Here is a 72089-nt window from a genome sequence, read left to right as displayed (position 1 = left end):
CTGCCCCTTGTCATTGCATTCCACCTCTTCCTTAGAATCCCAAAGTCATATAGTCTCACTGTGCATTCAGGTCAGAGAAGGAGCTTATTAACCCACCTAGAAACCAATTTTACTTTGTTTTTCTTTATTAAACTTCTTCACCTTATCTCAGGGAGCTCTATGCTATCTAATAATAAAATTTTTCTTGTCACCTTCAACCATGATTACAAATAATCCAGTAGAATATTACCATCTGGCCTGTTCGGGAGAATTAAAAAACTCCAAACTCAAAATTAAAGCAAGCCTCTTTGTCCCACTCTTTTGCTGGCTTCCAAGGAAACACTCTGCCTTTGCTCTGCCAGCTCCAAACTGATGAAGTCACAGAGGCTAGACTCTCACAGGGCCAGACTGTTCCAGGGGCCCCTGGGTGCTCTTCTCACTTGGCTTAAGGGGCAACACTCTCCCCTCCCCCATAGCAAGTCCTGAGCTGAGAGGAGGAAGAGAAATAATCCCTCTAGGAAAAGAGCATGAACTCTTGAACAGTTTCATGGAGTTTCTGCCATCTTCTTAGTAAGCCCTGGAGTTAGGGTCGGACATGATTGGCACCTTTTGTCTTATTCTCAGGCAGGGGGCTCAGCGGAGATGGTAGAGAATCTTTTGAAGTCCTGTTACACCCACATTCTCACCTTTTTCCTCCATTCTCAAACCTTCTGAGTAAGTCTGCTTTTCCAGAATCAGAGCCCCTTGTGCCAAGAGGTTCCTGAGAGACATATTGCACACCCCCAGTTCTCACGTGTCAGCATGAGGGAGCAATTCTGCTTGGGGCGGGGAGATTAGGCCACATAGAGTTTCTCATTTGGGGGCCTCTGAACTCTTCTAGATTTGTTTTATAGTCATTCCATCCCCCACCCGCACACCACTACCTCAACAATTTCTGGAATGTTGTTCCAGTGGGACTGAGAACCGGTTTGTAATCATTTTAAAGTTCTTTGGAAATGTCTGAAGAATCCAGAATCTCCATTAAACTTGCTTTAAGAAAAGTCCTCTGCTACTGTCCAGCCTTGTCTTATGTAGTCAAATATGAGGACATAAGGCTTTCGTTTCCTCTCCTCAAATGTAACACAAAGCCCATTTAATCTGGGAGAAATTTTCACCTAGGATTAGCATAGAAATAATATTTTCAATGAAATGTATTTTCCCATGTTGTCAACAATAGATCAGCCTTGAAATAATTAAATGATTATAGCATAAAGAATAATGATCAGCTTGTCGCCTGAATTCTCAGTATTCGATCCCGAGAAACTTAGCTAATATTTCTAAAGAAAAAAACACTTTGCAAGTTGTCAGTTGCTCACTGAGATTTTATTGACTTTTTGTATATCTTCAGAGATTAATACAAGTCTTGAATCAATATGGTGCATATACACACACTGACATTTTTATTGTGCAAGCATAACAATATAATTAAATGCCAGGGTGTATGGCAGATAAGCTATAACGCCAAAGTCCTGGGTATGCATGAGATTGTTCCAGAATCCTGTTTAAATCAATCAGCTGCCTCCCCTACTTCTATCTGGTAGATCTCAGAGCAACTGTGAAGGTTCAGGAGGCCGCCATCAAGAAAAAGAGGCTGTTCACTAAACTATAAGCTCTTCAAAGGCAAGGTGGGATGCTACAGAAAATGTCTTTTTAACAAGTCCTATGATATGTATATTAAAATTTTTGATTCATAATGCTTATTTAAGGAAAGTTGTGCATATGTGTTCACTGCTCCTTCTGAAAACATGCTTAACGATGGTAGGACCTCCATGGAGGTGACCAGGAGGCCATCGGTGTTTTGGAGGGCCATGATACTCTCCATACATTCAGAAAACTTTGAGTTTATTAGAATAAGGTCTGGTACATATATTTAACATATTAATATTGATTATGCTATATTATTTATAATATTTAAATAATATTTATTTAATATCCAGTTAATCACTCCCCATTAGTTGATTCTTGTTTCTTAAATATTTTATCACAAGCTGCTGAAGCACCTTTTGCTGAGTTTCTCTGGCAGTCTTTATAATCCTTCTTTCCAAGGCAAAATGATAGTGTTATGTTTTGTGCTCACGGGACACTTGAAAAACTAAGAGTTCTTGAAAAAGGTCAGGCAAAGCTCATCAATAGAGGATGGACTAAGCTATCTAGCCAGGATTAAATGCACCTGCTGGAGGGACAGAGCGATGGGGAGGGGTGTAAGAGAGAACATAGCCACACATCCAAGAAACCACAGGAGAGAGTTCTCTGCAAATGTCTGGACATTCCACAAAAGATCCACAGACATTATTAACAGTGAAACCCATACACATTTCATTGTCATAACACAAGCACAGGGACCCAGACACTGCACCTGATAAAATAACTACTTTGGGACTGATATAATAACCACTAAGAGAATATGAGGTCATACAGTTTAGTTGTATCTAAAGCCTTCAGATACACTTAGAAGATTCTGAAATATTTTATATAAAACAACGGCCATATGAAGATGGTCCTGCTCTCATTCAGGGCCTTTTTGACATGTCAACAAGTGTGTTCCGACACTAGCTTCCACCAGGTAGAAGACATCAACAAAGGAGCTCAGTAATTTGGAGGAGAGGTTCCTTCAGGCACCTCTGCTAGGGTTCTGAGCCTATCTATTTACTAACAAGAATTAGTTTGCTACTTTCCAGAGACCATTTTTCCTCCAGTTAATCTGCAGGTAATCAGGATTAAGGCGTTTCAGCTTCTTAATAACATGAGTCACCCCACCTGTCTGTGGACTGATACAAAATTTGAAAAACATATCCGTTCTCTTCTACCCTCCACAGCCAAGGAAAATTTTTCTATGGGAAGCTGAACTGTTACAACCCAGCCTTTTTTCATGGATGGGGTAATGGGTAAAGAAGTTGAAAATACATAGAAACACTATTTATATGAGTAAAAGTAAAACTCAAGTTCTCTGGCAGGGGAAACTTCCAGAAGACATAGGGAGAAGAGGAAGCAAGCCTAAGAATCAGGAGCAATAAGGAGAAAGCCATTGAGTTCTGGAGACAGAGCACCTGGGGGAGGATCTGGAGAATTGCCGAGCAGGTGGGCATTGAGGAGCTGACAGGTAAAGAGTTTCAAGGCTGCTCAGTTGGATGCTCTGTGAAATAACTCCTCTTCCAATAACGTCACTAAAGACTGATATTTTGTTCCAAGAATGTGGAACAAAAGCAGAAGTGTTCCCTTTTCCTATTTTTGTCTTGGCCTGGACCATAAAGCAGGAGTATGATGGTACCAACGCATTTGAGTAGAATCTGAAAAGGTCACATAAGGAGGTAATGACATTTGAGGTACCTCCCCTGGAGAATGAAAAGTCATTAGAAACATTACAAAATCTGGCAAGACGTTGGACTCCCACTTGACCTCCAGTGGTACCCTTCTTCTGCTCCTCTCCCCTCAGATGGGCTCCTGTCGGGCATCAGTGACCTCTGAGCTCTGCCATCTCTGCAGTCACTCCCACCTCCTCTCACAGACCTTGCCATATTGCTTCTAGAAAGAAATACCTCTCAAATGTAGAACTCTGAAATTGTTCATGATTCATTTTCTTCATACCGTGATAACTCCTATACATGGTGGTGCTAATAACAAGAAATGTATTTGGTCTTTATCCCAATTCCTGGCAGAGAGCTCCTAAAACTTTTGGAATTTTTCAAGTGATAAGAGTGCCTTGTTATGCATGATGGGCCCCTTTGATCACACCTGAGTTTATGAAGATGTGGCCACTTAGGTGACTTATGTGACCCCTCCATAACCTGGAGATGATGATGGTCACCAGAAAGACCAAGTGATATCCAACCAAAGTTTTCGGCCCTAGCCATAAACCTCCAGAAAGGTGGGGGAAACTGTTGGAAATTAAACTCTATGAAAATTCTTAAACAACAAGATTTAATGATTATAGGCATTGTAGTACCCAGGGACTCAGGAGGCTGAGGCAGGAGGATCATAATTTTGAGACCAATCTGGGCAATGTAGTGACACTGTCTCAAAACTTTTTAAAAACTTAAAAGGGCTAAGGATGTAGCTCAGTGGTTGAATGCCCTTGGGTTCAATTCTCAGTACTAAGAAAAAAAAAAAAGAATTGATGAGCTTCCAAGTTGCTGAATATGTATGTGTTAGTATGAGGATAGTAAACTCAGAGAAACCGGGGAAGCTCCAAGTTTCCCATCTTTACCCTATACCTCCTTTCCATCTGGTTTTGACTGGATTGTATCCTAAATAATAAACTAGTAAACTCAGTGTTTCCCCAAGTTCTGTGAGCCATTTTGGCAAATTAACTATCATGGGAATCCTCAGTTTAGAGATGGTTGATCAGAAGTACCTGAGCCTTGACTTGTGGTTGGCATCTAAAGTGAGTACAGCCTTGTGAAACTGAGTCCTTTATTTGTGGGATCCATGCTTATTCCAGGCAGTGCCAGAACTGATTTAAATTATAGGATGCCCAGCTGGTGTTTAGAGTTGGAGAATTGTGTAGTGTGGAAAAACCCACACACCTGGTATCAGAAGTGTTGTGTGAGGATACAGAGACAGAGTGTGTTTTCCCAGTGGTTGCAGTCCCTTGACACACAGGGTTATTTTCAAAGCAAGTAAGCAAATCATTTTTCTGATCATAGTTGTGCTTAAACAAGTGGGACATGTCACAGAGTTGCTTATAGAATCAATGTCTGTGGATATTTTTGAAAATTAAAAACAATGACTTTGGCAAACTGGAACTCAGTCTTCCCAGAAGCATGACACTAGACTGAACAAAATGTAATTGTCTCTTTCTGCTCTATTATAAAGGGAATCTACATTTTAGCTCCCCTCCCAATCTACTCTTATACTACAGCCCACTGGATCCATGTCAGACAACACATACTTTGACAATGTTCAGAAAGCTACAATATTTCCTTGTGATCAGCTGACTTAAGTCACACTCCTCCACCAGGTTTCCAAGGTCTTCCATAAACAAACCCACTTTTCCTCAGACCTCACCAATCTCAGCTGATGCCTTCTGCCTAATCCAAGTCCAACATGGCCCATGCTCCACCATAGAACCTGCCCTAGTCCTGCTCATTCAGGCCACATCTGCCCTTGCTGTCTGAACCCCACACCCACTTTTCTCCTAGCTCCCCATATCCACAAGCCCTGTGAGGTCCTACTCAGATGTCTCCTTGCACCCTCTCCGATTGGTAAGGCTCACAGGCTGCCAAGTTGCACAGCAGGCCTACTGGTCCCTGCTGAAATGTGGCAGTAGAAGGGTGGAGCGGTGGAGTGGTGGGCCAGGTGGGTTGGAGTGCAGGTGGCAAGCATGGGCCTGAGGTCTGGCAGGCTTGAGGTGGGTGGGTCATTGCCACAGGTGAGCCAAGGTGCACCACCAACCTGTCATTCCACCACAGCTCGGCTGGCCCAGTACAAACACTGCTTCACATAGCGTGGCAGCTCCAGACCCCACACTGAGCATGCACAGTTCACTAATCTCAACCTCTGGCTTCCCGAGAATCAGGGAGAATGTGGAAGTAGAGCAAACTTGAGTGGGATTCAGAGCTAACCAACAACATCAGTACTTTTCCAAACCCCTATTAACATAATTTTGGACCAATAACATTAGTACTTTTCCAAACTCTAATTAGCAGAAGTTTGGACAAATAGCATTGACCCAAGTGCTCTATAAGTCCTTAGACTGGCACACATAGACAGCAACCCTTGTTGGGTCCTCTCCAGATGTGCCATTTCTATGCACACTTGAATAAATCGTACTCTTACATTCATTCATCCTGGTCTCTAGATTTCATCCTTCAAATTCACAGAACAAGGACCCAGAAAGAAGAAGAAATTGATGGTGAGCTGCTGGGGTCTGCTGCAACACTGGAGGGCATAGCCCCCATTAAGAGCTGCAATACTCCTCACAACCTTATGCAGACTCCACCAGCCAGCAGAAGTGGAGAAACTCCAGTCTCATCTGCTAGCCAAAGCCAAGAATCAAAACTTCGGTTATCAGCCATGGTTCCTGCCATGCCCACAGCATCAATCTTCAGATTCCTTTATTTTATTACTTATTCAGTCTTCAGTGGTTTTTCTGTGCTCTAATCCCCTTCTTAGTTGTTACACGCAATCGAGCCCTTTTGTATATCAATAGACTGTGATGCAGGTTGAGCATCCTTATTCAAAATGCTTGGGACCAGAAGTGTCTCTAATTTTTTTTTTAGATTTTAGAATATTCACATATGCATAATGAGATAACTTGAGGATGTGATCCAAGTCTAAATATGACATTCATTTATGTTTCATATATACATCTTTTACATAGCCTGAAGTTAAATTATAGACTTTTTAATAATTTGGGGCATGAAAAAATTTTTCATAGGATCCTCTTGTGGAATCATGCCAGTATTCTAAAAGTTTGAGTTTGGTGAATTTTGGATTTGGGATGTTCAGATTATAAATGTACAACCAACACTCTTTTGATGCTTCCATTGTAATAAGTGAACTAATACGGCAGGCCCTCCTGGGAGTGAGTCTGACACAGAGAATCTCACCTGGCTCAAATAATCAGTCCATCTGGCCCCCAAAGATCCATCTGCTTCAGATTCTTATTTTAATTGTCTTGGAAGGGCTCTTACTAAGATTGTAAAATGATGATGAGAAAAGATAACTTAAGACGCAATGATTTCACATTATGGGCTGTGGAATAAATTACATTACTGAACATTTAAATGATGTATTTAAATTATACAACAAAATGCATGGGAAATTTGTTCTCTGGGACATTTATAGACGTCATACACATCCACAAAGAATGTTCAGTGGTCATATAAATTCAGTAAGTACTGGATTAAATAAACAGATTTCCCTCTAGCATTGCTCAGAATCCCCAACATGTGTGCTTGGAATGCCCCTGAGTGGGTTAGTGTACACATTACTTTGCCAACTAAACTGACCACAGGGCTTTTTTGGGTACAATTTCTGTTCCAAGGAAATCTTTTTGTCCAACACTGGTGTGGTTTGGGTGTTACCTTCCAGCACCCTCCTCATAGGGATCTTGCTTCAACACTAACTAATGGGCAACTCCAAGAAATGTTTGTTTTCTTATCTTAGGTTCTTGTTGTGTGTAAGCTTTCTGCTCTTTTATTGCATGTATCACATTTCTCCATCTTCAATATTGAGCCACATCACAACTATGGGTGGTTCTTAGCCTTTTTCTGCATTTTCTCAGTTTGAACTTTAGTTCAGAGAGGCAGACTCAATACTGATTAATACCATGGATTCTGAAATCCCATAGCCCAGCTTTCAATTACAGATTTACAACTTACCAGCTGTGTAAAGTGGAGAAATTTTGTAAACTCTCAGTGCTTCAGTTATAAAGTAGAAATAATTAGAGAACTTACCTCATAAGAGTTTTAAAGAGGCTAATACATATAAATTACTGTATTAATCTGTTTTCTGTTGCTAATAACACAATGCCACAGACTGGGTACATTATGAAGAGAAGAGGTTTATTTTTGCTCATGGTTCTGGAGTTGTGAGGCCTAGGGGCCTCATTTGCCGATGAATTTCTTACTGGCAGAGTCTCAAAGTGGCCCAGGGCATCAAGGGCCAAAATACAGGGAATGGGCATATGAACATGTCTGTGCATGTTCTCGTCCTCTTCTTATAAAGACCATGATTCAATCTTGGGGGCTTCACTCACTAACTTTATCTAATTCTGACCACTTCCCAAGGGGCCCCATCTCTGAATACTAAAGTTAGATTAACTTTCTACCCTTTCAGTATCTCACAATGGGGATCAAATTTCAATACACAAACCCTTGGGGGGCTCTCAAACCATAGTCAAACCAAAAAAGTGTTTATACAGAATCTGGCCTCTAGTGTGTGGTGTTAGTATGAATTTACATCATAATCCTCCATTCTATTTCTGTCTACAGCAATACCTGTAACTATTACCTATTTTTGAAGATTCATATAAATCTTAAAATATGAAGAAGTCCAACTCCTAAGTTTTAAGAACTGCTTGCTTTAATTGCTTGAGAAAAGAATCTTTCTGGGCTTTGTTAGAAAAAGAGGATAAATAGGAAGAATGAATTAACTATTTTTTTTTTTGAGAAGAGAACTGCTTCTGGGATGAGTGTTACCTTACAGAGTTATTCTCTTTTAATCTACTACAGAGGTCAGCAAACACTTTCTGTTAAGGGCCAGACAGTAAATACTTTAAACCTTGAATGACAAAAGGTTTCTGTGTTAGCTACTCAACTCTATCATTATAGTACAAAATCAGCCATAAGCAGTATGGAAAGAAACGGGCATGACTGTGTGCCAATAAAACTTTATTGTCATAAACAGGATGTTGGCTGAATTTCTCCTGCAGGCCTGGGTTTACAGATGTCTGCTGTACTATTACCAGCTCTGAATTTCCCAACCGTGTGATCAGAATACCAACTCCAATGTGACCCTGTCTTTTCAATGTGAAGAAGCCAATTCCTCTGGGATCCAATAGAGATCAAAGACCTGTCCAAGGAAAAAGCCAACAAACTTTAGAAGGCAGCAGTGAGACCATGGTGCATCCAACTTCTCTGAAGCCTGCCCTACCCCAAGCTTTTATGGTTATGGAAGCCAGTAAATTCCCATGATTGCTTAAGCCAGGTAGTGTTGGGGTATCCTGTCACATGCAAACCAAAGACTTCTATTGATATGACATGATTATAGCTATATTAAATACATCAATGAATACTTTATGGTGGAAGCTCTTGGCATTCAATTTGTATTTTATATCTAGTTAAAACTTTTGCTGACTTATTCAGAAAAGGAAATTTAACAACCAAAGCCCATTCCAAAATGAATTCAGAGCCATTCATCTAAAAATTTCCAGGACACTTTAGACATTTCTAAATGGCCTGAGGACATTACCTTTTAAGTATCTATTATTCCTAGTTTACTTATAAAGCTCTCTTGTATTTTGGTTATATTGCTTGTGGTGGTTCTGTTATTTTACGTAATAAAAACAAGCGAGTTCATCCATCAATCTATAACCCTTCAAATGTCTGACTCTGGCTGAGAAGGCATCTAAGTAAAAACAGGAGAGGCACTTGTACCGCCTTCATAAATCAACTTCTTCGTGTAAGATTTCTTTAATATTGCAGGGTCAGTCTTACGTGGAAAACTCCAAGATGTGGTACCCACGGTTGTATCTCCTGTTTAGAACAAATAGGGTACTATGGGGTGCTTAGGTAAAGCATTCAGAAATGCCTTTTAAGCCCACTAAAGAACTTAATCTTGAATACTGGAGATGATGAAGGCCTTGCTCATAGTATTAACTCAGGACAAGGTCATTGCCTGTGAGAGCTCTGAACACACAACAGGAATGCCTCACACAGCAGACACAGTCCCTCACTCACATTCTCACACACACACACCCTGACACACTGTGCTCACATCTGATATGCTAATCACCACTGGGGAAATTTGTGGTAAAACAGTCCTAGGATATGAATTTCTACACCCATCAAGCTTCAGATCCCATGTAGACTCTAGCAATGGGATTTGGTTCATGTTATGAATTAGTTTTCTACTGCTGCTCTACCAATGTGGGGCCTAAAACAACATGAATTTATTATATTACAGTTCTATAAAGAACAAATCTGACACAAGTCTCCCTGGGATGAAGCCAAGGTGTCAGCAGGGTTATACTTCTCCTGGAGGCTCTAGGGGAGAATTTGTTCTGTCATCTTTTCCAGTTTCTAGAGCATGCCCACAGTCTGGTTCACAACTCACCCCCATCTCCGAAGCTGGCAATAGCAGATTGAATCATTCTCACATGGAATGACTTCAACTTATGTTCTGCCTCCCTCTTTCATTTTTCAGGTTCCCTGTGATTATACGGGGCCCACTGAGATAATTCAGGGTAATCTCCCCCTCTCAAGGTCAGAGGCTTGGCAACCTGAATTCCATCTGCAATTTTAATTCCCCTTTTCTATAGAGAGTCACAGATTCCAGGGATGAAGCCATAGACATCTTTGAGGGCCAATTTTCTGCTTTATACATGGAAACAGAAAAGAAAAAAAGATAACTAAATAAAATATATTGAATGACGTGGAGAGCACTCCTTTCTGTGATTCTCAGACTGGGCCCAACCTGAGTTACTCCATTGTATAGAGTAGTAGTTTGCCACTAGTTATTCCATTTTGAGGAAAAGTGCTGAGGTAGAATGACTCTATACCTTCTTTGCACAAGTAAATAATTACCATTTGACTAACACAAGCATGAGGTACAAACTTATAAATAAATTATTTATGCCAATAAAACAACCAACTGTGAGCTTATCAAAGTAATCAAAAGCAGGTGGATGCACCAGTGATCAACCCCCTATCAGAAAAACCAGGCCCATGAGCTCATTGAACACACCAGGCCACCAAATGTATCAATCCCCTCACCAGAGACCCGTAAAAGGAAGAGCACCCCAAGAGTAGACAGAGCAGTACAGTGACCACAACACCTGGTCACTCGTCATGAAAATTGCCACAGTGATGAACCTCCATATCTGTCCCCAGGCTTAAGCTTAGCACAGTTTCTCCTGCCCATAATGACAATACCTGGCTCACTTTAAGCTGACACCCTGAAATTGATTGATGTCCATCCAGACCATGGCCCAGAATAAGTCTGGTGTTTTGACAGCTCTGCGCCCTGAGCAAGTTCTTCAGCTGGTTTAGTAGTAATCTTATCTGACCATCTGCCATGACTCTTGCATTTGTATCTGCTCTGTCTTTGCTCTTAGTTCAGCCTCCTGAACAGGTCGGGCTGCCTTGACCCTTTCATACCCTTTCTGTAATGCACACACATTTTCATCTCCACTGATGTCTTTCTCTGTCTTAGGATTAGTCCTCATGCCTCCTTAGTTTCCTCCAATCTGTGACCATTTCTTATTCTTTTCTTCTTTCTTGACCTTGACTCTTTTGAAGAATAGGGCATTTGTAAAATGCTCCTGAATGTGGGTTTGACTGATGTATTCTCACAACTTCACTGGGGTAATTAATGGGTGGTGGAATATCCTCCTCACCTTATATCACAGGATATGAGGCATTGGTGTGGCTTACTACTGTGACGAGGGTCACATGGTTAAAATGGTGTCTGCTGGTTTTCTCTACTATAGAGTTACCGTTTTTGCCCTTGGATACTCTCTTCATTGAAGAGAATTATAAATCCAGGCCAGACTCAAGGGAAGTATTAAATTCCATACTTTGGTACGAGGAATATCATTGGATTTGTGGACATGAGTTAAAACCATGACAGTGATTAACAAGAATTTTGGAGGAAGTACCTTGAGACAATGAAAATATCGCTATTTTCCTTGAAGGGATGCTCACTAATGGTAGCATACCTCAATGGACCCTGACAACAGCCAGTGGTGTTCTAATGGCAACTTTCTATTTCCTTCATTGCACCTCTGTTTAAAATACTTGAAATTATTCTGTAAGAGAGATTTTTCCCTTTGTTTTTCTTCAATAAATTTTATAGTTTCAGATTTTTTTTTTTTTGAGAGAGAGAGAGAGAGAGAGAGAGAGAGAGAGAGAGAGAGAGAATTTTTTAATTTTATTTTTTAGTCTTTGGCAGACACAACAAACTTATTTGTATGTGGTGCTGCGGATCGAACCCAGCGCCACACGCATGCCAGGCAAGCGCACTACCGCTTGAGCCACATCCCCAGCCCTAGTTTCAGATCTTACATTTAATTCTTCATGAGTTGATAGCTGTGGTGTAAGATCAGGGTCTAGTTCATTCCCTTGCATGTGGCTATCCAGTTTCCTAACCCTGTTTGCTAAAGAGGCCGTCCTTTCCCCGGTTGGGTATTCCTGGCATCTTTGTTCAGGATCAGTTGACTATAGGTGCATGTATTTATTTTGGTTGCTCTCTCTTCTGTTGGTTTATATGTCTATTTTTATGACAGTATCATACTCTTTTGATAACTGTAGTTTTATAATATATTTTGAAACAAGGAAATGGGATGCTTCCAGTTTGTTCTTTCTCAGGTTTGCTCATACATTATAGAAATGCTTTTCAATTTCTATACAAAAGGCCATTGGGATTTTGCTAAAGATCATGTTGAATCTGTAGATCACTGTGGGTAGTATTTTAACAATATTAGGTATCCCAATTCATGACATAAAATGTCCTTCTATTTGCTTATGTCTTCGTTAATTCCTTTATCAATGTTTTATGGGTGTGTAGTTTTCAGTATATAAGTTTTACACATCCTCAGTTTATTCTAAGTTGTTTTATTCTTTGGGGTACTATTGTAGATGAGAATGTTTTCCTAATTTGCTTTTCATATAGTTCATTGTTGGTGTATAGAAATGCAACAAAATTTTGTATGTTGATTTTTATATCCTGAAATTTAACTAAATTCATTTATTCTAGAAATTATTTTATGGAGTATTTAGGATTTGATATTTATGTCAGATTTGTTTCTTTCTAACTTGGATGCCGTTCATTTCTTTTCCTTGCTTAATTGTTCTGATTAGGACTTCTAGTACTATTTTGAGTATAAAGAGATGATAGTGGACAACCTTTCCTTGTTCTTGAGCTTAGGGAAAAGTTTTGTTCTTTACCATTGTGTATGATGTTGGCTATGGGTTTTTCATATATGGCTTTTATTATATTGGGGTACTTTCTATTAATAGTATGTTGAGAGTTATTGTCATGAAAAGGTGTTGAATTTTGTCAAGTGCTTTTTCTACATCTATTGAGAGGACTATGTGATTTTTATCTTTTATTTTGTTCATGTGGTATATCACATTAATTCATTTTTGTATGTTGAATGAGCTTTTCATCACAGGATAAATCTCACTTGGTCATGATATGTGATATATTTCATCGTGAATTGTTGGAATTTTACATAGTATTTGGATAAGTTTGTTTGTTTGTTTATTGTGGTACTGGATATTGAACCCAGGGACATTCCACTACTAGTATTATTTTGAGACAATCACTATATCTTACCTCAAACTTGCAATCCTCCTGCCTCAGTCTCCAAAATTGCTGGGATAACAGACATGCAACCCTGTGTCTGACCAAGGTTTTTTTGTAATCTATACTTTTTAGGAATAATGGTCTATAGTTTTGGGGATCCCCCTCCCATATAATCTATCTGGCTTTGGTATCAGGTCTCACAAAATGAGTTTGGAACTGTTCCCTCCTCCTCAATTTTGTAGAAGAATTTGAGAAAGATCACTATCAATTCTTCATTAAGTGCTTAATAAAATTTACCTGTGAAGACATCAGATCCTGGGATCTTCTTTGATAGATTTTTGATTCAATCTCTTTAATTATTATTGGGTGTTCAGATTTTCTGTTTCTCCATGATTCAGAGTTGGTAGCTTGCAAGTTTCTACAAATTTATAAATTTTTTCCAGGTGACCCAACTGACTACCTTGTAATTGTTTAGTCTAGCTAAATGTTAAAAACAAAACAACAACCCAAAACCCCAACTCTTAGTTTCATTGATGTTTGCTGATACTTTTCTAGTTTCCATTTCCTTTTAAAATTTTTAAATTTGTTTTAATTAGTTATACATGACAGAATGCATTTATGCACTTTGATACAGTCATACGTAGATGGGATATAATTTCTCATTTTTCTGAGTGTTCATGTTGTAGAATCACATTGGTCATGTGGTCACATATATCCATAAAGTGATAATGCCTGTTTTATTCTACTATCTTTCCTATCCCCACATCTCCTCCTCTCCCCTCCCTTCACTTTCCTCAACCTAATGTAAGGTAATTCTATTCTTTTCTATCCCCTTCCCTGCTCTGTTGTGAATTAGCATCTGCATATTAGAGAAAGTTTTCGGCGTTTGGTTTTGGGGATTGGCTTATTTCACTTAGCATGATATTCTCCAACTCCATCCATTTACTGGCAAATGCCATACTATTCTTCTTTAAAGCTGAGTAATATCCATTGTGTATACCACATTTTCTTTATCCATTCATCTATTGAAGGACACCTAGGTTGGTTCCATAATTTAACTATTGTGAATCGAGCTGCTATAAACATATCACTGTAACATGCTGACTTTAAGTCCTTTGGGTATAAACTGAGGGGTGGGATAGCTGGGTCAGAGCTTATTTTATTCTTCTTCTGTAGTTCCTCCATGTATAACATGTTGTTTATTTGAGAGCATTCTTTATTTTTCATGCAGGCATTATCACTGCAAACTTCCCTCTAAGAACTGCTTTTGCTGAATTCCCTAATTTCTGATATCTTATGTTGCCATTTTCGTTTGTGTCAAGATGTTTTTAAATTTCCCTTTTGCGCTTGGCAGAGTGGTGTACAACTGTAATTCCAGTGGCTCAGGAGGCTGAGGAAGAAAGATCTCAAAATCAAAGCCAGCCTCAGCAAAAAACAAGGTGCTAAGCAGCTCAGTAAGACCCTGTCTCTAAATAAAATACAAAATAAGGCTGGGGATGTGGCTCAGGGGTTGAGTGCCCCTGAGTTCAATCTCCAGTACCCTTCCCCCCAAAAAAATTTCCTTTTGATTTCTTCTTGGCCCTCTTGGTTGTTTGGGAGCATGTTTAATTTCCAAGTATTTGTGTATTTTACATTATTATTCTGATTGATTTCTAGTTTTATATCATTGTAACAGAAAACGTGCTTGATAAGATTTCAATCTTAAATTTGTTAAGATTATTTTGTGGGCTGGTGCATAATTCATCCCGGAAAATGTCTGTGTGCAGTTGAGAAGCCTGTGCATTCTGCTGCAGTTGGGTGGAAAGTCCTGGGTGCAGCTGTTCTGTCCACTTGGTCTATGGTATAGTTCAAGTGTAATGTCTCCTCATTGATTTTCTGTCTGGATGATCCATCCATTGTTGAAAGCTGGATCTTCAAATACCCTGCTATTATTGTATTATTGTCTATTTCTCTTTTAATTTCTTTTAATATTTGCTTTACATATATAGATGGTATGATGCTGGAATGCATACACATTTATAATTATTATACCCTCTTAATGAATTGGCTCTTGTATCACTATGTAATGACGTTGTTAGTTTTTTGTTGCAGTTTTTGACTTAGAGTCTATTTTATCTGATATAAGTAAAGCAATCCTGCTCTCTTTTGTTTTATGTTTGCCTGGACCATCTTTTCCCATCCCTTTACTTTCAGTCTGCTCTTAAAACTGAATTGAGTGTCTTGTAGTTCGTGTGTAGTTGGTTGGTTGGTGCTTTCTCTTCTATTCAGCTAGTCTTTTTTTTAATTAGAGAATTTATTCCATTTATAATTAAAGTAATTATTGATAGGTAAGGACTACCTATTTCCATGTTGTTAATTTTGTACTGGATATTTTTTCTGTCCTTTCTCTCTTGCAGACAGCAAATCATCAAATCTTCTGTGATTTGATGATTTTACTATAGTGGTTGTTTTGTTTGCTCTTTCATTATCTTTTGTGTATCTAGAATAGGTTTTTCCTTTGGGGTTGTCATAGGCTTACATAAACACCTTGTAGTTATAACGATCTATTTTAAATTAATGACAACTTCACTTTGATGTTTCACTTTGAAAGAGCATGACCCAACTATGTGCCACAGTAGAACCACTTACTTCAGTTTTAAGAACAAACAGACTGAAGTAAAGTGATGGCATACAAAAGCTCTACTCTTTGACCCCTCCACATATTTTGCATGTTTTCCATGTCACAATTTACACCTTTTTTTATTTTTAAATTGTCATTGTGATAATCAGATTTCTATTGCTATGATAAAATATCTGAGAAAAACCACTTAAATGAGGAAAAATTTATTTTGTCTTGTGACTTCAGAGGTTTTAATCACTTGCTGTGAAGCAATAATTAAAGACCAGGCAGTCAGTGTAGATAGGTAATTAGGTGGGTTCAAGAAAATGAAGGCCAGTTTGGGTCCAGGAAGTTGGAGACTGCTGGGGAATTAAAATGTTAATGCCACTAGAGCCCTTCCTCCACCCTTATCAAGTTAACCTGTCCCTGCTCCAACCTGATGCTAAGCTAACTTGTTCCAGGAATTGTATCTCCCTACAAGGAGCTGTAAAAGTTGTTAATGCTTCCTTCCTGGACCCCATTTGGCCTTCCCCCTGCCCATCTGCTTCTCACCTTTTGACCATCCCACTTGCATCTCCTGAGCCCAATCACAGTGTACAGGAGGGAGAGCTATAAGCGGGGAAAGAGCAGGAAAACAAAGAAAGTTTAAAATATACAAAGGGGCAAGAGACCCTCACTTCTTGGGATACCAGGATACCAGCTATGGCCCCCATCTCCTTCCCAGGAGAAGTCTGTGTTACTATTTTTGAATAAAACCTGCTTTACACGCTTGCCTGGGCCACTTCTCTAAAGTTCAAATTTCAACGTTTGAGGAAGCACGACACTGATAACCAGTGGGTCTCAGTTGCTTGGTTCCACTGTTTCTGGGCCTGTGGTGAGGCAGAGCATCCTGGCAGGGAGCACATGGTAGAGCAAGGGAGCCAGGAAGCAGAGAGACAGGGACAGTAAAAGAGACACAGGGGGTTGGGACAAAAAAATCCCTTTCAAGTCCATGCACCCAGGGACCTACTCCCTCTAATTAGACCCCACCTCCAGAAGTTTCCACCACTTCCCAGTAGCCAACCAGACCTTTAACACATAGCCTTTGGGTGACATTTCAGATGCAAATTATCACAGTCAGACAATCCACAGATCTCCAGTTCCTAGGGGTTGGTTACTGGAATGTGATTTTATTTCTTTGGAAGTGTTACATTTTATTGATTTTTTGTTGTTGTTGTTGTTGTTGTTGTTGTTCCTTGAAAGTCTTGTATTGGTATATTTGCATCTGAAGAGCCAACTCTTCTAGCCTTACTTACTGGCTTCACCAGACAGTTCAATGAAGGTTTCTGGTGCTCTCTTTTAGACATTTTCTGTGTTTGTGCCTGTTCTACCCCTATCATCCCTTCTTAGTGTGTAATTCTTAAAGCAGTATGCCTTATCTTGATTCTACAAAGCCCAGCTGTGTTAGCTTTTTGTCACTGGGGGACCAAAATGCCTGACAGGAACAACTTAGAGAAGGGAAAGTTTATTTTGGCTCAGTTTTAGAGCTTCAGTCCACCGTGGACTGACTGTATTGCTCTGGGCCCAGAGTGAAACAGAACATCATGGTGGAAGGGAATGGTAGAGAAACTCCAATCCATTTATGGTGGCCAGGAAGCAGAGCAAGCAAAAGCAAGGGCCAGCAGAGAAGATGCACCCTTCCAAGACACACCCCCAGTGATCCCCTGCCTCCAGCCACGCCCCACCTGCCCAGAGTTACCACCTCTTCAAACTAGGAAGGACAGATGGATTAGGTTATAGCTCAATTATTTTACCTTCAAACATTCCTGCATTATCACAGGAGTTTTGGGGGACCCCTTATGTCCAAACCATAACACAAGCTGGGTTCTGAGAGCCTCCTGTTTACTTTCTTTATAGCGGTGCTCCAAAAGTCTCAAGTTGGAGTATTCTCATCTTTTGTACTAAAGCCTGCTCTCCATACAAGATGTTTATTCTCTCTGTTGCTGTCTGCAGGTATGTGTTGAGGGAGCTGGTCTGGTAGGGGTGGGGATGGGGGAGAGTGAGGCCTGAGCATCATTTAGAGTGCCCGTGGGCCAGTGGGTTGCACAGTTGAGGTGCTCTGAGTGGTTCATGGTGAGCTTCCTGCTGGAGTCTATGGAGCACTTGGTGGAGTCCATGGCTCCTGACCCTGCTCCCAGCCTCTCCTAACCACTCAGCCATTCAGACCATCTGAGTATTCTTGGAGGGATGAGAAATCAGTGGGCCTCCTGTCTGGTATGCCTCACAGCTACACTCTCACGTTCCCTTATGGGGAAATCTCGGGCTGAGGGTGTGTTTCTTGGAACTGAGCTGTGCAAAGAGTGATCTATGTGAGTAAAGCAAAATTCCTTTCAAAGCATCTGTTCTTGTTTTGTTTTGTTTTGTTTTTCTTTTTCATTCAACAATGTGCTGGAACCTCTCTGCTGGACTCCCAGACTCCCATGAAGGTGATCTCATCTTTGAGTAGCTGTCACAGTGCACAGTCTTCCGCAGGGAGATAGTGATAGAAAGTTATTTTGCTATCTTGCTGATGTCATCTTTTGATTTATGAATTTTAAGGATTTGTCTTATTGATTGGTTGAATGTAGCTATATGGAGATGACTATTGTAATAATCCAAACTCCTTAACTTTAATTTAGGAAAGTTGATCAATAACATACTCACTATGCAGCACCTCAGGGTTTGCTTTTGCAAACCTCTGCACAGACAACAGATATTCTTCATTCATCAAACTTCGATTGAGCATCATTGTGTCCCAGGCATTGTGCCATTTACTGATGATGCAGATAGGAAAAAAAAAAAAAAACAGTTTTCTTTCTCTCTCAGGCATCCAGGTACAACACATAGAAAAAATGCAGCACTTATAGTAGACACTGGAGTAAAAATTTATAAAAATGGCTAGTACTGGCACCAAAGAGGGAATGACTATTTTCTTTTGAAGCAGAAAAACCAGAACACAAAGTTAGAGCAAAGTTCTGGAGTCATATTTATAGAACTGGAATCCCAGCCCTACCACATATAAGCCATTGACACAGAATCTTTGTGCCTCAATTCCCTCAAGTGGAGGTGATGACGAGACCTATCTATAGTAAAAACCAGGCAGCATGTGCCACACAGTTTCATTTTCAACCTGGATAAAAGGCAAATGGTTCCCCTGCAGCTAGGAGAGACCATGTGTCAGACTTTGGGCACAGAATGTTGGATACCAGTTGGAGCCTGAGACCCTAAAATATCTATGTGATCCTCCACATGCTCTGTCCTTTCTGTGGAAAGATTCTGGGATGACTGGGCCATGTTATGAAAGAATCTTAAACCCAGCACTCAATTACTTGATGACAGCTGCCTGTTTTAGTCAGTTTTTAGTCACTGTGACCAAAATACCCAACAAGAACAACTCAGAGGAGACAAAGTTTATTTGAGGCTCACGGTTTCAGAGTTCTCAGTCCAGACAGCCAACTTCATTGCTCTGGTCCCAAAGTGAGGCAGAACATAACTGGGGAAGGGCATGGCAGAGGGCAGAGGTTACAGGAAGAACATCTCTTCCAGGGCACCCTCCAGTGACCCACCTCCTCCAGCCATGCCCCACCTGCCTACAGTTACCACCCTGTTATTCCGTTCAAACCAGAATGGACTGATTAGGTTACAGCTCTCACAATCCAATCATTTCATCTCTGAATATTCCTGCATGAACAGGAGCTTTGAGGGGGCACCTCATATACAAACCACAACACTGCCCAAGAAAGCTGCCCAGCCAGGCACATGCACATCAGATTCTGCTTGAGAAGACAGAAAGCCCAGTCTCACTGCGATGCTGGAACTGCCTTATTCGAACAACCAGCCTGTCCTTCAATGTACTACTTCAAAGGTCACTGAACACTGAATGAGTTAAAAAGCTCATGAAATGCTCAGTACCTAGCCACTAAGGCTGTCATCATTGCCAGGATACACACAAGGAGCCCACTACAGAACTGGGACTTGAGGGAATGGAAGGTGAAGGGGTTGTCAAGAGTTTTTGAACAGAAGGGGAAAAAATATGAAAAGTCAAGGAAGGTAGAGAAAAAGTGACAGAGAGAGAGAAAAAAAAAAAAAGAATATAAAAACCACTAAAATGGGACAAAGGAGAGCAAGAGCAATCCAAACAGTGGCCAGAGCAGCTGCCCTGAAGATATGTCCTTGCCGCCTAGCGTCCAGCCTGCGCTGCTCAAGGCAGCGTGGCCAAGCCCATGGCGCCTGCTGACAGCTGCTCACTGGCGCTCTGAGGTTTCTCCCTCATCCGTTCCAGATCCAGATGGAGAGACAGGAGGCCTGGCCTTTTCATTTGTTACCACCGGATGGAAAGCTCTTTCTTGGACACTTGTTTTTACTACTTGAAATGTGTTTCTTTTATCACCTTCCGGTCACAGGCTCAGTCTTAGAAACAGCAGAAAGCCCTGCATAGGCGAGGCCAGGCGAACAAAGGACAGAGCAGTCTTTGTCTCTGGGCTGTGAGGGAACAAAGGACAAGTGGTAGAATAGCACTAGGAAGCTGCAGAGGGCTGTCTCCAGTGCCCCTCTGAGCGACACAGTTCCCTAGGCCCAGGGGTTTCTCCTGCAGCCAGGCAATGATTTTTCTTAGTGCCAAGCTCACCAGGAGGCTGAGGAGCTAAATCAGCTTTCATCTCCTTATCCCTGTCCCACAGACCCACTGAGAAGAATCCTGGAGGGGGACAGCCCTGGAACTTATCTGAGCCGAACTTCCTAAGGTTTGCTCATCCAGAAAGCAGTTGTGCTGGGGTCCCTGTTAAATGTTGTTAAGCTTTGAGGACAGCTAAGCCATCACTTCTGCTTGGGAGAAGAAAAGGAACCATCTACACAGTTAGAAAATCGACACCAAACTGACCAGACTAAATCAACCTCTTTAATATGGAAATCTTATGGAACAGAGAGCTACCTGGGCAAAACACAGTAGTTGTCCTTTCCAGGCAAAAAAAAAAAAAAAAAAAAAAGGCCACCTGTGCCTGAAAAACAGGAAGAAGCTATAAGGAAAATCAGATCCAGAAAAACAAAATGTGGTTGTATGTGAAATTTATGAAGCCTTTACCTTTCTCTCCAGATTCTTCTTCTAAGTCTTCCCTGCCAATTTCTGGCCCTGGTGTTTTCCCAGATTTACTTTCCATCAGGAAGCATTTGAGAGCAGTGCTTCTTGCTGATGGACTCCTTCTAACCAAGCCCCTCCTAGGAGTCCTGAGCATATAAATTAAAGTGCATTAGCCCCCTCAGGCCTTTTTCCCGGAGAGGAAATCACGTCTACTTACACATATCTGTAAATCAAAACCTATTTGTCTATGGCGTTTTTGTGGATATGGCAAAACAAAACCCAGGCTGGCTTGGCTTGCATGAGAGCTGAGCACACAAAGAGATCCATTCATGCCTTTGGGCTTCAGAGAATCCTCTGGTCCAACCAAGGTCAATGATATGATCACAGCCTGATTTCAGAAGTTAGTTTTTTAAAGGTGCATTTCACTGCTGCTAAAACTATTTTTCCTCTTTTAAAACAAATGCTCAGAAATAAGAAACAAGCCTAAGAGGGCATATCAAATCTGAATGGTAGTTGTGTCCCTTTAAAATACGCAACAGTGTTATATAGTAGATCAGCTGTAAAGTCTAATCAAAAACACCTCCCATGCTGCAGAATTTGACTCACAATATGTAATACAGAAAACTCTCAGAAATGTTCACAATTATTATTACTATGTAAATGCACAACTCCTGCATTTTAGTTACAATAGTCTCCTAGGGTGGGGAGTAGATTTTATTCTTTCTTTCACTCCTTTCCTTTCTACTTTCTTTCCTCCCTTCCCTTATTTTTTCTTTATTATCCTTTTTTTAAAAAAAATGAAAAACAGGGAAAGAAAAAGTGACATTTATTGAGCACCCACTCTGTTGACAAGTGCTTTCCAAGTATTTATGCAACCTCACAGCAACCACAATTCCTTCCATCAGTTTAATCTGATAAAAAATCCTGTCACGCTTCCAATGAGCCCATTTTTAATAGATTTGATTTTTAAAGTAGCAAAGACAATTTATTAAGTGTATTGCTCTAAGATGCCCAAGACCTTAATATGTCCAAAATCTATTTAGATACCTGTGTGATCTGCAAAACCTACACATTGTCTTTAATTTAATCACAATGCACATCACACATACTCACAAATGCATACTCTTCCTCTTTACTCTGTGATGTGTGTGCAAGGTTTCATTTGCTGGTTGTGCTGTGTCCCTGGCTCTCTCTCTACCTCTTCTTCCTCTGCTTCTCAAATGCCTTGATTAGCCTCTGAGTGCAAGGCAGATGAACAGTCTTGAGAAAAGAAGTCCCTCTGCCCTTCCCATCACCGTTCTGACTTTCCTTGCCTAATCCCTCCTCTGCAGCCTCCTTGCCCTGCCCTCTGCCCTGGTTGGCTCCTCCAGGATGTTGACCTGCAAGGGGTAGGGAGTTAAGGAAGGGAGATTGGTCCAAGAGAGTGGGGAAGAGACCTGTCACTGCCCAGTATTTTCCCAAAGGAAAAATTCTTCAGATCAAATATCTGAGGATTGAGACAATTATTCAAATGGAAAGAAGTTGAATTTATTTAAAAGATTACATGGAATCTTGAGAAATTAGTAGATAATATCCCTTATTTGACCCATTTCCATCTTGATGCTTGTCTCATACCTGGGGCAGCATATAGCTTCCAACAGATGGGACCCAAAGTTGCCTCCAGACCTACTTTTCCTTGGTTCAGGGGAGGTCTGTATTTTCCCAGGGATGTATTCACTCTTCTCCATGGTTTCCCACACTTACCAAGCTCCTCCTCTCTTGCTTCATCACTTTCTTCCAGGAAGGATTAAGAAAATCAACCTTTAAGTCAGGAATGGTGACTTAAAGTTTGAGGCTAGCCTTAGCAAAATCCTGCCTCACAATAAAAAATAAAAAGAACTAGGGATGTAGCTTAGTGGTAAAGCACTCCTGGGCTCAATCCCTAGTACCAAAATAAATAAATAAATAGAAAGGAAAAAAGAAAATCAACCTTCACGTATGCTTTTGGCCAAATAAATTTTACAGTGAAGAAATTTATATTTTTTACCAAAATAGCTTCTAAGAAGCATGTAGGGAAGTTAAATTTTGCTGGGCAGAATTGTGCCCTTGAGTTCTCCCTGGCTGTAAGGAAAATAAAAGCTCCTGACTATTGGGCTCTTTGCTCTTTACATCATAAAGGAACATAGCATTATATCTTCTGCTGAGGCACAGAGAGCTTATGTGACTTCTCCAGGTCACAAAACTAACCAATAGTGAAGCTGGAGCGTGGCCCTCACCTGTCTGATTGAAAATCCCTATCTTACCATACGTTTCATATGCCGAGGGGACTGTGGGGGGTCCGAAAGTCTGTCTGTCCATAACATCTGTACATACAGATGTCTCTACAACTAGCCCCACAAGTACCTTGTAGGGCCTGTAGGTGGTGCTGGTAGGAGCAAGAGGGACTGCCTATGTAGGGTCTATTAAAAATGCTTTCATCTACAATAACTTGTTTTACATATGGAACTGAATCATAAATTCACAGTTTCTTCAGTATTCCAGGGTTTCTCGGAGCCTTTTGCTACAGTAATATTAGCTAAGAATCTCAGAGAAAAATGGAGCATTTTAAATTTCCTAAATTTTTGACCAAGGGGACCTTTGTGTAGGCAGAAGCACGGAGCCATTGTTTTGCCAGGCATTGGCTGGGAGATGCTGGGGTTGGTGATCTGAGTCTTAACACAACGTTCTCAGGTATGCCAGTGAATTAGTTCATCAGGATCCCCCCGGTCCCGCCCATTCCTCTTCAAAAATTCTGTTCTGAAAGGAAGCAGAAGATAGAAGATCTGGGAAGATGGTATTGCAGGGGGTACTCGAAGGATCACGACAGGACTGACGGGGTGAGCGGGTAGCAATGGTAAAGGTGAGGGTCATTTGGGCAAGTGATTTAACCTTTCCCAGCCTGGGGCTTCTAACTCCTAAAATGGGCATGGCAATGTCCCCCTAGCAGCCTTACACAAGAGATGCTGAGTATGATATGGGGTACACCTATTATCATCAGTGTGGCTGCTATTTATCATCCCATTACCTTTTTCATTGAGCATCATGACCTGGGGAAAATTTTGAAACCAAGTGAAGCCCATTTCTTCCCCTTTAAAACAGAAACAAAGGTTCTATATCACAAGGCTGTTGAGATGCTGTAAGCCTCTGCCCAGTGACAAGCACATGGTGGCTTCTCACTGTGTGATGTCAGGTTGCTTTCCTCTACCAGCCCTGCCTCTTGGGGGGGATGGGGTGGGGTGGAGGGGTGGGGTGGGGTGCGCACCCTCCAGCTTGCTTGCCTCAGTCCTGGAGAAAACGCACAGGTTGAAGGCTGTTGTGATTCATACTTCTGAGTCCTTCTTTCACCTTCTATTTGGACAAATTTATTTCTCTTGGGATCATGAAGCTCATTCATCATGATAGGCATTTTGGTGTGCAGCTATTGGGTTCACGTCCATGTTTAAGATGGACATTAATTACAAAGCACACCGACTGCAGATCTGATGTGACGCCTCACAGCAACTGCCAAGGCAGAACCCAGCGCTCTTGCTCACACAGTCTCAATCTTGTGACCTCTCGTCAGGTGCGAATTGTAGCTGACCTGATCCAGGTGTGCCTGGGGTAGGCAGTCTCTGTAATTTTATTCAGTTCCAAATTCTTGTCAGTGTTCAGCAGAATCTAATGGTTCTGTGATGAATATTCCCCTCCTTTTTTCCCCCTCTGGTCAAAGAATAACTATGAATTGGGGAAAACATTACAGATGAGAAACAATGAGCCCAGTTTTTGCTTGTGTAAACTCAAGCGAGGGTTGTCATAGGGGTTCAGTTTCCAGAGGCAAACCCAATAGAAACTGCCACAGGCAGCTTCCCTGTGACACTTCATTTCTGCAGAGTCTCAGGTAATGTTACAAATTGAATGTCCAACCTGCTTTTCTTTCTAAAATTTCAATAGATCTAACTTGTAGGTCTTACAGAGACATAACTATACTCCACACAGAGTGGCACACTATAGTTTTGCCAGGTGGAGGAGACTTCCTGTTGATATCAACCATTTTCATTTGTTGCAGGATCAGAAATAAAACCATATGAATAATTCATATAAGATTCAGACATTAACCAGCACATGGTAAGAGCCAGATAGATAACTGGTAGCAAAGTTCGTGCAGAGTCCTGTAATTTTGTGAAGAACCATTTGATCTTCAAGTCTGCAACTTATTAGATTTCTGAACAAAAGAAAAATCCAAGAGCACTATGAAGTCAAATTTAGTATGCTTGCTTCACTCCGTAGCAAAAATGGAGTTACTGAAGACCATTTGCAATTCGTAGTTATTTGAAGAACATTACTGGATTTAGACACCTAGGTATTTTATGTGCACCTAGTGCCCTCTAGTGACGGGGTGAGCAAAGTCCAGTAACCTTAAAGCCTCCTTGACGTTGAGAAAGCCTACCCAGACTTACAGGGAGCGAAGAGTCAAGAAGCTCTTGGATCAGGAGGCTGAGGCAGGAGGATTGAAGAGTTCAAAACCAGCCTCAGCAACTTAGCAAGGCCCTAAGCAACACAGTGGGACCCTGTCTCTAAATATAATATAAACAAAGGACTGCCAATGTGGCTCAGTGGTTAAGTGCCCCTGGGTTCAATCCCTGGTACCATGTTGGAGTCCCTTTATAATTGAGAAAGCACCTATCAGCAGGCAACCTTAGGTTTATCAGATGAGAGTTCCTAAATACTTTTGAAGTTTCACTTTTCTTTAAGAGAAAGGACAGTTTCTGCTTCATATCTCTAGGAACTTCCCTAGGGTGAGTGCTGAGTTTTTCAAGGTAATTGAGGTCTACTCCCCAAATCACACAAGTCTCTCAGCTCCAGGCGACCCATAAAGAAGCAGAATTCAAATGTTCTACAAGCCACGGCCAGAGCAGAATACAGGCCCCATATGGGCTGAGATCCTTTCAGGTCAGTGGAGGACCTAAGTGCCTCAGTGTCTCTCACACACATCTGCTGGGCAAAACTTTTATTCCTCCAAGCAGTTCCTGGGCCCAGAGCATAATCTCTGCCAACGAGACCCACCTAGTGCCAGGGAGAGACCATGCTGTCGATTTCCTTCCCTGTGGCGGCACGGTCATCAAACTATGGGACATCTTCTATACATCTGTTCCAGACACCGCTGCCTTAATTCAGGTCTTAGAACCATTTCCCACTGACACTATTTTTTTTTCTCTTCCAAATTGAATTTGCTCACCAGTCATTCATCTTCTACACTGCTACTAGCTCCTTTTCAAAAGAAGCATTTTCTTATCTAGCAATATCATGAAACAGAACAATAATAAGAAATGGCCCCAACCCACTTCTTTGGGCTCTCTTCCCATTTCTTCAGATAGAACATGCTGTCTTTCTCTGAACAAACTAAACCTTCATCTTTTCAGGCTCCCACACACTTTGCTCTCTTTGTGGAGACCTCTGGCCATCCTGAGAGATCTATAAATACCATCTCCTCCAGGTACCATCCCCCAACATCATGCTGGCTCCCACCCATGACCCCACACTGTGCTCTGACAGCATTGTTGGTCACAAGAGTCTTGTTATCTCACTTATGCCTTTGTTTCCATGTCAACCTGCTCAAGAGCAAAACTCTAGGCTTACTTTTTTCATACGTCCCGGAGTTGCCTGGCTTGCAGTAGTATGCACACACTCAGTAATATATAATTATACATGCATATAATAAAAGATATGTATGCAATCGTAAAGGCCATCTTCATTTGATCTACATCTCATCAGTCAAAATTCATTTTGGAAGCCTTGTGAAAGAGCATGGAATTCAGCATCTGACAGGACAAGGTTTGAGTCCTTTTGCCACCTCTTACTCACTGTGTGAGCTGAGGCCAGTAATAAACCTCTCTGAGCCTCAGTGTTTTCACTTGAAAAATGGAGACAATAATACTTCTCATGCAAAGTGAAGACTAATTAAGTCACTATATGTGATAGTGCCTGAAATGTCATAGGCACTCACTGATTGGAGTTTCAGCTTGCTAGTTATTCTCTATTTATCTGATATACAACATATATATGCACAGAGTAAAGTAGATTTGCTCTTTCTTCCTTCAGGAACAGTGGAAATTCAGAGAATCCAGTTGTCTCTGATTTCATGCTGAATATATCTATCCTTTACATCATGATTCCTTGTACATTTTCACTTGCATTGGGCATAGACTGATTAAAAAAAAAAAACTAACGGAAGCTTATTCAAGGGTCAAGTATTACCTCATGGAAATGTTTGTCTGCCATTCCTCAGTTTTATACTGAGAAGTGGGGGGAAGTGTGTTTTTACTAATAGGTGGTTTAATAATTTTTCCCCCTCTCACCTCCTATATATGCTCTGGGGTGAAGTCAGCTGAAAAAACAAATCATGTAAGCAAACTACCACTTCATCTTGTTTCAGAAGCTCCTGCTAGCAGCACAGCGTCACCTACCCAAAATGGGAAAGAGATACGTGGACTCCATTCCCCCCGCACCCCAATTTCCTGCTTTCTCTCCATAGCATTGGATTCATAAAACATTGCCTGGGTGGCTAGCTCACTGTCTTGAGGCCAAAGCAAGGCACAGGGGGACCAGGGAGGGGAACTTGGTTGCCAAATCCCTGCTGATGAGAGTATTTGTCTACACTCTTTCAGAGTACTTAACACAGGCAAGAGTACAGGGGAAAAAGACCCAGCTTGCCAAAAAACCATTACGCAAATGTAAAACTGTGGTATTAAGGCTTGTCCTTGTAGGTGTTCTTTCCATGACCAGCCCTATTAATTGGTGCTCAGTCTCAAAACTATTTCAGTTTTTATGTTACAGAAGAGACTTAAGAATCCAATTAGCTATATTTATTAGAAACACTTGTATTTTTCTTTTATTTTTGTATCAATAATGGGCAAGGTTACAGGAAGAGTTTTAGGCTACTGCATTAGGCTCTAATTTTTCACCAGGTGTTGGGACACATCCTGCATGACTAACTCTACACAGGGGAAACTCACCTTTCCCGGCTTTGGGAGAAAGAACAGATGAAATAGCTGGATTCCAGGAAAATAAACGGGAACACTGGGGAACCTGATTGATAACTGAATGCAATCTTAATGTTTAGGATACACGTTATGTAGCATCCCAGCAATTTCAGCAATGATCAGATCTTGAGTTCCATTGGTACCAACTCACCAAACCACATGTAATCCTCACAAAACTCTCATATTAAAGCTCTGTTTTATTCCAATAGGTCACAACAGGAAGTACAAAGGTTGACTCCCAACCCTCTATCATAACTACTTTCATCAGTTACAAGAGTTGGGCAATTTTATCTAAAAATCCAGACATCTTGATTCTCTTGGGGGGAAAAAATAAAGATATATATGTAAATTAGATTATATATATATAAATTAGATTATATATATAAATTAGATGATTTGGCCACAGAGTGCAGTCTCTGAAGCCACAAGTGGCGGACACTGAGTGCGCCTGAGCCTCTGGATGGGTCTTGCTTTCTGTTGCTTGTCACCCATGTCCCCTCCCATCACACTCACTGCTGATTGCCTGACCCCTGCAGATGCTGGCTTTGCCTACAGTAGTTTACGAAGAGCTTTTATGCATATGGTCATTGGTTTCTAATAAACATTAGATAAATGGCAAGTTCAGTCTGTCCTGAAACAGCCAGCCCATGTTTCTGCCATAATTAGCTTACTCATAATTGATAGGCAGTGTTGGTTCATGTAACCAAGTAACAGCTTCTAACTGCAAAATCACAAATGCAGGGGAACTCCTGAAGCCCTGCAGTTTTCACTGATGACGATTGCAACATGTGTTGACATTGCCTTAGATGAGTTCTCTGCCTTGCCCTGGAAGTGCCCATTGCACAGTTCTCCCTGAGCCTTCTGTAGTTTATCTTTTTTTTTTCCCCCCAAAATAACTTAGTACACTTGGCCCTTTATGACTGCCCTCCCTTTCCATCAAGCTAGTTTCCTAAGTTTCCTCCCCCCATCTTAGTAAAAGTCTGTACTGTTGTATTTTTTAGGAATGTAACATTTTATTTTTTTCTTTTTAGATATACAAGAAGTAGACTGTATTTTGACATATTACATATATGGAGTGTATCTTTTTCTTCTTAGGATCCCATTCTTGTGGTTGTACATGATGTGGAGTTTCACTGGTTGTGTATTCATAAATGAACATAGGAATGTTATGTTCAATTCATTCTTTCCTATTCTGAACATCCCGCTTCCTTCCCTTCATTCCCCTTTGTCTAAACCAATGAACTTCTACTCTCTCCCCACCTGCTTATTGTGAGTTAGCAATTACATATCAGAGAGAACATTCAGGCTTTGGTTTTTTGGGATTGGCTTATTTCACTTAGCTTGATAGTCTCCAGTTCCACCCATTTATTGGCAAATGCCATAACTGCATTCTTCTTTATGGCTGAGTAATATTCCTTTGTGTATATATACATTTTCTTTATCCATTCATCTGTTGAAAGGCACATTGGTTGGTTCCATAGCTTAGCTATTGTGAATTGAGCTGCTTATAAATATTGATGTGGCAGCGTCACTATAGTATTTTTTTTAAGTATTTTAAGTCCTTTGGGTATATACTGAAGAGTAGGATAACTGGGTCAAATATTGGTTCCATTAGGAATGTAACTTTAAAAATTTGGGCTATTATAGTAGTGGTTATTACCAGGTTTATTAGGACTCTGGCTTCAAAATTATAAAGGTTTTGATTAATCTGTCCCTAACTTATCTTTTTAACTTCTGTTAACTTTGAGCACACAATTTTACAAAAAGCAGAGGTTTTCAGGAATACATAAATCAAAGTACAATAGAATATGTAATATAGTCAAAATGACTCCTGAAAAATTGTTTTAGAAGTAATTGACATGTCAAATGGTCAAGTCCAACATAGTTTATCCCCTTGCCCTATATAGTCTTAAGTAATTGGCCAGCATTTGGGGGCTGTTACTCAGCTTTTCATATCTGCGACTAAAATAACTGATAAGAATAACTTAGAGCAGGAAAAGGTATTCTTCTTTCTTCTTTGTATTGGGGGAGGGGAAAAACTGGGGATTGAACACAGGGCCTTGTCTTTAGGACCTCATTAAATTGCTGGCTGTCCTCGAATGCAATCCTTCTGCCTCTGCCTCCCAAGTTTCTGGGATTAGATGTGCACCGCCATGCCTAGCAGAAATGGTTCTTTTGACTCACTGTCCCAGAGGTTCAGTCCATTGTCAGCTGACTCCTCCATTACCCAGGATCTGAAGTGAGGCAGAAGGGTCTGGTAAAGGAAAGTTCTCTCCTCATGGTAGCCAGCAAGCAGAGGGAGGAAAAGCGTGGGGCAGGGGAGGGATAGAATCACTCCAGGGCACACACCTCCAGTGACCCACCTCCAGCCATGTCCCACCTGCCAGCAGCTACCACCCAGTACGGTAGTCCTGGTAGGTTCCAGCTCTCATAATTTCACCTCTGAATATTCCTGCAACAACACAGGAGCTTTGGGGGGACTCCCATATCTAAACCCCAACAGGGACCTTTCATGAACAGTCCATATACTTAAATGCTTCTGAGTAGAGAGTTGTTCATGAGAGAGACCAGAGCTGAGTACATATCTTGCTTCATTTACATCTCACAATGACCCTGTGCCTTTGGTATCTCCAATTTTATTTTTCTGATGAAGAAAGTGAGGCCCACAGGGATGCAAAATTTGCTCGAAATTTCTGTACTCCCAAGAGGTGAGCACAAGTCTCAGCCTAGGGTTTTAGGCTCAAGTTCTTCCTTCCTCTAACAGCTTCCTTTCAGAAGTCACAGAGCTCCACTGGACCACCCTTACATCCATTCAAACCCCTTTCTACATCATCATGTAAAATTGTCAATGGATTTTTAAGTCTTTTAAAATCTAACTAGCATGTGGCATTTTAAAAAAAGCATTTTTATCAAAAATAAATGAAAACATCAATCAACACACTGTATAATATGGAAAGAAAATAATGGCCTATGGAATCAGACTTGTGCTTCTTTTATCAAATATCTATTCATTTTTATTAATGTGTTAGTATTTATCATTATGTTAGGCACTGAGGCAGAGTGGTACGGATGCCACCAGGGTGCTGGAGCTCAACTTCTAGTCATTTAACTTTATTTTAAAATGTACAGAACAAAAATAGCATCTATTTTGCAGAATTTGGAACTATGAATATAGTATATCACACAAAGGAGCTGAAAACGTAGTCCACCCAAAAGCCTGCACGTAGAAGTTTAGAACAACTTTATTCATAATTGGCAAAACTTAGGATACAACCAAGACGTCCTTCAGCAGGTCAATGGAAAGCAGTCTGTGATATATCCAGATAATAGACTATAATTCGGCATTAATAAGAAATAAATTGTCAGGCTATGAAAACACATGGATGAATCTTAAGTGCCTATTACTAAGTGGAAGAAGCCAATCTGGGAAGGCTACAGAGTATATGAACATTTGACATTCTAGGAAAGAAAAACGAGGGACACACACACACGCACAAAAAAATATTAGTGGTTGCCAGGAGTTTGAATAAGTAGAACAAGAAGTTTTAGGAATGAAATCACTCTATGAGATTATAATAATGGATCCACGTTTCTTTTATCCAAACACTATGCAAAACACCAAAATGTAATGTGATCTAATGAAATCACCCCATACATTGGGATGATTATGATGCATCAATGAGATTCTTGATTGCAACAAATGAACCACTTTGGTGGGAAACCTTGATAATGGATGAGGCTATGCATTTGTGAGACAGGGGCATATGGGAAATCCCTGTATCTTTCTCAATTAATTTTTCATGAACCTAAAATTAACATTATAAAATTATTCAAAAACACTTCTGGAGGTCAAGGATAAATTAAACCCAGTACTAAAAAGGTTTCCAGACAAGCACAAGCCTTAACTTCCTGCCTATTACGTTTATTTCTCATGTATATCTCTCCTAATAGCTCTTTCTCTAAACCTGACCCTACCAACTGTGGTGTATTTGAATGCGACAGTTCCACCAGAAAGATGGTGTTTGAAGTTGCTGTTCTGTAAGAACTCTTGACAATCAGTAATCATTTCAGATAAAAATATAATATCTAATGTAGTATCAATGTAAGTTAGTATTTAAAAAATCACTATACACCTTTGAGAAATAAGTATTTATTTATGTAATATGTACATACTTACAAAACTGATTTTATCTAACACATGATTCTGCATAATATCACAAAAAGAACACCATGTCCCAGAAGTAAAAATTCACATAATTTATGTTTAACCCAACAACTTTTAAACATAGAATGTTATCAATTTGGCTTCATAAGTCACAAAGTCCTATTTTGAAATGTTTTTTCCAGCCAAGGAACAGAGTAAATTCAACAGCATGTTAATTTAGTTGACCCTGAGTAATTGCTAATTGCATAATTCGAATAGATATACATTATACAGTTTCATTTATACTCTTAAATGTACTCACACTTACTACCATACTATCTTTTTGCCTTTTTCCATCCTAATTTTCTACTTCATTAATCCTCAAAAGACTGAGGAACAAAAAATAAGAAAGCAATAATAACAAAGAATCAGAAGATGAAACTACCAGTATCACCCAAGGCCTTTCCAACTTAAGAAGTATATGGCATAGCCAGGTCCATGGGTGTCTCAAAAACTCAATAGGGGCGTGGGGTTACAGCCCAGTGGTAGAGGGCTCCCATAGTGTGCTTGAGGTACTGGATTCTACCCCCTAGTAAAACAAAAAACAAACAAGAAAAAAAATCCAATACAATAAAAAAACAATACAAGGAGAAACTTGGAACTGAGCAATAATCTGAGGTTGATGTTAAATTAATCTTCTGCATTTTTCCTATTTTTCTCACACCAATTTAAATAAATAAGTGTACAAGTTTATAGAATTCAACAACTTGGATTAAAATACATAAAACATGAAACTCAATAATCTGGAGTTCTTCAGAAGAAAAAAATTTCAAGCAACCACAATAATGATAACAAACTGTGTTAAAGACAGGTTTTCCTAAAAGCTTGAGAAAGAAAAAAAGCAAATAGCTATCTACTCACAACTTCCCAAAATGCTCTTGCGGAGTTATTAAGGAAATGGACAAGATAAAAAGGCACAGAGGAGATGGAGGCTCTGGCCTTAAGACTGATGATCACAGCAAGACTGTCTGGCTAAGCTGCCACAAGAGAACAAGTTACTTTCCTTGATCATAATGTAAAAGGGAAATCCCAGGAGGTTGGGAAAGCTGAGCATGTGGAGTCAGCCATGCTCTACTGCCTTTCAGAGAACTGGGCCAAGGAAACCGAGGTCAGACGAAAGCATGTATTTCTCTCTTCTATCTGCCCTTCTCTCCTCCACCTCTCCCACTCCCACTGTTCAGAAAGCAACAGAAGGCTCAAGCTCCAACCTAGCCGTGGAGCAGCTCTGCCCCAGAAGTTTGAGGATTCCAGGAAATGGCAATGTTTGTGATTCTATCAGAACAATCCTCAATGATATCAAATAAGATGTTTCAGACTTGGGAAAACAAAATGGAAAGAAAAACTCAGATTTTTAGGCTCTATAAAATTTCCCTATAGTAGGAGAAAAAGTAGCAGAAATATTTTAAGTTTGGGCATACTTGTCTTCAGTCTATAGTAGACTGTTTCTGTCATGGGGTCAAAGCCCTGATAAAATACTGTTAGAGAAGGATGGACTTAAAGGAGTGAGGAAAATAGTATAAAAGGCTTCTCTTTTCACTCACAAAGAGGGAAAAATGTATTTGATCCTATTACCCCAAACAAAAGTGCATCACAGCAACTTATTATGTCTTGTTTCTGTTTCTCATTACTCTGAATGATATAAAAGTTGGAATTTCACTTTATGGTGTTCAGAAATGAACATACATTATAGTTTCAAAAGGAATACTTAATTCTTCTCACTCAAGTAAAAAAAGGGGAAAAAATGAAATAATTACTTTAAATAACATTAATACAAAGCAAACCTTACATATGAAGACAGTGCAGGATACAACCTTCATCACCCTTTATAAAACTGCCAGATTGTGCTAATTCTTTTACATGGAAATAACAGTATAGAAGAGTAAATAAAATTACGTTTATATGTGAAACTATTATCAAAGTTATTTGAAGTTGCATAGAGTTCAACTGTACAAGAAAAAACATTTACTTAATTTTTATTTATATAAATCCCAACTGTAAAATATATTACTTGAGGGAGGAAAAAGCTTTCATTAAATACAAACATAACGAACTAAATAAACCAGATTGAATATAAAATAGTTTATTTGAAAACTTCCATAAAAAATAAAGGCAGAATGGCAGTTAGAAAAGTTGTGCTTAAGGCAAATGAAAGAAGAAGCAACCATACTTAAAATCTGAGGCATACCCTCTCATAGGCAATAAAGTAATCACCTCTCAAAAATGTCTTTTGGAGAATGGGTGGAAGCACATACAATGGCCACTGTCAGAATTTATTCTTGGAAGTACTGAACAGTATTATACAAAAATAACATGAATACTCTGATCTAAAATATACTCAAATTATTTGCCCTTTAGTTGTCATATAGCAATGAAAAATGTATTACCCAATGTTCATAGTATAAATCTATAAAATGCCAAAAATTAGTTTTTTTAAAAAAAAGGAAACAAGGATGACTTTCCAGATTGTATGTGTACATGATGACTAGATAGAAATGATCAATTCTGTATTTGGCCCACTTTGTATAAAACATGCATAAAAATGTGTGACATCTCTCTAAATACAAGTAGGTGTCCTAAGGTAAATTGTTGAGCAAGCTGCTCTCCATCAGACCTGAGGCCATGTGCACATACAAAAAAACAAAAAGAACAATGTTTTTAAAGAATATTCAATAGACATGTTCCTTAATTAACTATGTCTTCTTTAAAAACAAAACAATCAAGTACACATCTTTAAATTAAATGTTTTTGCACATGAATTTCCACTATATAAATTTGGTATATTAAACTGTGCTATAAATATATTTGTATATTTTTTTCTGAGAACTATATGTATAATTATATGATTATAAAAAGGATCTATTTCTTCTATTGGAATGATAACATGCCTCTCTAGAAAAAAAAATTACAGCCTACAGGAAAATTACAAAACTGTTAAATTCATTGAAGCTATTCAAGAAGGTATAACGACATCAAGCTAAAAGTGAAGAAAGTCTCAGTATCCTAGACAGGTCTTCCCTCACATGGTCCTAAGGGGCAGGCGCTGTTTATACATGCCTGCAATTGCTTTGGCAGCACTGTAGATCATCTGTCGACGAGACATGCCAGTAAAAGCCATGTGCCAATCAGTCCGGCTGACATTCAGTAAACTCTTTTCCAGAACTTCGCCCACTGTCACCAAAAGGCCTGACCACCTCAGATTATAGTCCTGGGGAGTTAGGCTTTGAGCCTACAGAGAAACAAAATCCATATTACTTATAATGCATTAAAACGTTGGAATTCGATATGTAACATCTCAAAGTAACATCTCTCAGGTTACTTTTAATATAGATTATGACAAATCCCGAGACACAGTTATACAGGCAATGGTATGAAGTTACAAGGCCATGAAAGAATCAAAGTAATACAGCACATATCTACTTTGTTAAAAAATAACACCATTATGCTCTTTGGTTGTTGCTCAAATATAATCTTGTGTGTGTGTGTGTGTGTGTGTGTGTGTGTGTGTAGTGCTGGGAGTTGAACCTAGGGCCTTGAGCATGTCTAAGTCTTAAATCTCAGAGCTGCACCTATACAGAGCTCAGAGTCAGAAGACTTAAATTCTAGTTCCATATTCAGTGTCACTAGATTATTATCTTTGCTAAAGTTATCATTCTATAACCATAAAATTGCAACCAGAAAAAAAGAAAACTGCAATAATAAAGGCTTTAAAACCGCATGATTAGTCTGTAGAAAGTATCCCCAGAAACATGATTAGCATGTCAAGTAATGTCCAGTCCAGGACAGCAACAATCATTATTATATCATTTGTAGCTGGCCCAACCTAGCTATATCTGCTTCCACTCAAAAGCCAGAAATGGTGTGGTTTTTCATTAGATGTGGTCAGAGGAGGACATCCATACGTAGAATGGATCTACTGTACAGTGATCCCCAAATGTGGTGGGTATTACTATCTGAGGGACTTCCCTCCACCAAAAAACCTTATAGTTTCTCACACCCTAACTAAGAAATCTAATTGGAAACTCCATAGCTGGTTCCAAGAGAAATAAAACAAATATACAACAGCTTTCAAGTAAATTTGACAGAAACAGCACACCATCTTGAAAACCTGCTCCAGTGTTGTTTTCCAAAATACATATTGCACTGTCAGTATCTGACTATATGAAAGAGACATGGCAGAAAAATGAATAAGGTCTCTAGAGACACTATAAAACTGTGCCTCTCAAATTGCTATATGAACACAAATCCCAAGAAGTTCTTGTTAAAATGCATATCCTTATTTAGTAGCTCTGGGTAGGGCCCAAGAGGCAACATTTTTATCAAGTTCGCAGGCAATACTTAAGATGTTAGTCCAAGGATCACACTTCTGAGGAACAATGTATTTGATATTATCTGCAAAAATCCAGAATAGCAGGCTTGTAAAGTGGGTATTACTATCTGAGGGACTTCCCTCCACCAAAAAACCTTATAGTTTCTCACACCCTAACTAAGAAATCTAATTGGAAACTCCATAGCTGGTTCCAAGAGAAATAAAACAAATATACAACAGCTTTCAAGTAAATTTGACAGAAACAGCACACCATCTTGAAAACCTGCTCCAGTGTTGTTTTCCAAAATACATATTGCACTGTCAGTATCTGACTATATGAAAGAGACATGGCAGAAAAATGAATAAGGTCTCTAGAGACACTATAAAACTGTGCCTCTCAAATTGCTATATGAACACAAATCCCAAGAAGTTCTTGTTAAAATGCATATCCTTATTTAGTAGCTCTGGGTAGGGCCCAAGAGGCAACATTTTTATCAAGTTCGCAGGCAATACTTAAGATGTTAGTCCAAGGATCACACTTCTGAGGAACAATGTATTTGATATTATCTGCAAAAATCCAGAATAGCAGGCTTGTAAAGTGGGAGAAGGAAGAATCGTTCGCATTTAAGTTTATCAAGCATAAATTACATAAAACTTTTTCCACATTTTCACTACTATATCTATTGATGGTAACAGTTATTCCTTTAAAGGCTGATTTCTATTCCCTTAAATTAAAAAATTCCAATAATTCAGTAGCACAAACTTAACACATTACGGGATGGATAAAAAGAAATATAAAGAGCTGAATAGCTAGAAATCTAGAAATAAAAGGAAGGCATTTCAACGCACACACTACTGTATCTTCTGAATGTTAAAACCATGTGGCAAAAAAAAAAAAAAAAAACAGACAATAGAATGAAAAGTAAATGCCACCCTTTGAATATCACTCTTCAGTTAACCACATTAACAGCCTGCTGTGCATCTTTCCAGGCCTTTTCCCTCTATTCATTTATATATACTTTAAAGGGTATATATGTACCTGTTAATAGGCAGGATCATACTAGCTATGTGGCTTTGACATTTACTTAGCAATATGTCATAGGTATCTTTAGATACTAGTATATGTAGGTCCACTTTGTTCTTTAAGTATCATGTCTATTTTTTTCCACTCTATAATCCTAAAAGTGAGTGAAACAAAAATTGTCTTTTTAAAATGGTCAGACATCTATCACAGGGGTCAGCAAACTTTTTCTATAAAAAGCCCGAGAGTAAATATTTTAGGTTTGGGAACCAAAAAGTCTTTATTACAACTACTCAATTCTGGTGTTGCAGTACAAATGCAGCTATAAACAACATGTAAGCAGACTGCAGGGTGTGTTCCAATAAAACTCACTCACAAAAACAGGGAACAGGCCAGATTTGGCTGTGGGCCACTGTGTGTTGACCTCGATCTACAGCAACGTTAACAATGGCTGTGATAGGAACATCCTTGTAATTATCAGGTTTCTAATGTTTTATCATTAGACCTGAAGTTTACTTTGATTTTCTGGTACACTTATATCCTTCTAATCTTAATTAACAAAGGCTATTTAATAGTACAGTTAGTATTTCTAGCAAATACCTTCAATTCTACTGAAATCCTTTTTATTCTTTACTCTGTTCATGTTGAACTACTAAACTAATTTGCTATTGGCAAATGGTTCTTTGACTCTTGGAATCAATTCTTTATGGTCAGGGTATATGTTCTTCTAATGTATTTCTAAATTTTATTTATTAATTTTATCAATAATTCTGACCTTTAATTCTTAAGTGATAGGACTAAAATTTTCTATGGCGTTAAGAGAGATGCTCTATTACCACGAGTATCACCTGTGAATATTCTGTAGAACTCAGGGGTTTCTGATTAGATGGAATTCTTTCACTATACTGCTTTGCTGGGGTAATTAGGTTGAATTATATGGAAGTGACAACATTTGACTGTTTTTGACTATGAATGACAGCAACTTTGCATGGTTCAACCTAATACTCTTGAAGCAACAAGTAAAATTTATATTTTTCTAGAAAAATCTATCATTTTATTGAATTTTTAAAAGTTAATGGAACAACAGTAATCCATTATTCATTTACAATCTTTTAATCACCTTCTCATTGGAGTGAATTTAGTTAACATCTATAAAATGGTTTTCTTAATCCTCTGAAAAGAAATTATGGTATAAATAAGTTTCAGCAAAATTTCAAAATTCCAAGCATTAATTCTTGGTCCCTTTTTGAAACCATAAACCTATAAAAGGCCAGTGATTGCTTTTAGCAATTTGATAAACTCACATGCCAAATTAATATGTAACTCTATACATGCATATTCTTGGGAGAAAACCCAATAGTTTCAAATGCCAATAGTTTCAGATTCTCAAATGCTGACATGTGCCAAATAATTGTAAGAGGGGAAAAAAGTCTAAATGCCATTTAACAGAACAGAAATTTCAGTAGAGATATACGTTCCATTTTGTCCATTAGAGAATTAGAAAAAATTTATACAAAAATATAGAAGGATCATTACTTATGCTTACAATCTTCTGGAAACTACACAGACAGGTACATGGTTAAATCTATTTTCAGTCAACAACCTTAAAGACATACCTGTCACCTAAAGTTTCTAATACTGACTTGTTACTAAAGATGAGTAACTAGAAAGGAAGATCAGATGAAAAAAAAAGGAAATAGAGATAACAGTGAAAGTAAAGATGTGAAATAAAGAGGAAAGTAAATGAAATGTGGACATAAGCAGAAAAGCAAACATTCTGATCTCAGAGTAAGAAACATAATCATAAAAAAAAAAAGAAGCAAATGACAACTGGCCATTGAATGTATACCTCTCAAAAACAGGTGGAAAACAAAAACAGGGAAATAGTAAGACATGGAATGACCAGGAATGACCAGAGATCTGCGCAAAGAAACAGACTAAAAGAGAAATAAAACAAACAAAATTAAAACATTTTAAACAAAAAATAAATTTAAAATTTGAAGGATAATATTGCAAGTTTCTCTGGAGCATAATGAAAAAGCCAAGAAAACCAACCTGTTGTACAAATTCCAAAGGCACCGGTGTGGCTTGCGTGAAAGCTTCTAGGTGAATGCCATGGACAGGGTCTTCAACTATCAAACAACCAATGTCAAACCACCTGCAACAGAACATGAGTTTCATACTGATTACCTGCTAAATACGTTACAGTGAACAAACAAAAAGGAAAAACAAACTAATTAAAAGAAAAATTAACCTGTAAGAAGACAATCCATAAAAACAACATAAAAAATTTCTTGGCTGGCTAAATTTCAAGAAGAGAAAAACAATCTAGAACAACAGCAAAGGAAAAGTTTAAAGGTCCCCTTGCTAAGACAGGGAAACCCTGGAAACTGGGAGCTTAAATAGGCAACAGATGAACTTACATTCATTCAAACATGAGTATAACAGCTTCTCATGAGTGATATTTTTAAAAATATTACTAGGCTCAACATGAGAAAGTTAATATATTACCAATTTCATTAATATTCAACCAATTAGTAAAGTTATTAGTAATTTTTAAAAAGTTCCTCCAGAGGAAAAAATACTTATAAAGGCTGGAGTTACAGCTCAGCAGTAGAGCACTTGCCTGGCATGTGTGAGGCATGGGGTTCCATCCTCAGCACCACATATAAAAACAATAAAGGCCCATCAACAACTAACTAACTAAATAAATAAATAAAGTCTATTTAAAAAAAATACTTATAAAAAAGCAAGAGTTTCAAGTTATCACCTAAAGTTTCTAATACTGAGTTGTTAAGACAATTACAGCAACACCAGAATCTCTATTACATGAATTATGAAACAACCAGACACCGTGAAATCATGAATTTTTTTTCGTTATCTTCTCCGCATTGTTCAGTGCCATTATTTTTATTTTAAAAGTTAATAAAATTTCCACAGCTACAAAAACTAAGATTTTACAGGATCCACTTACAACTTTATCCCAAACCCTACAAAAGTGAAATCATGAATTTAAACAACAAAAGCATAAGAGCAGGAAAATAATCTCTATTCTAAAAAATATGCACATCTAATAAAGTGCGGTGAAATGTAAGATGCGACAGGAGACTATTTACATATTCAGGGGAAAAAACAAGTAAAATATGGAATAACATAAGCAACTCCGCCGAATATTAAAATGGCAATCTGTAATGCCTATAGTATTCATATCCTAAAACTGCTACAAACTGAGAACACTATTACAAATATTTTATAATGTTCTAATATCCATAAGTAAAATTTTTCAATCATCAAATTTATCCTAAAATGTAATTCCATAAAAGGCTAACCCACTAGTTTGGCATGGTAGATCACTCCTCTAATCTCAGCTACTTGGGATGGCAAGTTCTAGGATCAACTGGATGAGACTCTGTCTCAAAATAAACACTAAAAAGGGCCAGGCATAGTGGTATATGCCTGTAATTCCAGTGACTCTGGAGGCTGAGGCAGGAGGATTCCAAGTTCAAAGCCAACCTCCAATTTAGCAAGGTCCTAAGAAACTTAGCAAGACCCTATCCCCAAAAATATATAAAAAAGGACTGGGGATGTGGCTCAGTGGTTGAACACCGCTGGGTTCAATCCCCAGTGCCTAAACAAATAATTAAATAGTGACTTATTTTATTTGGTATACTAATCAATATTTCACATTTTGTTACAATAATTTTTCTCACTCAAGAAAATGTATTTATGAAATATCCACAAAGCCAAGCTTAGCTGAATTTTATTTTGCATTATTTTGCATGATTTGTGTACAGTAATGTCTATCATGAATAGTATACTGACTAAACTGTTAGGCATGAGAAGCAGAGACACTGAAACATAAATAGAATTTCTCTTGTCATGCAAGTGAATACACATCAGAACTTCAGGGTCCCTTATTCTTTAAAATACTACCATGCTAGAGATTGGCTTCCCCCTTCTCTTCAAATCAGTCAACATGAAACTGCAATCACCATTATCCCTCCCCACAACTCCTCCACTTCTGTTCCCAGTGCTTCTTTCTAAGGAAACTTTCAGTTTCTCTCCCCGTCCTAAACAAGCTCTATTCCTTTTTAGGGACCAAACACCTTGTATTTCTTCTTTAACTGCCTTGCTCTTCCTGAATTTGTCTTTTCTAGACTCAGTTCTAAGCATGCATTTTCTTGAATTTATTTTCTGTGCATTTATTTCCTATAGGAACTCTGAAAGTAGCCACAGTATGAAAGATCAAGGTGTTGGGGATTCTAGCTTTTACTCTATTGTCTTCTCTTCCCTCTCTCAACATTCTGTGTCCTTTACTGTCACAAACCCTCTGTCCTCTTTCCTCCTTAATCCATACTAGCAACCATCACCAGACTTCCTGATATTATTTAGTATTTAGCATTCTTGGTCTTTGTAGTATTCTACTGTTTTGCTTAAAAGGTATTTGAGGGGGGAAATACCACATTAAGGTGTGATGGAGGAATTTATGGCAGGTCAGTGCTCCCGGTGAAAAGCTACATGAGTTACATCATATACTGAGAAAAACTGAAGAGCTGCAGAAACAAGGACAAAACACAAGGACAAAAACCTTCCTTCCCCAGCTTAAAGCCTTAAGCTGACCCTGAACAAAGCTGAGACTGTGACTAAAACACACACTGCCAGCTTCCTCATACAGCTCTGCTTATCGGAGAAAGGTGTGTACTTCTCAATATCACCTGAGGAGTGTTTTCTAAACAACATCTGGTTTTTGAAGATTAGTAGGCCTTCAGGGACAGCACCATATTCAGGGACAGACTAGAAGGAAAAGGAGACTAAAGTCCCAAATATTAGGACTCACAGACAAGAAGTTAAAAATAACTGATGCAAAATAACTGAACAAAGAAGAAAGATAGTCAAAAGAGATGAATATATGTAGATACTCAGCAAATACATTTATTTTTTTAAAAAGAATTTAACATATGAGCTGCCCAACAGGCTGGACACAGAAGGCAGGATCAGTGGACTAGAGAAGGAAGAAATTAATGAGGAAATAGAAAAAGCAGAGTTTGGAATAAAAACCTGACAATGTGGAAAGTGTGTGACTCTGTCAAAAGGTGAACAAGTTGTAATCTGAGTCCTAGACAAAGCAGCAAGTCTTAAAGAGTGACTTAGAATCCCAAACTGATGAAGGACATCAATCTACAGAATCAATAAGCTTAGTAAGCTCCCTGTTCCCCCAGAAAAAAGAATTATAAAAGGAGGCATACCACAGAAAAACTGCAAAAACAAAATGACAATGTCCTAAAAGCAGCCAGAACAAACAACAAATTATCTTTATACAAATGAAATAATATGATGATGGCTGACTTCTTTTTTTTTTTGGTATCAGGAATTGAACTAAGGAGCACTTAACCACTGAGCCACATCCCCAGCCCTATTTTGTATTTTATTTAGAGACAGGGTCTCACTGAGTTGCTTAACACCTCGCCACTGCTGAGGCTGAGGCTGCCTTTGAATTCACAATCTTCCTGTCTCAGCTTCCTGAGCTGCTGGGATTACAGTCATGTGCCACCGTGCCCACCATGGCTGACTTCTTAATTGAAAGTGTTGAAAGAATTACCAACCTAGATTTCTACATCCAACAAAAATTAAGATGAATTAAAGCAATTTCAAGTAAGTAAAAGCTAAGAGAATTTACAGTGCGTAATCCTATATTATAATGTAGTATCAAAGGAAGTTCTTTAGGCAGAGGGAAGATTACTGACAGAAAAACAAAAATGTAGGAAGAACTTCAGAATCATAATAAATGAATACTGACTGCATAGACAATACTAGTGATGTCTTAGGAGTTTAAAACATATGCAGAATTAAGATACTTGACAAGAATACTGCAAAAAGTGAAAAAAAAAAAAGAGAGATGAACAGCTTTAAAAGTGATTCTAGTATTATCATAACTTTTATTATAATGTAATACACCAAAAAGGCACACTGTAATTTCTGAGGTAACCATTAAATAAATAGTAAAAGGTTACTAGAGAGGGAAAACAAAATAATCATCATTGTGCTCACAAAGTTCAAACTTTTCAACCTAGAATGCAAAGCTCTTCACAAACTGTCCCCACTTCTTGATATCCTATTCAAGAAACCTCTGCTAACCCTAGAATACCTTTTAATTACCTTCAAACATTTCCTCCACCCAGAATGTCCTACCTACTTCTTTCTACTTATCCAAATTTTACCTCCTTTTCAAATTCCAGTTCCAGTCTTAACCATTCATGAATTTCATGTGACATTATTTCCATACTGAGTTACCTCCATTGAAACTTCATATATTAGTAAAAATTAGATAATTTTTATATAATCATATAAAGCAGTTCATCTGTACATAACTCTTCTCTCAACTGGCTATCTAATATGCCCTCAAAATCAGAGGAGTTTTCATTTCTTTTCTTTTTTCCATATTAGCCACAAAGTACTAGGCACATTGTTATTCTATACCAAACACACCAAAAAAAAAAAAAAAAAAAATTAACAAAACCACAATGCAATTAAAAAGAAAGATTTTTTAACAAAGGGTAGTTATTACAACAAAATGTAACTTAGCATATCCACAAAGGTTTTTCCATTGGGGGAAAAAAAAGAGCCCTCAAAAACAATGATCAATTATGCTATCTGGAAGTTTTCTAAACTAAATACATGAGAGAGTTCACTCAGTAGAAACTCAAACTCAGTGACTGCCATCAAGCGGTCTTGCTTGTGCCTTCCATTATTTTGAATTCATCATGTTGAAGGACTGTGTTTTCTACTCAAGGTCATTATAACCAACACTGTATCATCTTATATTTAGTACTATCTAGCAATCATATGCACAATCTTAGAAAGCAGGCATTATTATCTCCGTTTATAATTAAAAAAAAAAAAAAAAAAACCAGAAGCAAAGATAGAAGTTTCAGCTAAGCTACACAGGACACAGCTGGGTAAGGGATGGAGCCAGCATCAGAACACACTTTTCCTTCTGATTCTACAATAGGAGATAATACTTTTTGCTTGGTATTCCGTATGAACTCCCAGACCCAACTTTATTTTGCTTCTAAGAGAAATAAGTCTCTTACTTGTCAGGCAGCAATTCTGCAATGAAGTTTTCTACAGACACAGCAGTCTGCTTTTCATGGATCACTCCAGTTCGTCGCAAACTGTCTATACGTTCCTGGGCACCCTAAAAAACAACAGCATAGACTGGAAACCATTTTTCTAAAATATACTAATTTATGATTACACTCGTAATATTTGCAAGCATTTATAAACAAACACACATATACTCACTATAAATGTTCAAACAATACATAAATATAGAGTGAAAACTGAAAAAGTCCAATCACATTCGCTTAGTATTGAGTTTGGGGAACACATCCTAAATTATTCCCTTCTGTACTATTATGCTGGCTACCACTGTTAAATTGATTATTTTAAATTACATTTTCTAACTGAACACTAATATAAGAAAATTGCATTTTTTAGTGTTTATCTGGCAAGAGACCATCTTACTAAATAAAATTTTATCAATCCCAGTAGTTTCTTAGCCAATTCTCTTGACTTTTTATGTAGGCAAATGCTTTCTCTCTCTCTCTTTTTTTAATAATTTCATTTAAATATACATGCATCAAAATGACTAGTTATTTACAATAAAAACATGAAAATATATACATTATACCAAAGCTTATTCATGAAATAATTATCATAAATGAAGCAAAACTGAGTGGTTGGGAACACTGCACAGATAACTCAAAATCATGCACTAAACATATATCATACAATAAGAATTTAAAAGTTGGATTAGTGAGGAATGGTTCATGTTTACTACTTTTATATGAATCAGTTCATGAATGAAGTGATAAAAATGTTCATAAGGCAATGTGTTCAAAATCATCCCATTTCTGAACAAAATTAGTGATGATAATATACCAATTTTAAGGAAAGAAGAACTAAACAAAGAGAACAAGAAAAAATGATCAATCTCATTCAAATGAAAATTAAGAAGGCTAGAACATTTTTAGGGACAAATAAATTCTTTTAAGACAAATGAAGAGAACATGACCACTCTAGGAGAACAGGTACAACATTTTAAGATACTACCTTGGAAAAATGAAATTATTTAAACTACAATAAAATCAAGACCAGATATTTTTGCTTGCTCTAGCACTCTAACAGGCATTCAAGTAAGAACTTGCTACATGAAAAACTAAACTAAAGGAAAAGAAAATAAAGGCTTCCCAAGGCCTAGGTGGCAAATGTTCATTATATAAATAGTATAAATACAATGCCATTCAATCTAATGACACTGAAATAAGGAGGCAACTGCTGACTCTGAAAAAAACATAATAGATAAGATGAACTCATTTCTTTATAGTAGATATTATAAATTTCCCTAATTCACTCATCTCAGGAAGGAGTTATGGCTAGATTCTTCATTGATAAAAAACTTATGGGCAGGGGACATAGCTCAGTTGGTAGAAAAGTGCTTGCCTTGCATGCACAATGCCCTGGGTTCAATTTCCAGCACCACACACACATACACACACAAAAAAAAGAAAAAAAAAAAAGAAAGAAAGAAAAGAAATGAAACTCAAATACATGTTAATTAAAAAAAAAAAACTAATAGATTAGTGGGATTTTGCATCATCAAACTTAGATATCGTGCTTCCAGGGAATAGAGACTGTCTCTTCACTTTTTACTATCCCACAGTGCAGAATTTATATTTAATATGATTCACAAAATATTCACCAAATTAATTGGTACCTGCAAGCTATAAGATGATAAACTAAGCAGAAAAGTTTAATTCTTTTTTTGTTTGTGGAGTCCAAAAGAGAAAATGAAAATGAAGTCATATCTGGCCTTTTTTTTTTCCCTCTGACTACTACATTAACTAAATGTGGCCTCTTTCATTGGAAATTACAAGATACATTAACATCAATCATTCTTTACAAATGTTTTAAGAATGAAATTTTATATTGTAGGAGGGATCAATAATTAGGTAAGTTAGAGCTCACAATGAAATAATCATCAAACTGAGCTATGAAACAGAAGGGTCCTAGAGCTTACATTGTACTCTGAGATTTTATACTAGGCAACTTGGTTCAGATAAGTAACTATACTTTTACACATCTTGAAATGGCTTCTAGGTATTATCTATATCTTTATTTGTTGAAAATAAGCTATGAAACTATGATCATAACTATGATTTGCTTTTTGATAAAACTAATACCTGGCATAGAAGTTTTAGAAACTTCCTAACTTTAATTTTGGCTGAATTGATTTATTTCCTTAAATTATTTCATATATTTAAAGGGGCAAATTAAGTTTAGTTCAGAAAAATCACTCACTTCAAAAAAAATCTGATAGGATGAAAAAACAAACTGGTTCAGTTTTGTATTTTAAGATTCTACATTAATTTTTTTTTCTCATTAGCTCCCTATGTTTCTAACACACACACACACACACACACAACAACAACAACAACAATAAAAAAACTGACAAATTAATAAAAATATTAGTTTTGAGATTTTTAAAATATGTATATATTTTTAAATATCTTTATTTATCTACTTTTATGTGGTGCTGAGGATTGAACCCAGTGCCTCACATATACAAGGCAAGTGCTCTACCACTGAGCCACAGCCACAACTGTAGTTTTTATTTATTTAAAAGATTGTGGGAGGGGCTGGGGATGTGGCTCAAGCAGTAGCGCGCTCGCCTGGCATGCGTGCGGCCCGGGTTCGATCCTCAGCACCACATACAAACAAAGATGTTGTGCCCGCCGATAACTAAAAAATACATATTAAAATTCTCTCTCTACCTCTCTCTCTCTTTAAAAATAAAATAAAAGATTGTGGGAAAAAAAAATCTAAATTTTAAAGGCAAAAACTTTAGAGCAGAAGTAAATCTGTCAAATATGAATAAAATCATGAAACAAACCAAACTACCAATAATACTCTCAAATAAGGTTTTTCTTGAGGAAAAACTCCCTATCAGCCTTTCAAGTTCAGTGTCTCTTTAAAATATCTTGTGTATAATAATATCTAATGAAACAAAATACTTAAGACCCATTAAAAATCATAATGAAAAAGCAGGTTTTCTACATGATCAATTTTTCTAAATTTATATTCTTTTGTGCTGCTAAAATTTTGTAAACTGTCCCTGTCTCCATCTTTAATACATTTTATCTTCTTAAATATGTATATTTGCACCCTTTCTTTTTCCCAGTGACAAGCTCATACTTCAGTACCCAATAATCTTTCTGAATGCCTGCAATCTCAGCATCTATTCTTACTCTAACCCCTACAGTCTTCACCTTTGCCTTGAAATCCAAAGCCATACATTCTCATTGCTTGATACAACAATGGCAAGTTCTAATCTCCCAGATTCAAATAACCTCTACTAGAGAATTAAATGAATAAATTTTTTTTTGCCATCACACCTATGTAATACCAATACTGTCCTCCATATTTATATAGTACTTCACAATACACAAAGCCCTTGCTTTAGTCTCTAAGTTCAAAGAAATGTACTTACCATTTTCTTTGTTCAATAACCTGTTTCTATTTTAGGATTTTATCCAGGTTATTCTCTCTAAAAGTAAATCTGGAAAAGTCTTCCTTCTCAGATCATTAATACTTTCTAATTTGCAAAAGCACTCTTGAAATTTGGCAAGTAAAAACTCAGTCTTAGGTATGTGACTTGCATCTTTAAAGTAAATATAATCTTTTATAATCTTAATATTTACCTGTTCACAACTGATCAAATGTACAATTATTGTGTATACAAATTTAACTTACCATACTTTTTTCAAAATTAGATTGAAGACAAACCCCACAGTCCACAGTTAGCTTTGCTATATTTTATAAAGAGTAAACCTCTAGCACCATAGAAATTCTAACTGAAAATATGTAGTGAAAGCCAAGTTCAAGGGAAATCCCCCAGAAAGTAGAAACATTTCAAAGTGCATGTATTCTTCACAGCATTCTTCTGTAAGAACAGATAATTATGAAAAGTAATCTGACTTGTATTGTATATAATGCACTATATTTAGATATAATGTAACCATTACCTGACAGCCTCAAATTCAAAAAAGTGATTTTGGATGGTGGGGGGCATGTAAAAGGCTTCATATTCTATTCAAATAAAGTACTAAACATGAAAAAGTACCTCAAATTCATAAAGCACTATCCAGTACAATTTTAAATAACCTAGTATCAATGTGGGCTAATTATATTTAGTAGCTAATTATAATCAAAACTTGAAATATGCTATGCTAGTTACCTCATTCTGTTATGAAGAGAGTGAATAAGGTAAAGTGGCTTTCAGGATGGTCTCAGTAATGTACACTATTATACATTCCTTATGGCCAGCATGTCATACCAGAACGTATTTCTCCTTAAATGCAAATACAGTTATCCTCATTATTTGTAAATCCTGTATCGATGAATTTTACTCATCACTAGAATGTATTTGTTATCTCAAAATCAGACATACACAGAAGCACAAGAAATTTGAATTGTCTGATATGCACATTTCCCAATATGCACATTTTCAGTTACATGAACAAGGAATACTATCTGTGCCTTCTTGTTTCAGTTTGTGTACTGGAAACAAGTGTCTTTTTCTCTATCAGTGCCTTGGTTTGGCATTTTTGTGCTTGTTGTTGATCTCTCTGCTTCAAATGGCCTCCAAGTGTAGTGCTATATGCTGCCTAGTGTTCCTTAGCACAAGGAGGCTGTGATATACCTCATGGAGAAAATGTATGTATTAAATAAATCTCATTCAAGCATGAGCTACAGTATTGTTGCCTATAACATATCAATATAATGAAGCAAAACAAAACAAAAAACACCAAAAACATGTATATAAAGATGTATTTAAACAGAGCACAAAAAATATAGGCTGGCAAAAATGTAATCCTGTATTTCCCTTGCAAACAATGGTTCAGTATGCCCTAATTCAGTGTCTGAGGCAACCTCCTAAGACATAACGAGAACAAACGCCAAGAACTATCTGTCTCACAAACAAGATTTCTTAATGAATTATAAATGAGAAGTACAAGAAGCTAAGAATGATTCCAAGGTTTCTTGCCTAAGAAAATGGAAGGATAGAAATGCCATCTATTGAGACAGAGATGAGTGGGAAAGCAAGTCTAGGGGACAGAAAAAGTTTAATTGTAGGCATTAAATTTAAGATATTCAAGAAAGTCATCCAAAGGGCAAGTTTTATATAAATTAGGACTTAGGTCTCAGTGGAGACAGAAACAGAACTACTGGTACACCTAAGAGGCTTAAGACCAAGGAAGGTAGGAGATCACTAAGGGAGTAGACAGAGAAGAGGACCAAGAAGAGGCTGAGAAGAGGCACAGAAACATCAGGGAAACAGTGAACCAGGAAGCCAAAGTGTGGTATCAGGAAGACAAGTGAAAAAAAAAATTAAGAAAGAGATGGAGACAACTGTCTAGAAAGCCACTGATAAGTCAAATAGCATGGAGAACCCTGAACTCTCAGGGGAGTGATGCAGGCAAAAACCTGCTCGGGGCAGGTTTAAGAGACTGCAAGAGAATTAGAGAAAAGTGTTGGCAAATTTAAGTAGTAGGGTATAGGGCAAATGAGGTCAAAGAATTTGGTGGTGCTTCCTTTGGCTTATTTCTTTTTTAAGTTGGAAGACACGCTTGTATGCCACTGTTTATCTGTAACAGTACAATAGAGACCAAAGAAAAAAGAACTTAAAGAGGAGAGTGCAGAATTCCTGGAACTTTAACATTTTCAGGATTATTAATACTAATAATAACAAATTTGTGAGATTCAATATATATTATAATTCTAGGTGCTGATCTGAATGTTGTTACTGAGTTTTAAAGATTTCTTTTGGAACTCTCTTTTTGTGCTGAGTATATTTCATTCCTTCCACCAATAATTACAACCTATCTTAGATTTCTTTAAATTAAAACTCCACTATATCTTCAATATACCTAAGAATTTTCTAACTAAAAGTAATCATTATTTAAACATCATTATAAAAACACAATTAGCTCCATATAAACCACAACATCATTATCACAATGATGAAAAATTAATTGAAAGTTTCCATAACCTGAAAAAGGTGTTTTTACTCACTTTTAATCCAGCTGCATAGCCCACTGGTTGTGGGGCAATATTAGACTGTCCAGCTTCCCCTATAACCACAGCTAAGCCAAAGACTTCCTGAAAGGCATCTCGGACAGCAGCCACTTTTACGTCTTTATTTGAAGTCACCACAATATCCAGCTCACCTCCAGATTCTACAAAAAAAATTACAATTCCAAATTAAAATAATGAAATTTTCATAATTACTACCATACCATATGCTAATATCTACATAATTACTCCAACCTCATAAAACCAGGCAAGATAAAAATCATTACCATTTTTGTATGGCTAAGGAAACTGAAGCTGACAAAGTCTTGCCTTCGGCAACACTGCTGTTTAGTGCTCATGTCAGGACCTGAAACCTCTTTTTACCACACCATTTGATATAACCAGATACATTTTTCACCCTTTAATCAAGTATAAGAGCATCTCATCCAACATGTGATTAGCCCCAAACTGCTAACTTTTTCTGAGTTTTAAAAATAGGAATTTAATACAGTATATGAAGGAGTCTTAGATGGTACATACCTTCTAATAATTCTGAGTATCATATCTGCCAAACTAGGATATTTTTTGGTAGTCTATGAAATGTTCCTGAATACAACAGTAGTTTGCCTGAAAACAGTATTCTGTAGTCAAACACTGTGGGAGATACTGCACACTGCATCCCCTTCTGTGAAATTCACCACATACACTGACAGAGCAGAGATTCTGAGAAATCTCACAAATCATGAATTTAGCCAAGTTCTTCCCACATTTAATCTGTTCGTTGAATACTTTTACAGCATCTAATAATGATTCCTAAAAGCACTCCACAGATACCTATTTGGGAATTGATGACACAACAGATATGAAAACAGCTTATTTGTCTACTACACTAATTTAGCTAAGCTTCTTCTAATTTGGGTAGAGACATTAATTACATTTTTAAGATTATAAATACAAATAATTCTGTTATTAGTTAATAAAGACAGTTACTTATTACATGAAACTTCTAATACCACGTGCTTGCCAGTTTGCAGTCCTTCAACTATACAGCAATCCTAGACTTAAACTTCCAACTTGTGAAGTATAAGTCATATATTTGTGATATTCCAGAAAATGAAAATAAAAACTATTACTAATGGCAAGTTGTGCATCAAAGAGTTTCATAAAAACTATGAACTAAAAACAAGAACTCTCATAAAACATATGCTTTTTATCAAAGAAATAGTTTCACTATGGGGATCATCAAATTTTTAATTCTACATCTTCATCATTTTTAAAAAAGAACATTTATCACACATTTATTTGTAAATTACACATGCACTACTGTCCTAATACAAATATTTAAGCATATCTGAAAAATGAAATAATTTATGAAATTTGAAATTTTAAAAAGGTGAGTATACCACATTTTATTCATCAGTTCAAATACTTTTAACTTTCAATTATACTAAAAACCTGTACTTTTGTCAGAGCACTAATCTCTAGGATATATAAAGAACTCAAAAAAACTTAATACCAACTAAACAAACAACCCCATCAATAAATGGGCTAAGGAGCTGAACAAATACTTCTCAGAAGAAAATATACAATCGATCAACAAATATATGAAAAAAGGTTCAACATCTCTAGCAATTAGAGAAATACAAATCAAAATTACTCTTAAGATTTCATTTCATTCAGAATGGCAGTTGTCAAGAATACAAACAACAAGTGTTGGAGAGGATTTGTGGGAAAAGGCATACTCTTACATTGCTGGTGGGACCACAAATTGCTGCAATCAATCTGGAAAGCACTATGGAAATTCCTTAGAAAACCTGGAATATAACCACCATTTGACCCAGCTATCCCACTCCTCAGTCTATACACAAAGGACTTAAAATCAGAATACTATAGTAATGCAGCCACATCAATGTTTACAGCAGCTCAATTCACAATAGCTAAACTATGGAACCAACCTAGATGCCCTTCAATAGATGAATGAATAAAGAAACTGTGCCATATATACACAATGAATATTACTCAGCATTAAAAAAGAATAAAATTATGGCATTTGCTGGTAAATGGATGGAGTTGGAGAATATGCTAAGTGAAGTTAGCCAATCTCAAAAATGTTCTAATAAGTAGATGCTGATCCATAAGAGGGGTGGGTAGGATATGGGAAAAATGGAGGAACTGTAATTGGGCAAAGTGGAGGGGAGAGGATATGAGGGCAGGGATGATGGTAAAATAAGCTGGACACTATTACACTAGGTACATGTACAACTGCACGTATGGTGTGATACTATATCATGTACAACCAGAGAAATGAAAAGTTGTGCTGCAATTGTGTACAATGAATCAAAATGCATTCTGCTGTCATATATACCTAATTAGAATAAATAAATTAATTTTTAAAACCCTGTGCTTTATTTCTAAATATAACTATTTGACCAAGTATGTTTCATTATTTAAAAAAATCTTAATCTAATATTTTGTGATACAAGTTGAGTATTATCCCTTATCCAAAATGTTGGAGATTAGAAGTGTTTTGGATTTCCGAATTTTTCAGATTTTGTAGTATTTACCTATATATACCTAATGAGATATTCTGAAGACAGATCCATGTCTAAACGTTAAATTCATGTCTGTTCCATATACACCTACACACATAGCTGGAAGGTATACTATTTTTAGTGAGTCTGCATTTTGACTGTGACCTGTCACAGGTCAGGTGTGGAATGTTCCACATGTGCCATCACAACAGTACTCAAAAACTGTCAGATTAAGCATTTTGACTTCAGATTTCAAGATTAGTGATGATCAACCAGCATGATAAATTCAAAGAACTGGTTCTAAGCACAGTATATTCTGATATTTAATAGCCATTAATGGCTATCCTTGGTAAAAGAGATTTCTCACGAAAGCTGTTTGTAAGTAAAACATCTGCCTCAAAAGCAAGGCTATTTTTTCCAACTAAATATCTGTGAAACAATTGAAGGTTATTTTTTATCAAAGACTCCTTCTCCTTGATTATGTAATATTCCACAGATCACTTCTCAACTGGGAATTTCAGCAGTTATCAGAACCTACAAGCAAAGGGTCACATAGCAAAGAGAAGAATAAACACTCCTTTCTCACTTTTTCTTCCACGTGGGACATGTCATTTTTTTAAATTGATGAGTATAATTATACATAATAGTGAAATTCATTATTACATATTCGCACATGCACACAGCAGATCAATATAATTGACATATCTTGACTATCACTAAATACTGATCCATTCAGCTGCAGCTCAAAGGCTTTTCAGTTTGTGATGAGTGGCCCTGTCTTTAATGATAATAAAAAGAGAACTAGTTAAAAGAATTTAGAAAGATCCAATTTGGAGGCAATTAAAATCTGTTTCTCACAGTTCTTGTGATTTCTTTGATATATTTGAAATTTTATATCAAGTGATTTCTAACATATTTGTGTAAAAATGCCATAAGTTTTATTGAGTTTTGTTAGATCAGAATGGTATTGCTTTTGCTGTCAGTAAAGTGTCAGCTTTTACACACTGCTGTATCACATATCAAAGGTAACTAATTATATGTTGTCATAGTAACAGAAATTTCATTTCTATATCTTTCTTCACCACCCCCGCCTTTGATTTTATGCCTTTTTCTTGATGTTGTGCAGACTACTGGTTTGAGAAATTATCTTGGGTTGGAGTCCTGGCTTTATCATTTATCAGCTTTGTTACTTTGGGGAAGTCACTGAGCTTGTTTCTTTGTAGAAAACTACCTGCCACCACCTGCTGTAAGGCTTAAATAATTGCTTTCACAGTCTAACATAGAGTACATCCATTAAAATAGCAAAAGCTCCAAAAATATACATTTCTTTCCTTCATTCAAAATACATACTTCTGAAGAAAAGAATATATATAATGCATTAAGTATGTCAAACCGGTTATTACGAATATACAAAACCAAATATATAAAGAGTCAAACTTCTCAATTCTTGGACTGTTAGAAACATAAAGAACAACTGAATTGGTCTAATTTTTTTTAAGTTTTATAGGCACTTTTTATTTGATATAATTTAATTCAGAGAATTATCACAAGACTACTTTTTTCATTCCACAATGAGTCAGCTTATTTTAGAAAGGGACATACAAAATTAGCTATGTTGTCATGGTTTCTTGGCTTCTAGGAGTTCTTATGAGATGCCTTTGTATTTTCACTTGATATATCTCAGCACTATTTTATTTTTTATTTATTTATTTTTCTTATATATGCCATTCCTTAATTTTTTTTTAATTTGTTTTAATTAGTTACACATGACAATACAATGATCTTGACATATCATACATTTGAATCAGATGGGGTATAATTTCTCATTTTTCTTGGTCTAATTTTTGATTGAATTTCCTACTTCAAGGGAAGCAAAGTGGCTAAAACGTAAAAGATTAAACTTGGATTCAATCTAGCTTCACCAAGCTATGTGTATGTGACCCAAAATAATTACTAACTAATTACTAATTCAATTCACATCTTTGAATTCAATTTCCTGACCTAAAACTTGAGAAAACTCTTCCAGAACTCTTATGAGAATTAGTACCTGGCAGAATAAGTATTCAATAAATGGTACTTAATCATTGCTAGGTCTAGTCCACTGACATGTACTAGATGGTGAACTAACAACAGAGTTAAGACCAGTGAATGCTCTTGATTTTATACTAACACTAAAAATAATTTTCCTATATACCTATATGAATACACATAGTGAATCTTACCATGATGTACATCAACAAGATTGGAGCCCTAATTAGAATAAGACATATTCTGTGATTGTATAATTATATCAAAAATAGATTCTACTGTCACATATAACTATTAAAAATAATAAAAAATATAAACAAATTTCTGTTTGAGTACCTGTAATAAAGCTCTGGTTTGCAAAAGATCTTCTATAGGATTACTAATAATTGGTTACTGACCTAGATAAGAGATATTACTTTACATACTGAATATGTATACAAAAGCTAAATAACTGAGAGTACCTCTATGCCAACTGTCTGAAGGAGTCTTGGTGATAGGAGCTTAAAGGCATTTAAAATAGTTCTCCCAACAAACCTAGTAAACATTTATTATTAATAACTAGATTAGCATCCTTAAAAATATTATTCTTGACTTAAGCATACATACATTATCTAAAACTGGAAAAATCCCAAACCAAGTCTGAACAAAAGCATCACTTCAGATGTCAACAGTGAATAAAATAAAGCAAATTAATTCAAAGCAGTACTAATTTATATTTTTAAGAAAATAAGTAATGACACTAAAAATTCATATTGTTTTTACAGTCTATTCTGTGGAGTTTTCAAAACTTATTTAATGGTGATTAAGTAAAGGGTGAATTAATAACACCAAAGCTAAGATGGACAGCTTAATACAAGAATATAGGAGGAATTTCCACTGATTACTTGACCAATGGAAATGAACTGAGAATTACAATTAGTGGCTGACATTTATGAACACTTTAAAACATGGCAGATACGTTTAACTTATATACATACTAATATATGGAGCCATGCCAGGGTCCAACGTTGTAATCATGCTTTCTACTGAATGTTTTGTCTTATCAAGCACAGACTTCACCATAGGATTTCCAGCCACACCCTGTATGAAACAAATTAGTACATAAATTCATAGATACTCATTCAAAACAAAGAATATCATGAACTTTTTGACTGTGAGGAAAATTTTTAAGTTTACAATGCATCCCAGACCAGAACTTTTTAAAATATTTATATATAGAAAAATGAGGTTGGAGCAATGTAAATTGTTATTATTAATATTTCTAAATGGTCCTCTCAAGTTCTCTTCCCACTGGCATCACAGATCCATAGCAGTGTGTAAACTAGCAGCAATCTTCAGACCACATTTTGAATATCCCTGGCCTGGAATGTATGATATTCTATGTACATTTTATTTATAAATATATTTTTATACTTCATCTCTACTTATTTACCTAAAATATTAGATGAAATATCCCTCAGGTTCTCAAATACAGACTGGAATCTGATGTCTATACATATCCATACTCTGTTCCCTAATAGACAAAAATAGTTAAAAAAAAAAAAAACAAAAAACTTTTCATTTGCATCCCCCTGAATGGTTCCCTATTACTTTAACATATAACATTTAGCTATATTCTTTTAAAGTTTCCTTTCTTCCTACTTCCAGTTTCTCATTTTGTTCATTCCCATTCTCTTCTCAGCCAGACCTCTTTCTCTGGAGTCTTAGAACCACACTGTTAGGCTGAGGAAGCACATCTCAGGGCCCATTCTTTCCTTTTGCTTCTCCCAGAGTGAAAGCACCTGAGGAAGCAGTGCCTCCTGAGAGGGCATCTGAGTAATAAGTCAGATGCCCCCTCTCCTAACTTACCATTAAACTAAGGCAACTCAGAACAAGATGAGTTCCTGAGCCTGAAATTCAAGACTACCTACCAACTGCATGCTAGGAACCATGAGCTATTACTATTTCAAGCCCTGGAGAGCTAAGCTGGGTATGACGAGTGGAAAAAGACACTTTCTTGGCAAGGGATGAAACAGTTATAGTCTCTATGCAAAGAAAAGTTTTAAAAAATTGTTTTGTAGTTGTAGATGAACAGAATGCCTTTTATTTGTTTATTTTTTATGTGGTGCTGAGGATTGAACCCAGTGCCTCATACATACACTAGTCAAGTGCTCTGCCACTGAGCTACCGCCCCAGCCCACAAAGAAAACTTTTAAATTACAAATTTTTTTTTTTAAAAAGGAAGCTCAGAACAACGCCAGTCATAAAACATGAAGCTTAAATAATGTAAAATTTCACTGAATCACTTACCAATGTAAAAAATATTTAACATATGTTAAAAAAAAAAAAAAACCTTTGGAACATTGGGAGTAATTTGGCAGAATGATTCCAAAATTCATTGATAAAAATAAGTGGGAAAGACCAACAATGAATGTTTTGTCTCAATAAGCACAGATAAGACACAACATTTGAAGACAAATCAGCAAGCTTATGCAACTGAATACTGACATATTTTTGAAAGGAGAGACTTTAACTGTCCTCTCTATCGTATGCATCACCGAATGCCCCCCATGCCCATCTCAGCACAAAGCAGGCTTTCAATATATACTAGTATAATAAATGAGCCTAGAGTTAAATTAAATCTTTTCCCATATAACATCTTCTTGGGACCCCTGTCCCTACCCTATCCTTTGTCAAACACTGTATTAATTTCTTTCTGTTGTTTTGCCTTATTTAGGGTGTCATATATGAAATAAAATATGGCTTAATTTTCACTTAATATAATGCTTTGGAAATTCATCTGTTATTGGAAGAATCCAATTGCTGAGGAGTATTCCATTGTATGGATATACAATTTTTCAATCCATTCAGCAGTTGGTAGATGCTATGATTTGGATGTGTTTTGTCTTCCAAAGGCTCATGTGCTAGAAACTTGGTTCCCAATGCAGTGGAGCTGAGGTTGTAAAACTTCTAGAAGTGAGGCCTAGTACAGGGTGATTAGGTCAGAGCAGCACTGCCCTTAGAAGAGATTAATACTGGTTTCATGAAGTGAGTTAGTTCTTGTAAGAACAAGTCGTTATAAAGCAAGGCCATCCCACAGGCTCAGCCCCTTCTACGTGTACTTCTCTGCCACATTATGATGCAGCCAGGAAGGCCTTCACCAGAGACCAAACAGATGGAACCACTGGATCTTGGACTTTCAGCTTCCAAAACTGCAAGCTACCTAAATCTATTTTCCTTGTAAAGTACACAGCATTAGGTATTTTGTTAAAACAATATACAACAGATAAATGCAGTAGATGTTTAAGATGGCTACTATTAATATTCATATACAAAATAAAATAAACAGTATGCTAATACTGAAAAGAAAGGCAGAGGGAGTAGAATAGAGTTTAGAAGCTGACATTAACATATAATTTAGTAATGAAAATAAAGGTGACATATCAAGTCATTGGGGACATGAGGTTCAAACAGTCCATTAAGTAGCTGAAAAATAATTGTTTGAGCTCTACCTCATATAGTAAAGTCTCTCGGCTATATTAAATAGATGTAAAAAATGAAAGGATAAAAACCTTAGAAGATATCAAAGAAAAACATTCATCAAATATTATGGCTAAGAAAAGGTCTTTTTTTCTTTGTAGCAAAAAAAACATAAAATTGAAAAGAGATTTACAGAAATGACTCCTAAAATTTTAAGAACCTTGTGTCAAAAATGATAATAAAATTAAAATAAAGAAAACTGAAACATATGATATGGGCTAGGGAAGTAGCTCAGTGGTAGAGTGCTTGCCTGGCATGTATGAAGTCCTGGGTTGGATCCCCAGTACCAAAAACAAAACAACAACAACAACAACAAACCTTAGGAATTCTTACAAATTCATCAAGAGAAAAGAAAGTTATCACAAATTAAAAATAAAAAAATTAAACACAGAATTCGCCAAAAAAAAAAAAAAGTGGCAAAAAATCTCAAGAAAATTTGTTCAAATTCAGTACCTAGCAAAGAAATACAAATTAAAATGAGGTTTTGAAATTTTTTGCCTATTAAATCATAAAATACTCTATTTCAAATTAATAACTAGTGCTGCCAAATGAAAAATGCTGAACAATGTATGTTGGCATAATACATGATTTTTAAAATGTCTACTTGAACATTGACCAGAAATTGAAACAGAGATAACCATAAAGATTTACATACAAGAATGCTCATCATAGTTTTATCGATAAGAATTACAATTAGAAGAAACTCTACAATATGGTGACTTACACTTAACAACAATGGGTTGATTCTTGAAAAATCACTGAGAATAGATTTCAAGTTTTCTCACAATAAAATTACATGTGAAGTAACGCATGTTAATTGATTCAATTTTGTTATTCTACAATGCCTACATATTTTAAACCATCATACTGTATATGATAAGTCTGTATAATTTATTTCTGAATTAAAATTAACCCACTAATTTTCAAAAATTACAATTAGAGAATGTCAGTATTAGATCTGTAAAATAACAAATGGGAAGTAAATGCAATAGAAAGCATATAAAATAGCCATTAAAAATGCACTTCTGAAGAATATTTTATGGATGGGAAAATGTTCATGATAACTACTAGGTAAAGACAAACAAAAAAACACAAAATAATACCCACATCACTATCTATTTGATTTTTATTAACAGAATAGACAAATATCCATAAATATGCACAAACAACAGATTACAGTAACCACAGAAAACTGATAAGAAAAAGGACTTTTATTCTTTCCTTATGAATTCTGTACTTCAAAAATTTCTCTAATGAACACCTATCAGTTTTATAATTAGAAAATTAAATATAATTTTAAAGTAAATATTCCTTACCTTAATAAAACCCCAGATTCCACCAGCAGATGCTTCATCCTGACCTCTATTAATTCTAGGATCTTCTTGTTCCTCTGGGAAAGTGATGGCTGATGTGGTTTCAGTTCCTGGTGCCACAGATGTTAGACTAGCTTGCTGAGTAATAGGAGTTGGCAAAATACCTATTCAATGGAAAAAATTTTAATATGTTAATTTATTCCACAAACTTTGTTCCTGCAACAAGACAAAGCAATAAATAGCTTAAAACAATTTTAATAATGTAACCATACAGTTAAACATTTCAAGATTAAGTTATACAATTGCAAAAAATTTCTTTCCCTTTACATAGGCTTACACCAAGTGTCCTAAAAAAGGATAAATACACACGCACGTGCATACATATATATATAAAAAAGTTTTGCATGCTTGTCCCATTTAGCACTTGGATACAGATAGCTGTAGTTCTAATCTCCTTAATCCACAAAACTAATTGGGCAACAAGCCCATCATTAAAAAACATAACAATCAGTACATATACTTCAATTTAACACAAAAATAAAATTCACATAAACAGACAAGGGTATAATACCTGTACTCTGTAATAAATTGTGTTTGTAAAGGCAGATAAGCAAAGTTGGATAACAAAAAAAATCACAGCAATGTTGTTTATTTTCCCTAAAATGAGAAACAACAGGCAGAATATGACAAGGATCATGTCCCCACAAAAACTTGAACAAAAACTTCATAGCAGCATTATCTAAATAGCCAAAACATGGAAGCAACCTAACATCAACTGATGAACTGCATACCAAAATACACTAGATCTATTATTCAGCCATGAGAGGAATGAAGTACAGACATATGCTATAAAATGCACGAATCTTGAAACTATTTTCAGCTAAACTGATGCTAGTCAGAAAAATCAGTTATTACACGACTCCATTTATATGAAATGCCCAGAATACACAAACCCATTAAAAAAAAAATCACTGGTAACAGATATGAAGTTTCTTTTTCTGGTGATAAAAGATTATGAAATGGATAATGGCAATGTATGAAAAATTTTGTAAATAAACAAAAATTAGTGATTATATGAACTGTATTTTAATAAGGCTGGAAATTTAAAAAGAATAAACCATTTACTATAGCCATATATTTCAAAGCATTAATAACAGAAAACTACCTGTTACTGGAGGTGCAGAAAATGAGGGCATCAGAGGTGTCTGGGGAGCTCTTCCTGCATGTCCCCTTGTAATATCATAAGTTGTACCAACAGAAAATCCTGATATAGGAGGACCAGAAGCGGGTGCAGGTAAGAGAGCACTCGGGGCAGAAGTTGAAGGTGGAAAGTGGGATAAAGGAGGACTGGTGAAGGCAGCAGCAGTTGATGGAGAAACAGCAGGTGGCCCAGAAGTACCAAGTGGTGGAACCGAAGGAGCTGGTACAGGAGGCACAAAAGGTAGTGGTGCTGCAGACTGCACTGGAGGATGGGCTGGTGGAGGAGTAGGATAGACTTGTGGTGGCAAGGAGTCTACCATAGACACATTAGGAGAAGAAAAAGAACTGGATGCAGCTGAAAAAAAAGTGGAGAGGATAAAAATCATAAAACTGAAAATACTTTTTATTTAGTCATCAAACTCTCATTAGTGTCTTGCAAAATTTTTTAATTTAACAGATCATATCCCAAGAATTAAAATGTGTAATTTAAGATATACAACAAATATGATCGAGCACAAATGACTGTCAACTCCCCTAACTAAAAGCAGCATTATGCATTATGGCATTGTTAACAAGTAGATCTGTCCTTTTTGGTATATTTTGAATAAAATAAAATTATTTTTCACCCCTGGTTTGTAGATAAAAACTTACACACAGAAAACTCAAAAAATTACCACAAAGTCATTGAACACCAGAAAAAGAAAATACATGCTTTTTAGGACATTTCTATCATAGTAAAAAAGATGACTTGTAGTCAATATGAATATAAAAGAACAAAAGTCAACCTAATGTAAAATATTGGTATTTTCTAAAATAGCAATAAAGTAAGACTATTTCTTTCCATTCTTTAAATTTAAAAAAGGCTATTTTCTTTCATCCTAACAAATATTACAGAAAAGTTTAATATATTCTTTTAATTGATTCAGAAAAGATAACAGTATCTTCATTTTACTCAAAACACACTAGGTAAGGGCTGGAGATATAATTCAGTTGGTAGAGTGCCTCACATGCACAAGGCCCTGAGTTTAATACTCAGCACCAAAAAAACAAACAAACAAACAAACAAAAAACCACGCTAAGTATGAGACAACACATGTACCTATAGGAACAGGGGTAGAAGACATGGTGGCAGCAGCCAGTCCTGCAGGATTCGGTGGAGGAGTCCCAGGCGGTGTTGTCTCTATTCCACTTTCTTCCATCATTTTTCTTCAACAATGGTATGCTGCAAAAATGTAATAAATTTTACACAGTAACCAAAATTATACTTTTAAAGCTTACATAGTTAGAGAAAGAGTAATCATTAAAAGACAAATGTCTGCCTTTACTATTTATAATATAACTTATTTACAGATGAAGGACTTATCAAAATTCCTAAGAACAAGGTTTACGAAATTATCTATGCAAACAATCTGTGATATTTCCACACTTTATAGTTAGAAAATAATTTTATGTTAACTATATAACCAACATTTCAAGTAGCAAATTGCCACCATTGTCTTATTTTCTGCCATATGAATATATATTAAAGTTATGCCTAGATTCTGGTCACTATTTTATTTAAAATAAAAATAAAATACTTGATGTAACTTTGAAATCCATCTTCTTCCCTCATAAAGCAGTCTATTTAAGCTGCATCAATTAACATTACAAAAATTTCTAAATATGCTTGACTTGATAAAGTATTAATCTCTTCCCACAACTCTTAACATTTTATGTTAACAATGTGCTCAACTTGGTAAGTGCATTCATTTATCATTTCCCTAGTTCACATTGTAAAGGACACTTAGTAACAGCTAAATGATGTGCCTCAGGTTTTAGAAATATTAACTACCAAAAAAATGCCACTAGAGAGCAGACTCCCAACAGATGATAATAGATTATAAAACATAGGAAAACTTCCTTCACAAATCTTAAAGTTCACCTCAAGTATAAACCAACCTCTAAACATGCCTAATTTGTTTTTAATGTTTTTATTAATGTAACAGACATTCAACAAAGGTCGACTGCTTCCCAAGCACTATATTGGTATCTCTACACAATCAAACAATAACACCAATATACAATGACACCTATACAATACAATAATACCAATGTACCAATGTAGTCTGAATTATGTACCATGAGGGTAGGAAGAGCTGTTTGACAGAAATATGATTTTGACTTGGAAGCCAGGAAAAGGGTCCCCCAAAGAAGTCAACAGAACTGAGATCTGACTACAACAGGGCAGAACTACAAAAAGGGCAAGGAAAGGGACAGAGAAGGGACAGAGAAGCCAGTTTACAGTGAACATAGGTCTAAATATGAGGTAAGGTAAAGTGGGCAAGACACATTCACGAATACCTGTGTGGGCTGGGGATGTGGCTCAAGCGGTAGCGCGCTCGCCTGGCATTCGTGCGGCCCAGATTCGATCCTCAGCACCACATACAAACAAAGATGTTGTGTCCGCCAAGAACTAAAAAATAAATATTAAAAAACTCTCTCTCTAAAAAAAAAAAAAAAAAAAAAAAGAAGAAGAAGAAGAATACCTGTATGGCAAAGGTAAAAAAAAAAAAGAACAAGGACTGGAGAGAAGCAGAAGTCAAGACTGTGTTGGCTCCTATCAGCCAGGTTAAGAAGATGAACTTTATTTTGTTTAAAGAACAGAATCTCACTATAAAGCATTCAAGCTGGATGTAGCATATCTGTCTTTTAACTTCCTTGAAATTTTAAATTCATAGAAAGATGCAAAACTAGTAGAGTTTTTCAGTATCCCAAAGCCAGTTTCTCTCAATAACAGCAAAAGTTACTAAATAACCACATTACTTAAATACATTATCAAACCAGGAAATTGGCATTGGTGCAGACTATTTACTAACCTACAGGCCTTATTTCAATTTCACCTGTTTTTATATTCACTTGCATAATGCCTCTGAGATTCATCCAAGTTGTTGTATGTAACATGAACTACTTTTCATTACTGAATAGTATTCTACTGCATATGTGTCATTGTGTACCCATCTACCTGATGAAGGACATTTACACTGATTCCGGTTACTAAAAATTCATTATTTGTGTACTGAAAAGTACGCAGACTAGGCCATCTCATAGACAAAGCAGAGACTACTCAGAGAGACACAGAAGTAGTTCAATTAGGAGGTGTCAATAACTCAGAATACTGATTCTCATAACAAGGAGGGGGTGATTATGCACTACCCAGTAGGGTTTTGTTGGCAACATCTGCAGATATTTTTTGATTATCATCACCAGAGGGGTACTGCTGGTATCTAGTTTGTAAAGGCTACAGATACTGTGAAAAAACCCTCAATATACAACCCATCCATAAGAATTATCTGGTCCCAAATGTTAGTAGTGGCAGGTTGAGAAACTCTAGCCTAGACAAAGGGGATGATGATGGCGATAAATTAGATGGATTTAAGAAATGTATAGGTGGTAGGGCTGGGGTTGTAGCTCAGTGGTAGAGCGCTCGCCTAGCATACACGAGGCACTGGGTTTGATCCTCAGCACCACATAAATGTAAAATAAAGTTATTGTGTCCACCTAAAACTCAAAAATAAATATTAAAAAAAAGAAATGTATAGGTGGCAAAACTCAGTGACTGGCAAGGTAGATGGGGAAGAGGCATGGTTTGCAAAATTGGATGAGGAACACCGTAAGAAGTCAAAGCTGATGTTGTCTTTGGAGGAAGAGGGTTGGGATCACAAGGTATTTTGTCTTTGACATGCTAAGTTCAAACTCCTTGATACATCCATGCAAGGACATGGAGTTGGTCTGGAGTGCAGAGACCACACAAGTCTGGGTGTCATCAATGTACTGATCTAAAATCATGTTCTGAGATGAGATTATCTAAGAAGAGACTGTGACTTTAGATTTAATTTTGTTTAGTTAGGTAGTAAATCAATATGCAGAAAATGAGATGGTCAGAAAAATAAGAATATGAGGAGACTGTGGTGTCCAAATGACAAAAGAGTGTTTCAAGGCACAATAACAGTATTAAATACTGCACAGAAGCCAAAAAGAACACTATCTGAAAAGTTCATGATTTGCAAATTAGCCATGAACTTCATGAGAGCTGTTTTCAAAGAAAGAGTAGAGATAGAAACTAGTTTGAATTGGACTGAAGATTGGAGGGGTGGGGTGAGACAAATAACAATACTTTAACTAAAAGTTTGGCTGTGGCAGGGCGCAAGCATGTAATCCCAGCGTCTCAGGTGGCTGAGACAGGAGGATTGCATGTTCAAAGCCAGCCTAAACAACAAGCAACTCATCCCTGACTCTAAAAAAAGTACAAAATAGGACTGAGGATGTGGTTCAATGGTTGAGTGCCCCTAAATTCAATCCTGGTAAAAAGTTTGGCGGTGAACAGAGAGGAAAGATCTATGGCACTAACATAAGACAGGAAGGTAAATTCTTTCATTCCAAACCTATATCCAGAGGTAAGTAACCTGAGACAGAAATGCCCCTCCAGGGGTCTTATCACTTCCCATAATTCTTCACCATTTTTTTCATCAGTCATTCCTCTTCCTACAACATAAGTAAATTCTTAAAATGAGTAGTGGAGGTTGTATTTTAACACAATGCTGATCCCAAACATTAGCAAATGCATTGGCAAAAGAACTTGTACAATGAACACAAAGTCATTGCATTAAAAAGCTTTACTAGTTGAGAAAAGGTTTAATGGGAATACCAGTGTAAATTTTTAATACCATAACTTCTACTAAAAAAACTATCATGATAAAATAACATTGAGACATCAGTTGGTAAAGCTTTTAGGGGAAAAAAGTAATAGTATTAATACATCGAGATGCAAGACAATATAATGGGAATGGTTTCGACAACTGAGTCCTCAGTCTCTTCCCAAATTCTGCTATTCTAATTTCCTTGGGCCTTGTTTGTTTTTTGTGTTTTTTTTTTTTAAGTGGATAACTACCTGTAAGAAAATAAATGGAATAATAGAGTTTTGATGAACTCTAAAGTCTTAAAAAACATTATTACTTTTGAGGTACTAAGTTCCACATGATTGCCTCTACTACCAGTGAGCACTAGAGCACTGTTTTCTCCACATTCTAAGCTCATTCCTAAAATTAACTCCCCTAAATGTTCACTGACTTAAATAGTGTCTGCACAGGGCTGGAATGCCAAAATGTGTCACGATCGCAGAAATGTACATGTTGTCTCTCAAAACAACTACTTTTGACAAAAAAAAAAAAAAAAAGAACAAAACAAAATTAAAAAAAAAAACCAAAAAAACTCTCCTGGACAAATATTCTGCCAATCTAGGAAACTGGCTATTCTACAAATTTGACTGAAAAGGGTCCCAAGACCAAACAAAGGGAGAGTGCAAAAGCCCTCTGGAACAGCGGTAGATACCTACGAGAGAACATGGGGGGGGGGGGGGGGGGAATAAGCTTTCTGCCAATGCCAGTCCCGGTTGGTTAATGCTCAAACTCTCCAGGGCCACAGAGACCGAAATCCTATTTCAGGAGTCGGCGGCCTCCTCCAGGTTCTGCCACGTCCCCAGGCCGGGCAGGGCCGGGCTAAGGTCCGTAGGCGACAGCCGCCGGTCTCTTCCTGTGGCCAGCGCGCTGGAAGGTGGTGTCAGCTGTCCAGAGGCTGCAACCTCGGCCCAGGACAGAAGCGAAGTCTGAGAAGAGACCCCTCACCCCCCGAACCGCAAGCACCGTGCAATCCGCGGTGGGGACTCACCCCTTGTGATGCGTGCCCCTGCCGGCTACACACCGCAAGCTCCCACCGCGGCGCTCGGCCTGAGCTACCCGGGGGGCCTGGGAAACGACCCCCGCATCCCGCGGTGCCGGCGGCCCGCCCACCTCCCCGGGGCGCGACCCTAGTCCGGCTTTGGCGCCAGCATCCCACACTACCGTCCTCGTGCACGCGCGTAGCTGCAGGGGTGACACTCACCTGGGGTCCCGAGCGAGCGCGTGTGTGACAGGCACAAAGTGGGAAATAGGGAGGTCACGGTGTAGAACTATGGCTGGAGAACACAAGGAAGATGCACTCCAAAGCTCACCTCTGCGCGTCCCCGCCTCCAAGATGGCTCCCGGCTGCGCGCGCCCCTGCGGCTGCCACGTCGCCGCGCGTCGCCCCGCCCCGCGCCGGCCGCCCCGCCCCGCCCCGCGCTCCAGGCTGACAGGAGCCCCGGCCCTTCCTCTCCTTCCGAAGATCCTCTGGACCGCTGAGTTTTGGCTGTTCCTGCCCACTGTAGGACAGTCCCCCATAAATTTCCCCTCCGCAGCCCCCACACCGCGAACAGCAGCCTTGCTACCATGGGTAGCTCGACCTGTGCCACAATCGCCCACAGAATGGAGATGAGTCAGCCAGCGCCATCAAGTCCAGTCCCCACCTTCAGAAAGGACCTTGCTCCAGATGGAGGGAACTTATTCGTAGCAGCGATGGGAAAAAGGGACTTGGGAATGGAGCCGGGGGAGGGGGAGAAGGGTGACATTTACTGTACTGATTTTTCCCCGAAGTACTTATATTGCACTTTTTTTTTTCCAGTTGAAAAAGCGAAGACAATTGTTTTTCCTTAGCTGCACAAGTTAGTTATTTTGATTATAAATTAACGGAAGTCTACGTTAAATGCACATCTTATAAAATGATCACTTTGAGAATATATAAAAACTGCTGGAACAAACTTTGTTATTTCTGATACTCTTGTAGCTTCAACTAGACAATTCCCTTCCCAACCATAAATTCAAGACGTCAAGCCATTTAAAAAGACTCATAACTGTGCCAGCAGGTGGAGATTATGAACACCCCCCCTCTTCAATTCAATTGCCTTTTTTATCCTAGTATAACACTCTTCCACTGCCATTTCAATGCCTTTATGGTGGTTATTCAAGACAGTTTTCAAGTTTAGAAATATTTCCTGGGACTTCAGTTTCTCCCTTCCAGTGACATCTGTTAGTTGCCGAATTCCAAATTTAATTTTTTCGATTTCGTGATTGTGGCTACTTGCTCAAGATAGCACTTTTTTTTCTTGAATTGTATTGTAATCTTCAATTACTGTTTGCTCATACCACCAGAAGACAAAGATTATTGACTTTTTTTGTATGTTTGTTTGGTTGGTTTTGGTACCAAGGATTGAACCACTGAGCAATATCCCCATTATCATCATCATCATCATCATCATCATCATTATTTTACTTAGAGATAGGGTTACATTGAGTTGCTTAGGGTCTCACTAAATTGATGAAGCTGGATTTGAACTCCTGACCCTCCTGCCTTAGCCTCCCCAGCAACTGGGATTACAGGCCTGCACCACCATGCCCAGCTTGACATTTTTATCTTTATATGCTGCACCTAAAGGAGTTCCTGAAACAGTTGTTCAATGATAAACTTTAAGTAAATCAGTGAATGTAAGGAAATAAGAATTTGAAACCAGAAGTCCTGATTTGGGACTGCCCATAGGCCAATTGTATAGTTGTGAATACTCATACAGGTCATTTGGTCTCCTTATTTTCATCTGTAAAATGGGAGTAATATTATCTGCCATCACTAACTCAGGCAAGTAACAAAATCAAATAATTTTCTTTTCTTTTTTTTCCTTTTCTTTTTTTTTTTTTTAGTAATGGGGATTAAACCCAGGGATGCTTAATCACTGAGCCACATCCCCAGGGCCTTTTTAGTCATTTATTTATTTATTTATTCAATTTTGAGACAGGATCTCATGAAATTGTAGGGCCTCACTAAGTTGCTGAGGCTGTCCTTGAACTTTCAATCCTTCTGCCTCACCCTCCCAAGTTTTGGTAATAATAAGCATGCACCACCACACCTAGCTGAAAGCACTTTTTAAACTACTTAGCATTCAACATGTGAAAAACTGTATCTTCTTATAGTCCTCAAATTTTCTTCAGGAATCAATTCTCAGATATCTCCTGGACATGACAGCCGTAAATATTATAAAATACCCCACTGAAAACTAATACTACTTAACAATGTTCTCACTCTATATCTGGCTTTGTAACTACAATGGGTTGGTCCCTTTGGTGGTGCCTCTTATCCTGTTCACTGAGAATGTGTGTAGGTGGCCTTCTAGATTACTTTCTAGAAAGTGCTGTTTGGAGTAGTGCTGAAAGTAGATACCATCTCCCTCCTCTTTGGCCCACACCCTTTATAACAAGGTACGTTGGTTCCTTCCTTCATTCAACAAATATTTATTAGTGGCTGCAATTGCAGAGCATTGGTACTGGAAACACTGCAATGAGCAAGATGGGCAAGTCTTGACACTTAGGTAGCTGTCCTAGTAAGAGAGAGAGACTATAAACAGGAACATAAACAAGAAAAGACAATAGAGTGTTGGCTATAGTAATTGGAGTAAGCCATTTAGGACAGGACAAACAGGCAAGACTTGTCTCAAGAAGAGAGTTTTGAGCAGGGACCTGCCACGAAATAGGCTGTGGTTATTTGGCAGAAGGGAGATCATGCAAATACTTGAGGTTGAGTGTGCTCCGCACTAGTGATAAACAGCAAGAAAGTGCAGGAAGTGGAGTGATAAGAGGACAGAGAGAGCAGGGGTGAAAACATATCCAATCTTCTAGACACAATAAAGCCATTTGGGATAGATTCTGGAAGAAATGGGAAGTACATGGAGTGTTTTCAGATGAGAACCAACAAGATTTGATTTCAGTTTTTAATCACACTCCAATTGCTGTGACTTGGGTTTTTCAGGGACTAAGGAAGGTCTCCAGTAATGAGACCATGGTGGCTTAGAGTAATTAATGGAGAAGAGGGAGTGTATGGTCCAGGAATATTTGAAGATTGAATTGTCATGATTTATTGGTGGATTAGATGTGGATTTTATTGGTTTCCTTGGACCACCACAAAAAATTATTACAGCTAATCGGTTATAAGAATAGAAATGTATTCTTTCCCAGTTCTGGAGGCCAGATATCTAAATCAGCAAGACCTCTCCCGAAGCTCCAGGGGAAAATACTTTTGTGTTTCTTCTAGCTCCTGGTCACTCTCAATGTTTCTTAGCTGGTGCCAAAATAACTCCAGTCTCTTCCTCTGTCTTCACTTGGCCTTCTCCCCATGCCCCTGTGTCTTGAGTCTCCCTCTGCCCTTCCCTTACAGATATATTCATCATTGCACTTAGGGCCCAATCTAGATCCAGAATGATCTCATTTCAAGATACTTGAGAGTCTTACAAAGATTATTTCTAAATAAATTCATGTTCAGAAGTTCCAATTGACTATATCTTTTGGAGGTCACTATTCAGTCCACTAAATGGATAGAGACAGAAGTCAACTAACGTTAAGATTATAAGACGGCCTTTGGAATGGTTAAACTTGAATTACATTTATAGTTATTCTATGTTTTTACTTACCACTTTTCATTTGAATTTCAAAAGAACTTTGTGCAACTGAAAGATTCCTGAAGAAAATCTGAGAACTATAAGAAGATACAGTTTTTCACATGTTGAATGCTAAGTAGTTTAAAAAGTGCTTTCAGCTGGGTGTCCAGTATTAGAAATATGGAAACTAAGGCTCTGATAATTACATGCAGAGCTGGAGTTGGAACCCAGAATTTATAGATGGTACTCCAACTGCTTTCCTGCTTTTCAAGTTGTAAGGTATGTCCTTAGATGTCAGCCAATGAGGACAATTATAACTTAATGGAAGAACAAAGACTGCTCAGCATTTTAAGTGTTGCTAAAAACTTGCCAAGATTTTCTTTATAGGAATTCTAATACAAACTAGAAATCATTTATGACTTGTGATGAAACAACATGACAGTAGAATTTTGCCTTTCTTGCTCAAAAATATAGGCAAACAAAACTTTTTTTTTTTTTCATTTGAATTAAGGGTTTTTTTCTAGGTCAATTCAGTTAATGTTTTATTCTTTTTTTTTTTAAGAGAGAGGGGGGGAAGAGAGAGAATTTTTTTTTTTAATATTTATTTTTTAGTTTTCGGCGGACACAACATCTTTGTTTGTATGTGGTGCTGAGGATCGAACCCCGGCCGCACGCATGCCGGGCGAGCGCGCTACCGCTTGAGCCACATCCCCAGCCCAATGTTTTTTTCTTAAATATTCTTAAGGCAGTTCTTGATGTTTGTAATGCTCATATGAATATTCAAATATGTATTTCCAGGTGGGCAAAGGATGAGGCTGAGACTCAGCATCTGCTGCATAACCAGCAGTACAGTCAGAACTGATTCTGGTTTAAGATGATGAGCCCTGCTGAGAGCACAGCCCTCAGTTTTGCAACCCATAGAGCACTTCAGCAGGTGCTCTGGGGTACTGGCCCACACGTAGACATCAGGGGACTCCGATCATGCCATGCTAAGAGGATATGGCAAAGGTTGTCTCAAACATTACATGGGATTCACTTGTACTAAAAAAGTTATCCATCATTCATCTGAAATTCAAATGTAAGAGGCAAGCAAGCCAGGACTTAAGAGTGTAAAAGGCAATATATATTGGGACATTAACTATGGTAACAAAAACCTAGATCAGAGTTCTCACTCTAGCACCAGCATAATCAACAACTAACTTTGAGAGTGTCACTTTAACATGTTCTATATTCCTTCACTATAAAGTGGGACAAATATTCCTATTAATACCTACTTCATAATTTCTTAATTGAAGATTAAATTACTTAATGTGTGTGAAATATTTAGAACAGTGGCCTAGCTCTCAGTGTTAGCTCTTATTCTTAGAGCTTATAATTGCTTAAATATTCATCTGACAATTACTTTTAAACCAACAAGACTTAATTAATTGAGCCTGAGGTATAATTTCCAAATTGTTTTCTTGTTTGTTTTCATCCAAAGAAAATTTAGTTATGTAAGGGGTGACTATACTTCTCAGTTTATCTAGGACACTTCCACTTGATAGTCATCCAAGAGTAATTATTAAAACTACTGGTAACCTTTGCCAGAATTTTATTGAAATTTTTGCTTCTATATTCATTAGATATATTGGTCTGAAGTTTTCTTTCTTTGATGTGTCTTTGTCTGATTTTGGAGTCAGGGTAATATTGGTCTCAAAGAATGTGTTTGAAAGTGTTCCCTCTTTTTCTATTTCATGAAATAGTTTGAGAAGTATTGATATTAATTCTTCTTTAAAGGTCTTGTAGAATTGAGTTGTGTATCCATG

The 72089-nt window shown here is 37.4% G+C and overlaps 1 protein-coding gene across 1 annotated transcript; it reads right to left on the bottom strand.

Moving 5' to 3' along the window:
- Positions 1–31852: 31852 nt before the first annotated feature.
- On the bottom strand, positions 31853–67035 carry Prrc1 (proline rich coiled-coil 1). Its single transcript, XM_076855909.1, has 9 exons — positions 66891–67035; positions 62074–62196; positions 60940–61329; positions 59778–59938; positions 55920–56022; positions 50384–50547; positions 44341–44444; positions 39305–39407; positions 31853–35148 (listed from the first exon to the last, which is right to left on the bottom strand). The coding sequence occupies exons 2-9, from the start codon at positions 62174–62176 to the stop codon at positions 34939–34941; spliced, it is 1338 nt and encodes a 445-aa protein (XP_076712024.1). The 5' UTR covers positions 62177–62196; positions 66891–67035; the 3' UTR covers positions 31853–34938.
- Positions 67036–72089: the final 5054 nt, after the last annotated feature.

The sequence above is a fragment of the Callospermophilus lateralis genome, chromosome 5 (genome assembly GCF_048772815.1).
Source record: "Callospermophilus lateralis isolate mCalLat2 chromosome 5, mCalLat2.hap1, whole genome shotgun sequence".
Lineage (NCBI taxonomy): Eukaryota > Metazoa > Chordata > Mammalia > Rodentia > Sciuridae > Callospermophilus > Callospermophilus lateralis.
This window is presented reverse-complemented; position numbering and strand designations above follow the sequence as displayed.

Coding starts and splice junctions, on each gene's coding strand:
- Prrc1 (XM_076855909.1), bottom strand. CDS start 62,176: ATGATGGAAGAAAGTGGAATAGAGACAACACCGCCTGGGACTCCTCCA. Junction 61,330..62,073: donor TTCTACCCCTGTTCCTATAG/GTACATGTGTTG, acceptor CTTTTTTTTCAG/CTGCATCCAGTTCTTTTTCT. Junction 35,149..39,304: donor CTTTGGAATTTGTACAACAG/GTTGGTTTTCTT, acceptor GTTTCTCTGTAG/GCTCAAAGCCTAACTCCCCA.